This window comes from Tiliqua scincoides, chromosome 4, assembly GCF_035046505.1.
Source record: "Tiliqua scincoides isolate rTilSci1 chromosome 4, rTilSci1.hap2, whole genome shotgun sequence".
NCBI classification, from domain to species: domain Eukaryota; kingdom Metazoa; phylum Chordata; class Lepidosauria; order Squamata; family Scincidae; genus Tiliqua; species Tiliqua scincoides.
In genome coordinates this window covers 46,992,062-47,064,150 of record NC_089824.1, presented here as the reverse complement: position 1 = coordinate 47,064,150, position 72,089 = coordinate 46,992,062, and the positions used below count along the sequence as shown (strand labels likewise).

The 72,089-nt window shown below is 41.4% G+C and overlaps 1 protein-coding gene, 1 long non-coding RNA gene and 1 pseudogene across 3 annotated transcripts; all 3 read right to left on the bottom strand.

Annotated features, from left to right (window-relative positions):
- Nucleotides 1-15,863: 15,863 nt before the first annotated feature.
- Nucleotides 15,864-49,503, bottom strand: PCMTD1 (protein-L-isoaspartate (D-aspartate) O-methyltransferase domain containing 1). 2 transcript variants are annotated; one of them, XM_066623913.1, is made up of 6 exons: nucleotides 49,403-49,503; nucleotides 48,797-49,217; nucleotides 44,080-44,182; nucleotides 28,116-28,287; nucleotides 22,643-22,766; nucleotides 15,864-18,399 (listed from the first exon to the last, which is right to left on the bottom strand). In XM_066623913.1, the coding sequence occupies exons 2-6, from the start codon at nucleotides 49,101-49,103 to the stop codon at nucleotides 18,029-18,031; spliced, it is 1,077 nt and encodes a 358-aa protein (XP_066480010.1). In that variant the 5' UTR covers nucleotides 49,104-49,217; nucleotides 49,403-49,503; the 3' UTR covers nucleotides 15,864-18,028. The 2 variants fall into 2 exon arrangements, with proteins under 2 accessions (XP_066480010.1, XP_066480011.1); XM_066623914.1 differs by lacking the exons at nucleotides 44,080-44,182; nucleotides 48,797-49,217; nucleotides 49,403-49,503 and adding an exon at nucleotides 39,978-40,058.
- On the bottom strand, nucleotides 46,862-46,978 carry LOC136650313 (5S ribosomal RNA; annotated as a pseudogene).
- A 5,032-nt stretch (nucleotides 49,504-54,535) lies between the features above and the next one.
- On the bottom strand, nucleotides 54,536-64,735 carry LOC136647311 (uncharacterized). The gene is made up of 3 exons (XR_010794273.1): nucleotides 64,448-64,735; nucleotides 63,570-63,661; nucleotides 54,536-54,615 (listed from the first exon to the last, which is right to left on the bottom strand). It is a non-coding gene; the product is annotated as an uncharacterized lncRNA (long non-coding RNA).
- Nucleotides 64,736-72,089: the final 7,354 nt, after the last annotated feature.

The window sequence follows — 72,089 nt, the reverse complement described above, 5'->3', positions numbered from 1 at the left end:
TTCACATACCGCTAAATACGGTAGTTCTTCCGCCAATTCTGGAAGGGTCTGCATAAGATTGCTCCTGGTGTTTTGAGAGGAAACAGTAGATGAAGGAAATTAAAGCTGTAATTTTCCTTTGCTTTAGCTGCTTCTCCACTTTGATTTGATTTGTTACAATGTGCTTAGGATGTTGATCAGAAGGTTTTTAGCCAAGCTCTAGCTGTGCCGTAAGAGGGCCCCAGGGTGCCTGTCATCTGCTACAGCCTAGGGCCATCAACTTAGTCTGCATTCTGGAAACAAATTCCAAAGCTGTAGCGATTTCCTTTGCAGTGTTAGCTTGCTGCTAAATAGCATCTATTGATTACTGAATGGAGCAGGAGTGGTTCCCAGTACAGATCGGAACTCTTGGGTGATTTTTGAAACAGAGAGAGAGAGAGAGAGAGAGAGAGAGAGAGAGAGAGAGAGAGAGAGATGCTTTCAGTGGAAGAATTGGATAGGATGTCAGTTGCTCAAGGATATTGAATGAAGAGGAGAAGTGGAGTTTTAAAACCAATACCACAGTCTTAGGCACTTCTGCTCAGAAGTAAAACCCATTGTGCAAAATGGGAATTACTCCCAGGCAAGTGTGTACAGGACTGCAGCCTGTATAAATTAAGGTTTTCATGCAGCATAAAAAGAAGCCGTTGTATTAAACATGAGCTATATACATCAGCAAAAGAATAGAAAATGATATGGCATCATATGGGTTGACTGAGAGGGCCAGGAAAGAGCTGATATCATTCAGCAAAGAGCTGCATGTGAGGCTGAAATTTCCATTGATACTGTCATGGTTTAATAGGATATGCAAACAGTTACATGGTCTATATTTTATTTTTGTTTAAAATATCCTCCCATGACTGATGTCCAATCCAGAAATGATCAAACGGCCATTCAACTAGTTACCATACCCCCAACTGGGTGGGGAGACAAAGGCAGAAACTAGGAAGGATCCTTGACTAGTAATAGAGGACTTCCTGATTGACAGCCCAATCAGGGCTGCCTGATGCATGGGACTACCGCAGCACCAGAAATGGCTGCCGTGGTATCCTGCGTGCACCAGGCAGTCCATGGCAGCTCCTCGGGGCAAGGGGACCCACTTTCCCTTGCCTCCCCCACACCCCCACTCACCTCTCCACTGCCTGGCGGTTCAGTCAAGCTGCCAGGCAGTGTAACGTGGACCCAACACTGGAGCTGGCCCAGCACAGGCTCGTGCTAGGTTAGCGCAGACTCTGGGACCATGGTAGGACTCACAAATGTACCTTGTGGCACCTTTGCGACAATATGCACCGGTGGAAAACCAGTGCGCTGGGCTCAGGCCCTGAGTCACTCCACCTAAGAATCTCATAGAGTTCTAGAAAACAGAAGTCTGGTAAACCTATTGGCTTTAAAACCTTGTGCACTTCATCCACATCCACTTTTTCTTCTCCACTCACTCTTTCCCCATATGATACACCATATTCCCTATGCTGCCATGTGGACATTGCACATACACGCCCAATACTTTTGGAAGAGTAGAAGTCCACACAATAAGGGGAAAAATAAGGAGGAAAGAGAGGCACACATCCAAATATCTTAGTGTGGGTTTATTAGCAAATTTGGGAGTTTTCATCTGTCTTGCTTGAAACTTATAACCCCAATTTTGTCTAACTAAATATTCTCAGAATCTGTAGCCTTACTAGAAGAAAGTACCAATTACAAATCATGCATGGAGTTGAGTTGAATTTTAAATTAGTGCAAGACTCTCACAGCATTCAATAAACACTGTGCTGCAAGATGTATTGATTATACATATCTTCCATTAGTAACAATACCCTGTATTTAGTTCCATTAATGAGAGAGTTATCAGGTTCTATGACCTGAGATTTCTGAGAGTGTAACAAAACCTCTTCCATCCAAGACAAAAATCATTAGATTTGTTCCATTGACTGTAAGATTAGAACTGACGAGAGGAGGAAGGCTAAAAAATGTTGTGTTTCATTCAAAACAATTTATATTGTGACTGGGTTACACATTCTATTCTACACTTAGGTAAACAAAGATTGAATTTGAAAAATCAAATCTTAATCTCTCCGGTGTTTTGATTAATACATATTTTAGAGCTAGTCAGGACCAAAAGAAAATTGCCATTCAGCCTAATGATATTAATCCTACTTGAAACAACAAATGTGGTGAGGAAATCTAAGCAGGCTAGGGATAAGTAATGTTCTTCAGAGTAGCAATGAATTTCATGAATAAAATACCAAAAATTAGCATTAATCGTCTATGGAAAAGGAGACAAAGTAGTTTTTAAGAAGAAAATTGTGCAAAATGCAGATTACTAAGTATATTAGCGTGTTTCACAGAGGTGCAAAAATATCAGCAACAAACGGCTCAATCCTAACCAAGACCTGCACCGGTGGAATGTGCATTCTGTTGGTACAGGCTGTCAAAAAAGCACCATCAAGCACTTTGTAGCAGGAGCCAGTGCACCATGGGGAGGTCGGAGCCATGCCAGCGAAGGGACTGAGGCCCACCAGAGCAATTAAGCCCAGTGCTAGAGGCGGAAAGGGGTGGGGAAGACAGTTAAATGGGGTGGGAGAAAGACAGAATGGGTATGAGATGGGGCAGGGTGGGCAGATCAGGCAATGGGGAGTGGAACAGGGAGAGCCAGGGGAATGTAAAAAGTAGGGAGGGTTGGTACCCAGAGTGGGTGACTTGCACCGGGTGCTACCTCCCCTCCTGGAATAAGCCAAGAAGTCCCCTTTGTCTCCTTGGGCTTGTGGCAGCTAAACAGCTGCCACAGGTCCAAGGAGAACCATTGGCTGTCATGGGGCTTACAAAGGAGTAAGGGAATTTCCCTTTTCATTCCCAAGTCTCCTGATCAGTCACCTCCACCACAGCATGAATTGTAGACTATTTTGCAGTGGCTGCATTATATGGCTGGGGAAAGGATAGGATTGGGTCCTGAAATTCCATATCTAATATTAGCCCAAAGTTAATATGAGCCAATGAGTGGGAAACTTAGGACACAATTTAGCAACCATAGGTTTTTCTCTCTGCAGTTCGAGGGGGATAATTTGGAGGAGGAGAGCATTAGACCCTCCCAACCTTGTGCCCAATTTGGAATCCAAACTGTTCTCCTGTGTTGATTCTTTTTGAAAAGCATCAGTCATTTGAATTGCTGAACTCCCATCTCTTCTCTAGTTTGACAAGGGATGGAAGTGTTGAATTACAGCAGCCATTTTCAACCACTGTGCCGTGGCACACTGGTGTGCCGCAAATGGTCCCCAGGTGTGCCACGGAAATTTGGGAGGGGGTAATTTATTAGTAGGGCCATTGGGGGATGTGACAGCACAGTGTGCCTTGTCAATTGTTCAAAAACAGATGGTGTGCCTTGACCATTTTAGTACCTTACTGGTGTGCCATGGGATGAAAAAGGTTGAAAATCACAGAATTAGAGCCTCTGAGCTCTTATCAGAGCAACATATTAAAGAATATCATAATACAATCTGGCTTTATTCTATTTGTATGGTGTTCACATTTATGTTCAAACCAAATCTTTCCCTTTGTTATCTCTCTCGAACTGTGACTCTAAACATTTTCTGAAAAACAAAACACAATCTTGAATGAAGAAAGACTTTCAAAAGGATTATTGGGCTAGATAGGACTTGATTGGCTCTGTTCAGTTCACCTTCTTGGCTCAGTTCTGTTGGCACACATTGCAAAACAAATCACCCACTCCTACAGTATCACTAATGAGACAACAGTCCAGTTGCCATTTAATTTGGAGTAAACTAAGACAAGTTCTTTTGCTGGTAACAGGCAAAAATTCTCATTGATTTGTAAAACCAACGGCACATTTGTTTAAACATCCATTCTCTGAGTATGCTTTGCTAAATATTTGTCATTTTTTTTTCCTGAGGTCGAGCATTGTCTAACAAACTAAAAAGCTAAAATGCGTTGCCGCGGCTCATGATTCAGTGCAGGCAAGCCACAGAGTGCAACCACATTTAACACGCTTTGATTGAGCTAGCATCAGTTTCCAACAGGGTTGTTTTCTGTTCGACTCACAAACTTGAACTGCGGGAGTTGTCAACAGTGACATAAAAATAATGCTTTTCATTAGATGCCTTCACCCTGTCCTTCTCTTGAAAATGAATCAACTGAGCACTGTCTACATGCAAATGAAAGGCACCTACACATTATAAAAATTGATTAATCTGGGAGTTCGCCTGAGGCATTTGTTCTTTATTAAAGACTGGAGGATCAGTGGAGGAGGTGAAAAAATGAAGCATCTCCTTTTTAATGACTTCCTGTACAAAACTATGCCTGCCTGTATTATTTCTCCAGAAAACACCACTGATGATCCACAATTGAACTGAGTCCAGAATGTTTTGGGGAACTAATTGCTAGAAGACTTGTGTGCCAGGCCATACCAACGGCTAAACATTTCCTGGGAATGCTAGCAGTTTTATTTCTGTTCTCCCCTAGAGCAACAGCATCTGTTCATTCCTTGACTGGGCTTGGTCACGTTCACGCAATGAGAAAGATGTAGCTTCCTTACCTTAATTGACCACTGTTCCATCAAATCACCGATAAGCTAGAACACAGGTTCTTCATCGATGCTGATTTGCAGGTCAAAATTCTGTGGCAGGAACAAAACAGTGATTTTGCTGTTGTTAAAGAGCCCAGTCCTATCCAATTTTCTGGGACCAGTGCAGCCGTAATACAGCCCCAAAGTAAGGGAACAAATGTTCCCGTACTTTAAGGGGTCCTCTGTGACTGCTGCCCCATCACAAGATGCAGTGCATGCTCCATTGGCACAGCTGCACTGGCACTGGAAAACTGGATAGGATTGGGCACAAAGTCAGCCCAGCCCTTAGTAGGACTGGGCCATGAGGCTGTTATCCTAAATGCACTTGCTAGGGAAAAAACCCCATTTAAAACAATGAAATTTTTCTTCTGAGTAAATATGAATAGGATTGTACCGTTACATTATACACCACAACCCATCACTATTGCTTCAGTTACATGTTGTCTAATTTCAAAATTCAGGAATAATTAGTCAAAAACATGGCCAGGTACCCTCAATTATGCGCTTCTCTTTCAGTTGCACAGATTCTCTCCAGTTACCTTATAACCTTATTACAGCCATTTTCAACCACTGTGCTGTGGCAAACTGGTGTGCCGTGAGTGGTCCACAGGTGTGCCACAGGAATTTGGGGGAAGGTCATAAATTAACAGGGCCAATGGGAGATGTGAGCCCCCACTGCCAGCATGGTGTGCCTTGTCAATTGTCAAAAACCTGGTGGTGTGCCTTTACAATTTTAGTGCCTTGTCAGTGTGCCGTGAGTTGAAAAAGGTTGAAAATCACTGCCTTATTAGATCAGAGATGAACAAGATGAGTGAGTCAAATGAACTTGGGAGTTCATAGTATGACAAAGCATACCAGGTGGGAAAGTTGCCTTGTAACTAGAGGTGCAAGAAAACGGTTTTATATTTTCATGGATTTCAGTGTTTTCCAAAAGTAAAAGTGCAGAAAGCAGTTATGTGTTTTTATTCAAAATTTGCATTATAATTATACATAATAATCACTTTAAAAGTGTGCTAAGTAGGTGATACGGGTGGTAGTGTCAGCAGATGCAGCCACAGTCATTACCATGTACCTCCCTCCATTAAATAATAAATAAATACCTTTAACCAAATTAAATGGTTTTATTTTTTCACAGTTTTGGGGTTTCCCCCCCCCCAAAAAAAAAAAATAAGAAGTGCAGAAAGTGGTGTTATGTGTTTTTATTTCATTATCACAGTTTTCTCCCACCTCTACTTACAACCTTGTTAGATTAGAAATAAATAAGGTGAGAGAGTCAAATGAACTAGGAGTTCATCATATGACAATGAGCATATCAAGTGGAAAAATTGCCTCCATTGGGATCTGGTGATATAACCTAAAGAACTAATCAAATATTAGTCTCAAATCAGACTTGTTCAATGGTCCAAGAAGGATACCTGCATGTATGTAGCCCGCGGCAACCCACATGGGGGTTAAGGTGAAATGAAGAATGGTAGACTGGAGGAGGCAGCTGTACGTAGTGTGAGTGGTAGGAGGATGGAGGCCATATTTACCTCCTGCAGTGGCACTCTCAGAGATCATGTTAGTGGAGCTGGTGGACCAGGTAGTCACCACTGTATGCTGTTCTCTATTCCTCTTGCAATTAAGAAAGAGGGCACTGTCTCTGCAGCCTCTTTTCCTCCTTCTTCTTCTAAGTCAAATCAGGTAGGAAGGATTCTGGGAGTGAACTTTTGTTTCATTCAGTTTAGAAGAAACAGTATAGCAGCAGCAGAAGTGAGAAGGTAGTGGTGGCAGTGCTGGGGGGCAAGTTCTGATACACTCCTTCTGGATAGTTGAGCAGGAGAATTTGGCATTATTTTGAGAATTGGACTGGACTTCATGTACTTCAGTCTTATGTATGCTTTCTCAGATGTAAGTCCCCCTGACTTCATGTAAGTCCCCTTAAGTCCCCCTGACTTCAACAGAGCTCACAGTGGGAGGGGCTTTTAGTTTGCTTGGCAAAAGCAGCATTGCATTAGGGGGTTTGCTTTCCTCTCATTCAACTGCGAAAAATGTTTGCTTCCATTCAGGCAATCTGAATGTCAGGTGTTGTGTTCATTATAATGAATTAATGCACTTCTTGGGATTGCATAATTCCAAACTTCTTTCACCTAGGCAGAGTGATCAATGAGGAAAGCTTGAATTAAACAGCTCGGGAATGCATTTGGAACATCAGCTAATGAGGCACCATGCTTCAGAAAGAAACAAAAATGAAAGCCCCTTGTTTGCACCTTATGTGTATCTGAAAAAATTTATTTTTGTTTGTATTTGTTTATGTTTATTTTTTTTAAATTTGCAGGTACGTAGACAGCAAGGAAAAGAGGCATGTTATATCTGTAAAATGTGCCTAATTTCAGGGGTGATGACAAGCAGGCTTCAGACAACAGATGGATGTGCCAGCACATATTCTTTTCAATGTCAACCTGTTTTATTTATTGGAATGGACGTCTGCTGAAATGCATCCCAGCTTAAAATGGCATTGAAATTGTCCTCCTCTTTTTATGTGATGAACAGGCAGTACACAAAAACTCAACCCCTCTTTTCTAGAGAGAGAGAGAGAGAGAGTGCAGCTATGAGGGACCCAATTTACAGTGGGGGGGGTATAGCTCCACTGAACTGCAGCCTAAATCCCTTCCAACCATGCTCCAATCCTGATAAGAATTCCCCTCCCCCTCACAAAGCTGCTGTTTGCTCTGGGACAGAAGTTCTCATTTACACCTCTTCCATCCCTTTTTCCTTTGGAGCCTGTTAGAATGTATGCCATTCTGGGGTGCCCTGGGACAAAAGTCTTCCAGGACCCCCCCGCCCCCCAAATTGATGCTCTTTACACTCTCACATAATACCAGAACCAGGGGACATCCACTAAAATTGAGGTTAGGACAGACAAAAGAAAATATTTCTTTACTCAGCGTGGGGTCGGTCTGTGGAACTCCTTGCCACAGGATGTGGTGATGGCGTCTGGCCTGGATGCCTTTAAAAGGCGATTGGACAAGTTTCTGGAGGAAAAATCCATTATAGGGTACAAGCCATGATGTGTATGCGCAACCTCCTGATTTTAGAAATGGGTTATGTCAGACTGCCAGATGCAAGGGAGGGCACCAGGATGAGGTCTCTTGTTATCTGGTGTGCTCCTTAGGGCATTTGGTGGGCCGCTGTGAGATACAGGAAGCTGGACTAGATGGGCCTATGGCCTGATCCAGTGGGGCTGTTCTTATGTTCTTACATGCTTTAGGAAGAACATGCATACAGCAGCTGCCCTTCCAGGATGCCTGGAAACAGGGATGCAGACTTTTCAAACCACTTTCATGCCCACAGATATCAGTGGCAGCCATGAAGGAAGATTCTCGGAACCTACTATCTGGCTTAGCTTTCCAGCTGGGCAGAAGCCTTGGGAAGCTGATGGGCAACAGTCCTTCACTGTTGCCGCATGTGGGGTTGATGAGGATGACTCACATACGTTGCTTCCACCTGTGCTTTGAAAGCCTCTCCTTTGGGTCCTGGCTGGCTTTCTGATGATGGCAGAGAGCAGTTGTGACAGTGGTCTGGCCTTGTTCTTCTCCAGTACCATCTTTCCATTCCCATATGTCCTGGCCCCCAATGCTGCAAGTGCAGGGAGATACTAAAGATCTGTAAAATTAGGATAAGGAGGAAGGGCAGGTGGAAAGCAGGAGGCGGGGCTAGGATCCAGCAGTTATGCCAGATCCCAAACCCCCCCCCCCATTCCTGGGGAGAATGGAGCAGCTTCAAGCCGCTCTGCTCTCCTTGAACTTGTGCCCCTCAAGAGGTGGCGCAAGTCTGAGGAGACCCATAGGGGCCAGAAGCCCTTACCCAGAGGCAAGGGGAAAATATTTTCCCCTTGCCTCTGGTTGAGCTGCTTATGGCCACTATCCTGTGCTGGATACAGCACAAGCCTCTTGGCTTGCCTGTTCCAGCACAGGATAGGATTGTGCCCAAAAGGACTTTCCATACATCAAATAAACACACATAGCATTGTGCTACAGCAGCTACACAATTCAGTAACTGACTTTACCTGTGTACTAATTCAAATTTCAGATGTAAAGATAAACAACTCTTTCATTTATAGTTAGTATCAGACTGTGTGGATCTTCAAGAGGAACTTATTGATACATAAGGAAGGGGGCATTTTGGGGGAAGGCAAGATGCTCTATTGTGAGAAGGGTCCTGCATCAAAGAGAAAATAGATCCTCTTTTTTCCCTAAATGGCCTGAACAAGTTAGGACCTAGTGGCAACATAGACTTGGAAGCAAATGTTGAAAGATGTAGGTCTCTTTGCAAGTCAGGATGCAGTCCCTCTAAGAATCCCTTGGATTTCAAATACCCAGTTGCCAAAACACTATTCACACATTTCTTTGGAACAAATAGCCCAAGAAAGTAGAATCCAGTGGAGAAAAGTGAAAGAGCCTTGCAACCATTCACAATAGAGTTGATTCAGCTGTCTGCCCCAAATTAACCAAGCAAAGCTATTGTAGTGCCCCCTCTTCCCCGTAATGTTGTCATACATGAACCAATCAGTTTAAGGTTTCATATAGCAAGGAAACTTTCTCCATGTGAAACTTAAGGGTGCTCCTATCTCCTGCCTTATGTAAACTTCAAGGCACAGGTAATAGAACTTATACATGCATACATTAAAAGCAAACACCATCTCATATGTGACATGGGAACTGTGGTGTATAGAGTGACTTTGGAGCACACATGCTTTTGTCTCATTAAAAAAAATACCCCACTAAATGCTTTCCAAGAAATAAAAATAAATATAGCAGTCATTTCCACACATGGTTTCTAGTTTACGTTGAACATTTCAGAAAGGCAGAGAAATTAGTCTCATAAGAAGGAGAAATCTATAAATGAATGGTTGTAATTCTCTTTAACCAGAGGATCCCAATGTGATTAAATGTGAACAAAACCAGGCTGTAAGTGTGCTGTCTGTCTCAGTTATTTATGTATTATAGCAGTGTAGAGGTTTTAGCGACATAGCTGGATCTGTATTTGAACAAATGATTTCTCCATGCAGCATCTGAAATCCGCAGTTAGCTTTATTAATTATGCAAGCATTTCCATGCAGTGGTTCCGTAATGCTACCTTCATTCTCCTGAATGGCAACACTGCCCTCTTGTGGCTTAAAGCATTTTTAAAGACCACTGTCTGAAATACTGGGCAACTGCTGGTGATCAGTATGGACAACATTGAGTTAGAACAGTGGTTCTCACACATTTAGCACCGGGACCCACTTTTTAGAATGAGAATCTGTCAGGACCCACTGGAAGTGATGTCATGACTGGAAGTGACATCATTAAGCAGCAAAATTTTTAACAATTCTAGGCTGCAATCCTACCCACACTTACAGAAGTAAGTCCCATTTACTATCATTGTTAAAAACATATACAGAGTAGCATGTTAAAAGTACAGGTCTGTACCATTTCCCCAAATGCAGTCACATCCAACGGTAGCATCAAGTCTAATATATTAAAAATAAAATATTGAAATGAATGGGGACCCACCTGAAAATGGCTCACGACCCACTTGGTGGGTCCCGACCAACAGTTTGAGAAACACTGACTTAGAAGATGGACCAATATAGATGGTCAGACTCAGTATAAGGTTCCTTCCTATTTACACTATCATTAATTTTGTTAATAGCAGCCCACCTGATGGTGGTTGGTTTTTTCTAAACACCAAGCCCAAGTATCCAGGATATCTGGAGGTATTTCCACAGAATATGTGCATTTCCAAGTAGAGCTGCCTTTTGCAGCTCATGTGGAATAATTTTGTTTTACACCTAAGGTGTACAAGTGCTTTTCCATCAGTCTTACCTTTGCCTTTTTGCTATTATTATTATAGGATCCCAGCTGGAGTATGGGTGCTAAAAGGTCTCTTTTGGTGAAGCTTTTTCTCTTAACAGGCACATATATGTGATCAAGACAATTTTAGTGTGGGTGTGCATGCATGCATCCATGTGCAATTTATATAATTAAAACAATTGAATATGTTTTTCAACTGAATTTCAACTCACATAACACCAGAACCAGGGGACATCCACTAAAACTGAGTGTTGGGAGAGTTAGAACAGACAAAAGAAAATATTTCTTTACTCATCGTGTGGTTAGTCTGTGGAACTCCTTGCTGCAGGATGTGGTGATGGCGTCTGGCCTGGACGCCTTTAAAAGGGGATTGGACAAGTTTCTAGAGGAAAAATCCATTACAGGTTACAAGCCATGATGTGTATGTGCAACCTCCTGATTTTAGAAATGGGTTATGTCAGAATGCCAGATGCAAGGGAGGGCACCAGGATGAGGTCTCTTGTTATCTGGTGTGCTCCCTGGGGCATTTGCTGGGCCGCTGTGAGATACAGGAAGCTGCACTAGATGGGCCTATGGCCTGATCCAGTGGGGCTGTTCTTATGTTCTAATTGTTCAGTAGCAATTATTTTGTTGTCCAGGTATTGGCAACTGTTAACATTATCATTGGACTGAATGCAGAACTTCCTGAGAGGGGCATGTTGGTGATCTAATCATAGCAGTTTCATTTCATTTCCTAGTTCTTGGGAACAAGATCAGACATAACAATCATCTACCTATTTTTAGGGGACAAGATAAGGTGGGTCTTTGTACCCACAAACCTCTCTTGATGACCCATATCTACACACCCATAGCCAGGCCGCACATTCTAATAAGCCAGACACCGCTATCACAATATCCTCCCAAAATTCAACTTCCAGGTGTATTGCATTACACAGGTTAAGGGTGTGTTCCACATGAAGCCTCAGTTAAGCTAGGTTTCCATTATCCTTGGGCTTTGTTGCGAGGTGGCTGTTTGCTAAGCACTCATCCTTCAACATTTAGCAACCAAGATACAACAATCTAAACATGTTCATGTTGTTTCTCAGTAGCATAGCTAGGGAGGTGCAGGGGGTAGCAGGTGTACTGGGCTACAGGGTGGGCGGGAGCAAAAAGGTGGCTGAGGGGGCAACAACTTGCAGGCAACAGCACCTGTGCGCAACAATTGGGCTGCTGCCAGCAGCCCTGCCAGTGCCAGGCACTCCAGAGGGATGAGGGGCAACAGTCACAGAGAGGGGCGAAACTGCATGTTGTCCCTCCTTGCAACCGAGATGGAAGGTAGTCTAGCTCGTCGCTTCCGGCAGAGCTCAAGAACCACAGGTCAGGGCAGGCACGAGGAGCTGGCCCTCTCCCCCTCCCGCAGCTGAGATGCTGGCAGCAGGCACAGACCTCCTCGGAGTTTTCCTTTCATGCACCTGCCTGCCCTCATTCCCTCCGTGATTTCCTCCACCTGTCCTGCTCAACATGCTGCTCCCGAAGCCCTATTTGGCTTAAATGGAAAGAGAGGCGCATGGGGAGCGGAGCAGGGCACGTCAGTGCTTGTTTGTGTTTAGAAAGGGAGGAAGAAGTGTGTTGGTGAGAAGGATGCTGGTCAGGACACTGGGTGGGTGTGTGTGTGTGTGTGTGTGAGAGAGAGAGAGATGGAGCCCCCAATAGGCAGGCATAGCCCCCAGAGAGCCTTGTGGAGCCCAGCCTGGACTGAGGAGGGGGTTCCCCTTGTGCAGTGGGACCAGATGCTCACCACTCCCCCCCGCCCTGCACCACCTACTCTCCTCTGCTAGTCACAGTCCTCTCTCTCTACTTGCCTGCCCCCTTATCCTCCTCTCTCCTCCTGGCAAGGCTGCAGCAGCCCAATTGTCTCTGCAATCTAAGCCAGTAGGGCTTGCTCCTGAGTAGACATGCAGGAGATTGGGCTCTGAGGCTGCAACCCTATCCACAGTTTCCTGGGAGTAAGCCCCATTGACTGGACTGGCTTGCTTCCAAGTAGACAGGCAGAGAATTGGGCTCTGAGGCTGCAATCCTCTCCCCACTTTCCTGAAAGTAAGCCCCATTGACTAGACTGGGCTTGCTTCCAAGTAGACAGGCAGAGAATTGGGCTCCAAGGCAGCAATCCTCTCCCCACTTTCCTGGGAGTAAGCCCCATTGACTATTAAGGGCTTGCTTCCAAGTAGGCAGGCAGAGAATTGGGATCTGAGCTGGCTGAGTGTGATAGGTTACCTGCCCATGTGCAGGAACCTGAAGGCCCAAGCAAGCAAGCAAGACACAGCAACCTGGGAGGCAAGTTGCAGCAAGTGGTTTGTTCTCATCATTTATTCACATAATTCCACTTCCTCAAGGTCAGCTGCTGGCTCTTAGGATTGTCTCCAGTCCCCTCCTGCACATCTCAAACTGTGTAAGGCTGCAATCCTACCTCACTTCACTTACCAGGGAGTAAGCCCCATTGAACACAATGGGACTTACTTTTGAGTAGACATGAATACGTAGATTGCGCTGTAAAAGTGCAATAAGTACTTTCAACAAGTGTTTGCTATTTTAAAACATTAGCTAACATTTCTCACTCACTTTAACAAATAAAAAGACCCAATGTAATTAATTAAATTTGGTGTCATTGCCGGGAGGGGGGCTACAGAATTTATTTTGCACCAGGCAGCAACTTGGTTAGCTACGCCACTGCTGTTTCTTTATTCGTTGTAGAAGGAAAAGTTGGCAGCAGTAACACCCCTCTCCTCTTGGCTCCTCAGCCTTCTCAGGTAATGGCTGGGGTTGGTGCATTTTTTAGCCAGGGTTGTACAGTCAAAGTCTAGGTTCCCCTCCCGCTCCACATGAGTCTGATCTTCATCATTAGTAGATGCCAGCAACTTCCCCCAACTTCACTGGACTCTTTCCCTGTGGTTTTGATGTCTGAATACAGTAATCATATTGCTGAAGAGTTGCCTGCAGACCACCTGATAAATTTTAGCACCACCACCACCACCACCCCCAACTTGGTGAGTGGCAGTTTTATTCTGCCAAACCTGCCAAACTTCAAGTTAGTAAAAGAAAGTAGGTGGCAGAAAACCTTAAGAAAATAAACCATATAATCTAGCACTCTATTTGATAAAATTAATTTTTTATCATTTCTCACATTTCTATACAGCCCTTTTTCCAATTAGATCAGGTCAGTGTACATAGCTCCTTCCCTTATTTATCCTCACAACAACCTTGTGACATTTGAAAGTACAGGTGGAGACTGTTTATCTGCAGGGGGGTTCAATTCCCAGACCCCCCTGAGGACATAGAAAACCTGCAGATAATGAAAACTGTAGTTTTCGGAGCCCACCATACATCCAAACACGACTAGAGACTTGCTCCGGTCATGTCTGGAGCCATTCTGAGTCTCCCAGACATGACCAGAACAGTTCCGGTCACATCTGGGAGGTCTTCAGTGGGACTATCCAGGAAGGGGAGGGGGTTCAGCATCCACAGTGAGGTAAATCCGTGGATCCAGGATCTACAGATAAAGAGGCTCCATCTGTATTCCTAAAGAGGCCCCTAAAGGGGCCTTGGTACCTGAGGAATCTGTTCTTGGACCCCTTGCTGATACAGAAAATCACGGATAATCAAATCCACAATTTTTGGCCCCTTTCTGGGGGGCTGTGCTCTGGTCCCATCCAGAAGGGTCCCATCCTTTCTGAAGCCCTCAGAGGCAGGCTTCCCTGGGCCTCAGAATACCTAACATGGTGAAAAATGTCACTTCCAGTTTCTTTGAGGTACTTTATGTATGACTGACTTCCTACATACACCCTCCCTTGCTGGTAATGATTGTGTGCCTGTTGCAAATACACGGTTGTGTAGGACAAATACATGTGAGTTAGCTGCTGGTAGACATTTCCCACATTCAGTACTCATCTGCAGAGACAAGCACTGAAGAACAATTCATCTTCGTGATTAGGACTCTTCCCTGTCAAAGGGTAGAACTCACTGCATCCAGTAGTCACTAAACATTCAGTGAGCCAGGAGGTTCCCACATTGGAACCACTCAAAGGCTTTTCAAAAACCATGTTTTCTCTCTGTCATCAATTCATGGGGATCAATGCTGCAGTTGCATGTTGGCAATAGATTAGAAAACTCATGCGTGAGCACAGTGCTGACTGCTAGGATGTTGGTAGGGTCAGAATATAAGAGGAAAAGACTTGGTTGCAACCAGGTCAATCACTCAGTGGAGCTGCTGGGCAAAAGAACCTGCATCCTTACATGGCAGGGCATAGCTACCAGGTCCTCTTGTCCTTTTCTGAGTTAAGGAATCTCCTCTGCTGGAGTATAATGTTTCCTGGCTTGAGCAGAGGGCTGCGCTGAGCCAGTTTTTCTTGGTCTGACCCTTTCCCCTTCCATGAAAAATTCTCATGGGTCTATGCTTGTAGTTCTTAATATTGACATGATACTTTGTTATAGACTTCAAGAATTTCAACACAAATTCAAGTAAGTCAGAATGCCAATATTGTTTCTTCTTATAAAAACCTTACTCTTTGTCTAAGGGTTGATAATATGGATGTGGAAACTGACCACGTGTCTTCGTTTATATGATTCACTGCTACAGATGTCAGTATCCTATGAGACAGGCAGCCCAATCCTGAGCTGCCCGTTGCACCAGGACTACTGAGGTGCCGGAACAGCTGCCACAGCATCTTGTGCGCAACAGGGCAGCCGCTAGTGGCTCCTCGGGGGAAGGGGACTTTCGTACCCTTCCCCCAGGTAAGACAAGTAGCTCTGCAATGGGGCTATTCGATTCTGCGGCAACCCTTGGGCTGCCGTAGAATCAAGAACCTCCGTGTCGGGCCCACAGCCTGACACAGAGGCTCTGGATGTGGAGGAGCAGAGGTCCTCTGGTCCTGCCTCCCTTCTGCCCCATTCCCTCCCCCAGCACACCTCCTCCCTGACCTCTCCCCACTTCCCATGCCACCACCTACCTCTTCACCATCCAGGGGTTTAGGCAACTACAGAGCAGCAGAACAACGGTGGTCCACCAGTACCAGCTAGTGCTGGACCGGCATTGAGAACTCAGGATTGGGTTCTGAACCATCTGAGAGGAGCAACTATTCGACTCTGGAAATTGAAGAACAGGCTGCAAAGCAGATCGTTTCACAGTACCTGTAGCTTTTGTTCTGGTGGCAGATGTCCTTGTGTGCACCAGCAATAGACCCTTCTGCTTTTTGTTATGTTACAAAATTATAAGAGCACCACACACTCTGATGAATGTCCCAAATAATATTGGTGTTTTAAAGCACAAGCTTATGTGCAATTTTTATGTGCAAATAGAAAAGTTGTTTAAAAAGATTAAACACAGAAACTAATGGAGTTTTAGTTAGCACAAATCACCAGAAACATTTTATTGTAATTATGCCAAAAGGTTTAATTGATTCATTTTGCATTTTTAGGCTTTTATTTTAAAAGTAAATATAAATTCAAGAATGTGAAATAAATCCACAAACAAAATAAACATTACTTCTGTGACTTCAAAAACATTACATAATGAATATTCAGCTCATCTACTATCTATTTGATCAAGAGTACAACAGAATGGGAAAAATTCATGAAGTCATATCTCAAAAGCCTCTTGTCTAAAGTTGTCTTCTGAAAAAAAAATTGACATTTTGCACTCTGAATAAAGATTGGACAGAAAATGACATCCCAAGGCTAGAAGATGCTACTTGAATTCCAGAATGCCTAAAATTTCATTCCATCTAAAATAAAATAGATGTGCTATAAACTCAATATTTCCCACAAATGAACCTGCAAGAACTATCATGGTAGTTTAATTGTATATGAAATTTTCTGTACTATTTGTCAGTAGTTATAGTTGTGAAACAAGGCTGGCATCTATAATAAGCACATTGTTTATTCATTAGTGGAAATAATTTCCAGAAAGCAATTCTGGTTTTCAGACCAAGAAAACCTGGCTTTTTTTGTTACTAAGTTTTTAGAATCACCCAAACAAAACTTTAAATAGTAAATAAAGCAAGACACCTGGATCCAACCTGCAAGTAAAACTATATAATTCATAGACTATCCAATAAACAATAAGATGTTTACACTATTGTAAAGTGAATAACCATAAAATGTGACCATTAGAGGTGTAGTTTGATTGGTTTCCACCTATGTATCTGGTTCTGAAAACATACAAAATGCTTATCATATATCCAATTTTATTTTGTTCTAAGAATTGTCATCATGTAATGATAACACAATAGTAAATTGTGAAGGAATTTTCTCCATAAGGAATGCTTTTGATTGGGTCCCAACAGATTAGGTTCCTTAACAATGACAATATTTACAGCATATCCATTTTATCTCACCGATATCTTACACACTAAATATTAAAATTATAAAGCTGAAAGGTGAAAAGAACATCATGCAAAAAACAACTCCAAAACCTGCAAACCATTGCATTAAATAAGAACAAAAAATGGCAGATGGAACAATGTAGTCAAGCAGTATCAGTCCCAAAGCTTGCAATACAATTTTCATTTTAAAAAAATTGAAAGCATATGTACGAATCACACTTTTCCTTATCTGAGATAAATAAGGTACAGAATCCACGTAAAGTGCATCTGCTGAACAAAGCCTAAAATAATTATATCATCACTATGCAAATGAATAGTACAAGCTACCCTTTTAACTTATATTCTATACTATAAAGTAGTAGAGAGTAGCTGAAACCTAAATTATAATCTTTTATAGTATGCTTTCTGTACCATGAACCCTAAAAAGAAACTAAATTGTCCAACAGTGTTGGAGAGTTGAGAAAGCAGTTTGTGAATATCATAGGCTGGTGTAACAAGAAACAGGTCTGTAAGCACATTTTTTTAAAAAAACTGTATGATCAACAAAATGTTTTCTTAAGGCTCTGAGGGAGAAGCAGTCACTTTTCTTGAGATCTTTTGGCAAGAAATATAAAAAGAAGTATAGTAGGGTAATCGGACACTTCTGAACTTGAATGTTCATATTTCATTAAAGCCAACTAATTCAGTATCTGCACAGTTATTGCACTCATGTATTCCTTGGAATACATTTACATCAACACATTAACGATGATTGCAACATAGCCTTAGCAAAAGAAAGGGTTTCAATTCAATATGAGATGAGAAATGTCTGCATGTTTAAAAACCTCCCTAAGAGAATTAATAAAGGCAGTTTCTACTGATGTCTGAATGTAGTCGATCAATTATTCACACATATAAAATTTCATTAACTCTCATCAATACAAATTTGTCAGGGAGCAAAAAGATCTATCATGCAAATTCTTAATTGGTGCTGCATACTGCTTTGGAATATATTTCTATCAGAGTTAAAAGAATATCTTTTCTTCAAAAGTTAACAAAACATGGATTTAAAATAGGAGTCTACTGCTGAATGCAAGTCCTCATAGCAAAGTTAAGACAAGTTACATTTCATCTCATCACTGCACTTTATTCTTGTTGAAAGACTATTGGTATTTGTCCATCTTTTTTTTTTTTTTTAGTAAATGCTACATGTCAAAAATAATGGAACTATCAAGTAGGCATTGTCATCACTTCAAAACAGATTATTTTTCTCTGTAGTATGTCAAATAGGCTTTTAGAGATTCAGGGAGCGGTAGACTCATAATTCTTTCTCGCAGGAGATTTCGAGGGGGTTCCTCTGGCTTCAAGGCTTCACTGTGATCTTTATCATCCTCTTCTTTGTTGTCTTCATCCATTTTTTCATCCTCTTCGCTATCTAGTGGCTGAGGAATCAGATGATTGCCTACAAACACATAGGTATTAATCTTGCGTCTACGGCATCTTCTGCGCTTCCGTTTTGGTGGAGGCTTCTGAGCAATACCCTTGGCTTGCATCTCATCATTTATATAGTTTCTGAGCGTACGCCTAATATAGATCCGGGCCAAGTCCTGAAGATTTCGAACAGCACAAGGAGCTAATTAAAAAAAGAAAAATGATGATTCTTCAGTAACTATGATAATATGAGTTGCACTATGAAAAGATATGATAAAGAAAATCCAGAAAACTGGAAATTTTGAACTGAGTTTATTATTGTAAAAAGAAAAACATAAGAACTACATCCTATGAAATGCATAAAAGCTGGAATGCATTTGATGTGCTTAAAAGCTGGAAAATCAAAGTTACTGCACAGGATACAAAGAAAATGAAAACAGTTCTGCATGCCCACTGTGACACAAAGCATTTTGCAAATAAAAGCTGCTCAGATTCTACTGAACTTGGACTCCACATTGACAGAGTCTATAGATATCCCACAGGCAACTGTCTGTCCAGTCATTTGGGATTCTTCAAAGTTTATACAATCTGAAAATGTGAACAGGATTCTCTGGAGTGTGAGACCTGCTGCTTGACCTCTCGATCCTTACTCAGCTGAAACCCTCCTTAGATCCTAGGTAATTTCCATACTGTCCAAACTCCCATTTTGGGGCATGATGATCAAGCAGGTGCTGGCCTCTAAGCTCCAGGGAATTCTGGAAGAAGTGAATTATTTGAACTTTCAATCTGGTTTCAGGCTGGAACATGGGACATAGATGGCCTTGGTCACCTTGTTTAAATACCTGCTCAAGGGATTAGACAGAGGGAATGAGTCCCTGTTGGTCTTGCTGGGCCTCTCAGCAATCTTCAACACCATTAACCATGGCGTTCTTCTGGACTGGCTGACGGAGTTGGGGCTTGGAGGCACTGCTTTGCAGTGGTTCTGCATCTTCCTGGCAGATTGGACCCAGATGGTGTGACGGGGATATCTGTTTAGCACCCAGGTAATTGACTTGCGGGGTGCTGCAGGCACCTATTTTGTACCCCATGTTGTTTAAGACCTACATAAAGCTGCTGGAAATGTCACCCTAAGATTTGGAGTTGGGTGTCACCAATATGTAGACGACACCCAGCTCTCTCTCTCTTCCACTAGTTTCCAAGGAAACTATCAAAAGTTCTGGAGTGCTGTCTGGAAGCTGCTTGGACCTAAACAAGGGCTAATAAACTGAAATTAATTCTAGACAAGACAGAGGTCCTCCTGATCCGGAATGCTCCTATGCTGGTTCAAGATCTACAACTTACTCTGGATGGGATAGCACTCCCTCTTAAAGGTCAGGTTCGCAGCCTGGGAGTCCTCCAGGATCCACAGCTATGCCTGCATGCAGGACTGGATTAACCTAGTAGCAAAATTAGCATATACTATGGGCCCCACATTTTCAAGGGCCCTGCACTAAATGCTTGCAAGCATCTCATGATCTGGTAACCTTGTTTTTTACATGTTAGGGGAGCTACATGCTGAACTGTACGGAATCATTATGGACATCATTAATAACATGAAAAATAATTTGTTCTAATTTAACTTTACTGTGGGCACAATCATATTGTACTCCAGTGCTGGAGTTCATGTATTAATATTTGTTTATTTTTAAAAATTTAGGGCTCCTTTATATGCAACAGGCCCTGCAGCAGCTTAATCCAGCCCTGCCTGGATGCTCTGGCAGTATCTGTGGCCAGGGAGGCCTTTGCCCAGGTTCAGGTGGTGCGCTGGCCGAGACTGTACCTCAGGCTGTCAGATCTGGTGACAGTGGTCCATGCCCTAAAAAATATCTTGCTTAGACTACTCTAATGCACTCTGTGGGCATACCCTCAAAAACAGTTTGAACAACAGAAAAAAGAAAAAAAAAACAGAACTGCAGTTGGTGCAGAATGTGGCAACTTGTTTGATCACCAAGGATCAGTATGCTGAGTCTGTCATGCTGTTGCTCTAACAGCTACTCCAGTTGTCCATTCCTTTCCAAGCCCAATACAAGGTGTTATACAGCCCCCTTATACCTTTAAAGCCTCATACAGCACAGGACTAGGCACTGCATGGACTGCCCTCCCCCTTATAATCCTGCATGTCCACTACAAATCATCAGATCGGACCCTGCTTAGGATACCACCGCCATCTGAAGCCAAGGAGACCTTTTCTGTTGTGGCATCACATCTCTGGAAACTATTTTTTTCCAGTATTTATACTCTGCCTTCCTCCCCAAGGTAGCTAACAAGTTAAAAATACAAGGGGCATAAAATCACAATTTAAAAACAAAGTCATACAATAAGTTAAAATCCATAAAATCCACATAAAACTAAAACAATCTTATTCCCAGAAGACTTGAGGACAGTTCACTTGTTACATGGTTTTCAGCAGGGTTTAAAGATTTGTTTCATTTGGTATTTGAGGAGGTAGAAACCTCCTAGGGAACCCCCTTTTAATTTCTGTTGCTTTTTTTATGTTATAGCTGTTTTATATTTTTATTCTGCTCTTTTATCTTTTTTAACTTTAATTGTTTTTAATGGCTTTATTCCAATATTTTATTCAATTGTTTTTATCTTCAGTATGTTTTACTTTTATGCTATGCACCGCTCTGAGTACCAGAAAAGCAGTATGTAAATCTTCTAAATAAAATAAATACTGCAGCTGGGGAGCTCATACTAAGCAGGCATGGCTTGCCTAAAGCCAGCTAATGAGTCCTTCACAGAGGCAATTTCAACCTGTTAAAGTCCACATTCAAAGGTCTGTCTTTTAACTACTCAGAATACACCAAGTCTCTAAAGATTAGGCGAGAGCAGTGGTTCTCAGATGTTTAGCACCAGGACCCACTTTTTTAGAATGAGAATCTGTCAGGACCAGCTGGAAGTGATGTCATGACCGGAAGTGACATAATCAAGCAGGAAATTTTTTAGCAATTCTAGGATGCGATCCTACCCACACTTACCCAGGAGTAAGTCCCATTTACTATCATTGTTAAAAGCATATACATAGTAGCCTGTTAAAAGTACAGAATTGTAACATTTCTCCAGATGCAGTCACATACCATGGTAGCATCAAGTCTAATATATTAAAATAAAATATTGAAATGAATGGGGACCTAACTGAAATTGGCTTGCGACCCACCTAGTGGGTCCCAATCCACAGTTTGAGAAACACTGGGCTAGAGGTTTTATCATACAGCAGCATCTGCCCCAGATTATTAAGTTACATTTCAAGCCACAATCTTGAAGTTTCCATTGTATTCATGCATAAAACTTTCTCCTGTTAGCAGCCAAATCCCACTAGTTCCCATGGTCTTAAGAACAGGTCAGCCAGTCAATTTTTGAAAATGTGAAACCACATAAATTAATGTCATCAGCCAAATGGTAATGCTAGGCTCACATGATGCATTATATCCCCATTCATGGTGAGTGCCAATCTCACGTTTTTAGTTGAGCTAGAACAACCTCCTGCCTGTAATTCTTCATGTTTTTAAATTTGACCATGATCAGAAGCTGATCTCAAAGTGTGTATTAAATTTCTGACTTTTTCACATCTTGTGCCATTATGCCATTAGTCTAGATTTAACAATAAGAGCAAAACACGACTGAGGGCCCAGTCCTATCCAACATTCCAATGCTGATGCAGATGCAATGCAACCCCAAGGTAAAGGAAAAAATGTTCCCTTACCCTGAGGAGGTCTTCATGACTGTCCTTCTACAGCAGGATGCAGTTCACACCTGTTGGCACAGTTGTAAAAGTACTGGAAATTTGGATCAGATTGAGCCATAAATTAGAATGCTGCGTGTCCAGTGACAAGCTGGGTTGCAAGCTTGGTCAGCCAATTTGATTTGTTATCAGGAAAAAACCTGTATGAATATTTAAACTGAATTGGTTGGGTCCAAAGTACTGCTTTGTGTAAGCAGAACAGTCTCCTGCTAACGCAAAGTGGAGCATCTCCACTTTCCACCAACTCCTCTCTTCCAACTGCAGCCTTCTGTGCCATATCCCCCCAATCGATCTATGAGCAGAGCTCTTCCTAAGGTTCTTTGTGTAGGAGGTGTCCTTCATGTTATCAGACGACCCATCTGAACCTTTTTCTTTTAAAGCAATGCATTGTAGTACAGCTTTGTTTTGGCAGACTGTCATACAGAAAGACTTTCTGCCCTGATGGGAGGCAAAGAAGGAGAAACCCAGGTCATAGAGCTCTGTCACTAGCTCTGAGAAACCATGAGGGTCTTAAGACAACACTGTTTTCTGTGTCTTCTTTAACATTATTGATTAAAACTGCCAAGTGACTTTGCCAAGGCAGAACTATAACTGCAAGAAATAAATAAAATCTACACCATCAGCATTTCTGCCACAGAGGAAAGTGACAAAAAATGGTACTTACGGAGTCCTACAGTATCATTTTTGCTACCGTCACTCTTGCTTGGCTGCACAAGTGGAGCAAACGAAACTGCAAGGATGTTTTTGCTTTCCCAAGTATTCTGTCCAGTTCTCAGGATTTGGGTTAACTGCACAGAATCAGTTAAAATGCATGACACAGAATTATTATCAGTAAATACATATCTTCAGCTACTTATGTTACTTTTTAAATATTGTTTAGTACTCTTGGGGAAAAAAGAGGAAATTTCAGAACTGGACACAAACTTATTTTGCTATGTTCAAAAAGATTGCACCATTCCCACTTTCCTTTTAGAAGCATTTGCTACCCCTTGAAAAATAAGAGTGCATCCTTGCCAACTGAAAAGGGTTTGCCGGTCCACATTAACATGTAGCATTGATGACCTAACAGTTTTCAGAACATTTTAGCATAGTTATATTTCTCAGATGAAATCTGATAAAGGCAAAGTCCATCAATTACCCAGAGACAAGGAATATTTAAATGTGTAATACCCTGAAGTGAAATAAACATTGTTAAAATAGTTGGATATCACAGCTCAAAACAGGATGTTCGTTTTGCTAGCAGGAAGTATATATATTTGTTTGATTGGGCTTCATTTAGTACTTGGCCAAGGATGGAATTATAGGAACAGGTTAAAGCAATCTCAAGGTTGTTTCTTTTTTTTTATTTTTTAGGCTTCCATATTGGACTATATATGATCTGTTGAGACACCATATTCATCCACTTTTCCATGCAAATAAATTACATTGCATAGGTCAGTAGTACAATCATTTATTTCAACAGCCCTTGCTCCAGTGCAGTGTTGCGATTTCCCACCCACCCACCTAGAGTTGTCAAATTACGTCTACAGGGGGAGAAATTTCTGCCAATAAACCAAGCTTCGATAATTGCCTCCCCTTATCTCCAAGGTAAGATAAGGGGGCACAGCTTTTCAAGCAACTACAGAGAAGTTGCTTTTCAAGCAGCATTGCTTTTCAGGTGGCACTGGAGAAGCAATGCAGAGATAATTAGAGGGTCATTAATCTCCAAGGGTCATTAATCTCCTGGAAAGCTCCAGTCTTTGGGCTCCAGCCAAAGTTAACCTTTTCACTGCTCCTGAGACTGCCATTGAATTGAAGCAAGCCTTTTCTCTAAGTTTACAGAGCCTGCTGCAGTTTGTTTTGTTTGCTTGCATTTTGCAGAGCTGTTTTATTAAACACCAGGATGTCATCCTCATTTCCATTTGAAACAAAGTTCCAGGCTACAATTCAGTACACCATGATTTAAGAATAACACTCATGGAAAAAAATGGATCTACTTCTGAGTAAATAGGGTTGCAACGGTGTGCAGCTGCATTTGCTCATCTCTCCGCTGTGAATTGAACTGCTAACTGGGTAAGAGGCACTTTTAAGTGGGTGCTCTTCTTTTATTTAGCAGGGGGAGAGTAACTGGCCGTCCTCACCCCAGCAGTGTCTTTTCTAGTGGCTGTCTGCTGGTGTTTTGCATCTTTTAGATTGTGAGCCCTTTTGGGATAGGGAGTCATTAGTTGTTTGTTTGATTTTCTCTGTAACCTGCTTTGTGAACTTTCCATTGAAAAGCGGTATATAAATACTGTTAATAATAACAACAACTGCACACTCCCAGTTATGTGTTCTAAGTTGTATGTTAGATGTTGAGTCTCTGGCTTAACCAGGCACCTTAAAGAAGGATTTGATTAATGGTTCTCCTGCAGTGGTTCCCAACCTTTTTCACTTGCATGCCCCCTTGGCAGCCTATTTCCATAAATTGTACCCCTCATTAGCTAAATGTTTATAATTAATATTAATAATATAAGCCCTCATGTCCTCCATATGAAAACTCATACTTCACATATTTATCACAGTATTTTCTTGTTTTATCTGTTTGAAGAACTGAAGACTATGCTTTTGCACTGTTTTCCACCAGAAGTATCCTGAGAAATTCTTGGTAATTGATAATTTTCCATATTATGTTTCAGCTTTCTTACTGTGCTGGTTTTCAATCACTGATTCATACATGAATTGATCACCAAAAATTAGCTATTGGTGGGGCTTTCACAGTCAACTAGCTATGTCCCTTTCTTCCTTGCTGGCCATGCAAGGCATTCTGGAGCACTACCTGCCTTTTTCTGCCATTATTCAATTCTTTTCAAGTACCCCTAAAGGTCCTGTCAAGTGCCCCTGGGGGTACATGTACCCCAGGTTGGGAACCACTGTTCTGGTATGTTGTTTACAGTGCACTTACTCTGATTGTGTTTACAAAAAGGTTGTGAACACCACAATTTAAAAAGTTAAAGAATAAAAATGTATCTTATGAACTTTTACTATTTTTTAATAAATTAGAAACTATACAGTTCTTAGAGACTGTACAGTAACAATTACTGGTAGGTTATTTTTCAGGATCTGGCCTCAGGTAAAAATCAGACAAAACTATAGTTAGACACCCCAGTGAGTTTAACGCCCGACTTATCCGAGGGTCATAGAAAATTCCATGACTTTTGGCTCTAATACCTCAACTTATCTGTGAGATTAGCATAAGCAAGTGTCTGTGGTAGTATTGTGCAAAGTTGGCATAAAGTCAACCAGTGGTTCTCAAACTTTTTAGCACCAGGACACACTTTCAAAATTACACCCTACTGGGACCAATCCAACTTTACAAGACATTTAAAAAAGTGATCTGGAAAAGAAATAATATTTTTTTTATTTATTTATGAGTAATATTTTATTTATTCATTTATTTGCAAAAAAACTCAATCCATTTCTCTTAATGAAATAGTCCTAATGAATAGCCTCAAGGCTTGAGGGGCTTAATTATGTGACCCAGCCTTTACCTGCCCCACTATCTGTCACTGACAGACTTGGAAAAAAACACAGCTCAAATATTCATCACCCTATATTTATATAAGCTTGAAAACCACTGTAGTTCAGCTCCTTGCAGGGCAATTAGCAGCTGATATTTGAGCATGAGGCAATTAGTTATCTTATCTTTCCATCACCCATATTTTCATTGGTGGCTCTGTGGGACCCACTAGAAATCAGATCTCCCAACCCACAGTTTGAGAAACACTGGTGTAAACCTCTCAAAACAAAAAATCATACAATCCTAGCATATAAACAATGGAATAAGCTATTTGTATTGAGGAGAAAACTATTATGTATATAATAATTATTTTATGGATGGAAATGCTTACTGTAAGACATTTTGTTTACTTATTGAGCAAGGCAGGCTTATTAGGTATACTCTCATCTTGAGCAAGTCATTTTTCAATAAAAACCTAGACTTCCCCATCTGTAAAATGGAGATGATACTCATCCTAGAATAGCCCTTTGATATCTATGAATGAAAAATAAGTGCTAAGTATTATTGTATCACTAAATATGTTATGATTCTTAAATTATACTTTCCTTGTGAAAATGCACATTTATTGAAAAAAGCAAGAGAAAAATGTCCCAATTTGCCAGTATATTTTAAGCAATTAGACTAGATTTGGTTTGCAATGTAAATATTTATCCCGAGCAGTCAGTTGCTTCAAGCTTGTATGGATCTTTTAGGATCTTCCCAAATTATAGGTAGTTATTTATTTCCCTTTGGTTCAATTTCATGCTGCTTATTAACACAATATAATGAAATAATGTAAGAATTTTCCATGTAATCTATCTGTCCCACAAAATTCTTTAAATGACACTGAAGTAGTGTGGGTCCTAGTCAAGGGAAAGCTACAGTTATACTGTTGGTAACTTATGAACTGGGTTTTAAATAACCAGTTAAGAAATTCTTTGTATAAAGCTGAACATAAAATTACGACATAGCCTGGTTGAGATTTTTAAAACATTGGCTTAAAATACACTTTTAATTGTGGTCTGAGTAGCCTGCTTGACAGTCTCTTACAAGAAGGAGAGCTTTCCAGGGAGATGCTCCCTTTTGAAAAGATAATTAACACTATGGGCCTTGATTTATATATTTTTGGTTTTCTCAATTTGGAGCAAGCTTACCATCTAATTAAACGCAGATTACTTGGTATTGAACAGCAAGATTTGCTGATTTTTTCACCTTTACATCTGCATCTCCCAGTTAGTGGTGGGCACACGGCTAAATACCTTTATTTTTAAAGTAATGCCGTAATGATTGCAGAGCCTTCTCTCTTGCAAGATGCAACGCTATGTCCTCGGAGGTGCTTTATGGTAGGTTCAGAGGAATTCCTCTGGAGGCAAGAATTTGTGTTTGCTCCTTAGGTGTGGTAGAATCTTTACAACACAAGATCCTATACTGTCCCCTTTACAAGAACCTCCATTTAGCCTTTCTTGAGGGTTTTCTTGACAGGAGGGTGGGTTGGGCTGAGACCGAAAAAATGCAGTTTATCCTATCAGGGGTAAATGAAAATCTCTCTGTGAAAGTGGCATCTCTACTGAATTTAATTATTAAGAAAAGGAGGAGACCGTTAAACACAAATGTAAAGGTTAGGATTTTATTTTTTTAGAGTGTGATATCATAGTCTTCCGAGACTGAAGGTTGCCAACTACTACTGGTTTTACACACACACACACACACACACACACACACACAAGTGTGTATGTGTGCATGTATTCTATGTCTATTATGCCAATAAAGGTATGATGATGATAACACAGGCCTATAAAATTGAGAGTCAGAAAAGTTTTTCCCAAACTTTATGGTGGTTTGATATGAATTTGGGGTGCTGATTCCAAAAATGGTATCCGTTTTGCCTTATCACATCTAGTTTTGGAGATATAGTATAGCCTCATTAGTGACTGGTTCAAGTAGCTTCCTCATGAGGAAGCCATGGTGTAGGCTAGACGTGATAGGGTAAAACTAGACGTTATAGAGCAAAATGGATGCCCTTTTTGGAATCGGCACTCCAAATATACCCAGGAATTGGTGTAATGTTTAAGGAAGCAAAATGTGTGTTGGCCTGTGTAATGAAAAACAGATTGGAAACTTGCTTTGGGACAGTGACAGAAGGACAACTGAACGCTGTCCCCAAAAATTTACTTTTGGTGGGCTGCTCTGGCTTCTCCCTTTGTTTGGCACAATATTGCAATACCCAGGTTAGGCCTTGTCAAGAGGAATACAATTGGAAAGCTACACAAAATTCACTGTGGAAGTGCTAGTAACAACTCTCTAATGTTACACAAACATAGTGAGCAATATCGGGAACAGTTTCCAAAGTTACAGGCAAGTCATGCATCGTCTACTCATTGAGCATACATTAACATTTTCTGGTTTAAGGTTTACAAAATAGCTTTGTAGTCAACTGTACAGAAGCAGTAGAAAATCGGAAAATAAGTAAGGCTGAAATCCTATGCACACTATTCTAAAGTAAGTCCCATTGAACACAGTAGGGCTTGCTTCTGAGTAGATCTGCATAGAATTGCACTGCAAGAATATTACTTTTAATTTTTGCAATTAAAATATACAGTAAGGAAAACATATTTCAGATCACCTGATCCTCAATGGGCATAACCAGAATGCCTCCAATTTTCAATAAGATTTTCATGTAGTTCTCATGGTCTTTCTGTACACCAGCTCCGCAGTAAATCCGGTCATATTGGTGGCTATCTGACGCAATTTGCAAACAGTTTCCAACTACAAAGGTAGGTTCACAAAATTCAAATCTGGGAAATAAACATTTCAGATTTTTTTAAAAAGAGACACCTACACACAAAAAGCAAGAACACTTCAGTTTTAAACATTTATTGACAAATCCTAATCATACAATCATTTGGATTGAATCCAAAGAAGTTAGATATTGCTTAATTGATCTCAGAGGTGCTTAATCATGACTAACATTCTTTGGCTATAACCAAATGGAACTTATCTACAATTAAAGTACGCAGCCTAATATGGTACTTCATGTCCTGTATCTTTAAATTAACAAACATGCTTAATAGCAATATGCTAATTATGCTAGTAATATGCTAATGAAAAATAATCAAAGCTAAGAAAACTGCAAGACAAATATTTATCTAAAATTTTTAAAAGGTCCTAGTTGCAAGGGGCAATCCAATCAGTGGTTTGGTGGTGATTAAGGTAAAATTGACATGAATAGTAGAACCCAATCCTGAGCTGCTTGGAGCTCCCAGACCAGATCCTTTGCCTCCCGTGCTACTGTGGGAGGCTCCTCAAGAGAAGGGGACATTCGTCCCCTTCCCCCAAGTAAGGGAAGCAGCCCCACAATGGGGCTACTAACTTTAGCACCGACCAAAAAGTTTGCGCTAAACTAAAGGTGCTAGTGTAGGGCGAGCAGCCCTGTCCGAGTGCTTTGGATCCTGCAGAGCTTGGCTCCACCTCTCCCCTGCCCCCAACACGCCTCCCCCACGCCCCAGCCACACCCCTGCCTCCTGTTCCGCAGCCCGGGGGACAACTGAGCCACAGAACCTGGGCTCCTGCCGCGAGCCAGCCCAGCTCCAGCTGGCGCTGGACTAGCTCCGGCAGGAGCCCGGTGCTGCGCCACGGACCTCAGGATCGGGCTCTTAAACATTTGCTACCATGCCTTCCCTTGCCCCCAATTTTGGGGGGAAAAAAATGGGACGGTACTAGAAACAGCATTTCAAGGTTCCATCTAAAGATATGTAGCACTAGTGACAATCCTAAAATGAAATTATTCCAAATCCTGGCAACACTCAGTCAGACCTAAATGATGCAATACAATTAATGTGAAGGAATTCAGAGAAGGCATTTGCTGATGTTAGCCTTGGAAGTCAAAGATTTTCCTCTAAGAATTATATTAGTACCCAATATCCACAAAAACACAATGCAAGATTTATGACAACCTGAACTGTTTGGAGAATTCAGCCTTAAACAAATCTGGAAGACCTGGAGAGATTACATTTCCATTAATATCTAGAAAATTGGTACAATAACCAGAGCATATATGTGCTTCTCTAACATAATGGCAAACATGCCTCAGTCTACTTTGAAGGGCAGGCTGAGGGGAGTGCAATGCCACCAGTGTCGTCTTGATGCGATGAATGTAGGCCTCAATCAACTCTTGAGAAGTATACCCCCCCCCCCAAGTAGACAAGGAAAATGTATTGAGCCCTATGGAAGGTGAAACTATGCCACAAGTGCATGTTTACTCATGAGTAGGCAAATGCATCTTGGCTCTTATTGAAGGTCATGCAAAGAAAAACACAAGGCGACCAGAAGGTCCTGAGTTGATGAACATGGAGCTCAGCCAACACTCCAGAAGGTCCCCTCCCCAACAGTAAAAGGATTAAAACAGAGGCTGAAGTGTCTGGTAAAGTGAAACTCTTTTGTACTCTCATAAAGTTAGGTGGATCCCAATAGATTGCCTTTTTAAGAAGTGGGTCACAGTACTAAAATGTTTCGGAACAAATGTTTTGAACATTTCGGAATTCGTCTTGACCAGCAGTCTCCAAGCTGCAAACTGTTGCATAGATAAGAAGCCTTCCCCGTCCTGCATGGGGCTTACTGTTCCGTGCTGTTGCCTCCTATCTTTCCAAATGATCTTGTTAGTAAGTCACTCCAGGCAGCTGCTTCTGCCCTGAAATTGGGGTGCAGAACCTGCTGGGACAACAGGCAGTGGAAGCGGCTGCTGGGCATGACGTTCTGAAAGATTAGCTGGAAAGATTAGAGGCAGCAACATGGAACAGTAAACATTGAGCAGGACAGGGAAAGTTTTTCCAGGCACCAGATCCAGCCCATGGGCTGGGGTTTGGCATCTACTGGCCTAGACAATTACTGCATGTATACCATTACAGAGAGTGATTACAGGTGGACCCTTGTTATCCACAAGGGTTCTGTTCCTGAATCTTTCGTGGATACCAAATTCTGCGTGAAACCAAGTCATGCAGATTTCAGGTACCACCAAGTTCCAAACGCAACTGCAGCCTTGCTCTGGTTGCATCCGGGGCCATTTTGAGGCCTGTGGAGGCCACCTGCAGCACCCACAGGTCTCGGAATGGCCTCCAGAGGTCCTAGAAAGGCACTTCCAGTTTTCAAATAAAAATCTAAAGTGCCCTTCCAGGACTTCTGGAGGCCATTCCGAGGCCCGTGGAGACTACGAACAGTCTTTATGGGCCTCAGAAGAGCCTCCAGAGGTGACCAGAGCCAAGTACTGGAGGCTTCAGGTTTGGTCGAATCTGGCTCAATGGGGTCCGGAGGACCCATGCAGAGCCAAATCCAAAGATCCAAAGCCTGTGGATATGTAACCATTTTAGTACATGTATACATTCCAAAGAATACATACAACTGATAAAAGATGATAAAATACAGGGTAAGTCTTATAGATAGCACATTTCAGAAAGAACAGATCTAGCTATCCTATCATCACACCAGGAAGTAAACCACTCTTCAAAGTAAAAATTCAAAAAACAATATACAATAGCAATAATAATCCAAATAAAGCCAGGAACAACAGCATAACACGTTTGGTGAAAGTGGTTGGTTTTCAGTTGCTGGTAGAGTACTGGCAGCTAAGGACGCATTTTTACTCAGGGAATTCTACATACTGGATGCCATAATGGAAAAGGCCTTCTCGCTTTGTGACACCACACAAATGTCCAATGACAGCAGAACACAAGGACTCAACAACCAATCTTAGGGAACAGGCAGTTTCATAGAGGGAGAAGTGATTCTTTGTATACACTGGCCCTAAAATGTTTAGGGTTTTAAACAAGATAATCAGTAACTTGACTTGTGCCTAGAAAGAGATCAGCTGTCACTTTTCACTGACAATGACAATATTTGGCAAAAGCATTTTAAAAGGTTAATTTATCATGTTGCTCAAGTCTTTAAGCCACAAATAAAACACATTATAGAATCTAGTCCCAAAGTTTTACTTTCAATTGTGGAAAGTATCTTCAGGGGCTGTCAGGGAGAAAAACATTTTTGTTCTCAGAAACAGGATTTTAGAGGAAGAAGAGGAAAATATCAATCAGGATTTGATAACTCCCAGAAGAGAAAAGGTAGATGATGTTGTGAGGATAAATTGATGCTGATATTTCTGCTACCAACCACAAAATGGGTAACATCCATTTTGCATACTGTACACAAAAAATGAACATAAGGTGCCACAGTGGTTCTCAAACTCTTTGGTCTCCAGAGCCCTCTACATTCATGAATGGAATCTCGAGGAGCTCTGACAACACATACATTGTGCTGAGCCCCAAAGTGACAGCTGATATGGGAGAGGCACAGTGCTGACCAGATGGTGGGTGGCAGCCGCTTACAGTGTGCTTCTGGAGTCCCAGAGCTCCTAGAAACACACTTTGAGAAACATCAAGGTACCACATCGGTAATTCTTCTTTTTATATACTTTATCAATGAAACTTTGTCTAAAGTTCAGGGATGTGTCTTTGGCAATAGTTCTAGTTGGCAAAGGCAGGCTGTCCTTGGAATACACAAAACAAGTTATTATTACAGAGCCAAGACTTGCCATCTGCTCAGTTTGGCTAGAGAATGAACTTATAGTGGATATCTAAAGTGTAAAATGTGTAGTTTATTTTGCAAATTTCACTTTTCCTACTAATAACCACTTCTGACCAATTCCACACCCAACTGAGTGTAATAGCTGGACACCTCACATTGGATATACTTTAAAAAGTTTGAGTACAATTTTTAAGCTTATTTTCTGATTTCATTAGCTGCACCAAAGTCTACCAATAATACATGTTTAACACTGATTTAGAAGTGATAAGGAGAGAATTCTCTCCAAGATAGCCTACAAAGCATAAGCCTCCTCCACTCCCTCCCCCAACACAGCACCACACATTGCCATAAACTGACAAGTATGTTTAGGGAAGACATAATTTAACCATGCAAAAGGAACATTATAGATATTCTGGTAGACTGTTCTTAGCTGTCTGGAGTACATTCCATTGCACAATGTATCACAGAGTATAAACTTCAAGTAAATCCCTGCATACAGTTTAGAAAGTTTGGAAAAAGACAAGGAGCATACAGAAAGGCAAGTGATGTAGCACCATATTTGTGCCCAACCTTAAAGAGAATAGTAATCCTCCCAAATATGACAGTCTTGGAAAAAGGATCTAGCAGTTTGCTGCACAAGTACTTAAGACCCAGTCTAAACAGGGCCTTACGCTGCCAGAACTAGCATTTGGGCAATATAAGGCCTTTTAAGGTCACTAAGCACAACATGCCATACAACACAACCTGTTGGCTGCCACAAGCATCCGGGTCTCTGCACTAATGGACAGAGAAAGAACCCAGGCATCAGTAAGTCAGCACAAGGAGGCAGGGGTGGGCAGGAAGGGGTGGGGAGGGGAAACAGGGAGACAGGTGGATTGAGGCTAGGAGGGATAGTATCGACACCCTATCTCCCCTTAAAGGTTCACTGAAACTTGTGCCAGCTATACAGACCCAAGTGAGTAGCGAGGACTTTCCCCAGGGCAAAAGAAGAATGTTCCCTTACCTCAAGGAGGCCTTCGCAGCCCAAAAATCCCTCGTGGGATGCAGTGTATACCCCACTGGTGTGGCTGTATCACCACAGAGGTAATTAGGTAGGATTAGGCTGTCCGTTATGTGTCTAATTTTATACTCTAAGACCAATATGAACTGATATGCTTTAAGACAAAATCAAGCATACACAATCAATCATTAAATCTATCAAAATATATCAGTTTAACAATACAAATTTTTCTGTGCTTTAAAGAAACTCTAAATGTCATGGATCATTTTGCCAGGTTCAGGCTCTGGTTTTAGGAGAAAACAAAAACCAAAAAGGGAGGGGCAAGCTTCCTAAGTTTCAATAATTCTACTGGGTTTAAAAGATCTTGAGAAATTATCCTGCCTTTCCCTACCAATCTACCACCTTCTCCTTAGCTGTTTCAATGGCAACAGGTCAGCAGCAGCAATAACGTATCCATGTGAAGAGGCAGGAGTATATGTGTTTTCTCTTCTCCACAACCCTCTACTATCAGCGCCTCGGGGCTCCAACAGGAGAAGAGCAGCTGCTATACAAACCTAATATTTTCTTTGTCACTCTTCCCTCTGTTATCTTAGGTGCAGAACACGGAAGGGCAGGAAGAAAATATCCATTTAAGTTGTGCCTCCACTGGCCATTGCTATTCTAGATTGGCAGGCAGCCCAATCCTAACCAGTGCTGGCAGGAGGAGACTAGCTGGCCTGCCTCATATCCAACGCAGGGTTGGAACCGGTTGCAGTTCAGCTAGGGCAGCCATTTTCAACCACTGTGCCATGGCACACCGGTGTGCTGCGAGTGGTCCACAGGTGTGCCACAGGAATTTGGGGGAAGATCATTTATTAGTAGGGCCAATGAGATTGTGAGCCCCCCACTGGTAGCACGGTGTGCCTTTTCAATTGGCAAAAACCTGATGGTGTGCCTTGACAATTTTAGTGCCTGGTCAGTGTGCCATGAGATGAAAAGCGTTCAAAATCGCTGAGCTAGGGGAATTCCTTCCTGTTATTCCCAGGTAATGCTGCAACAGCCCCAACAAGTGCACCCCTAAAGGGGTGGTGCAGTTCTGAGCAGCCCTGAGCTGCTCTGAGTCGCCTGGGATCAGGATTAGGATGTGGCATGAATGCCAGATCCTGGTCCCAACCCCCATTCACCTGCTGCCTGCCCTCCCCCGCCCTGGAACTCTCCCTCCCAGCCTTCCCACCCCCCTCACCGGCCTTACTTGGTTGGAGAGGGTTTCCCTTTCCACTGGCCCAGCGGGCTTGGGCAGGCATCCGGAGGCCAGTGCACATCCATGTGCTGGCATCCCTGTTCTCCCAGTGGTGCAAAAGTTATTTATGCACTTTTGCGACATTGTTGGGCTGCCGTAAGGGACTTGTGCCAGCCCATCAATTGAGTAAAACTTGCGGCCTTAGTTGATTATTCAAATTCTTTCTGGTTGGGGAAGAAAGAACTCAGACAAATTCCAGGCAGAGTTGGGACAAAATCTCAGGAGCCTGTCTATCTCAAGTAAGGTGTTCTTTCAATATTCTATAGTTCAAATGTTATGTCAAGGCTCCTATTAATGTGTTTGTTGTCTTGACAAGATAGACAGCTTCAAGTCTACCCTAAGCAAGAGTCGAGCACGCACAGGATTTCAGCATAGCTCTGACAACTAAGAACATGATGTGGTGCTCTTTTGATTTTGATAAATCTAAAGCCACATTTTGCAAGGTGTTTTAAAGCCTACACTTATAAATACTGTATCAAAGTGTTAAATATAGTGCTAAGATTACCTTTTGCTAATAATCAGTATGATCAAGGCTTGTTTACATAATTCAGAGGATTCAGATAGTTTCATTATGAACTTTAGGTCTGTGTAAATAATTGAAAGCAGACCTTCCCTTCCATCTAGTGGAGTCACCCCTTTGCAGACGCTGCCAGGGGGGAGATAAGAGAGAAAGGATGATGATTGGTTGGGAAGCCATTAAGCTTTATGTAGGAAAACCCAGAGCAAGTTGGCAGCTGCACTTCACATGGTGCAATCCTATCATTGCACTGTGCTAGTGCAAACCATCATAAAAGCACCATAAAGTGGTGTTATGCCAACTCAAAAGCAAGACGCACCTGCAGGAAGGCCTGTGCTGGCTCGCTGGTGACACATCCAGAAGTCCTGGTCCCCGGCATAAGCAGGTAAAGCGCTAAGCAGCGCAGGGACATGGGGAAGGCGGAGGGAGAGATTTTTCTGGTGGGGGGAGGATGGGGCAGAATTCTAACACCCCCAAGCCTCCTGATGTTACACCAGGCTTCCCAGATCTGCACCAGCTAAATAGCTGACATGTATCCAAGAAGCCCCTTAGGGCAGGCTGGGGCTTTACCCAGCATAATGGGTATCTCCTCACTCAAATCAGACCTCCAGCCTCCAAGTCTGGCAGCCTGGTTATGCCAGCACAGTTTAGGACTGGGCAGCCCTTTACATTGTCAGTCTGCTTTCATTATCTTTTTGCCAAAAGAGTTACAGTAACAATCATTACAATATAGAAAAAGCACAATGAAGCAAGAAATATGAAGATTTTTTTAAATTATAGAACTGTCTACCATACTTTACCTTAAAATTCAAAGTGGGTTGCATAAATCTATAACGTGTGCTTACATATATGTAAGATCAAGACAATGCTTAGGCTTTTACTTCACATTTTACAAGAATTGCTTTCATTCATTTTTACTGCAATCATTTATGCTTCCAAATGATTCCAGAACCTGCCCAAGGTAGCTAACTTCACATTTAACACTGAGTTAATTTGAATCCATTTTGTTTTATTAGATAGAAGCTGCGATACAGAAACTATCTGCTGCTTCAGACAGCAATTTCACAAACATGCTGTACAGCAACACGAAACTTACTTAGAAAGTTACCTAGAAAAGAATGTGAAAGCATCCTTTGTTCAAAATGTAAGCATGTTGCTAAGTATTTGTATTGTATTGGCAACCTTCAGTCTCAAAAGACTATGGTATCACGCTCTGAAAGGTGGTTCTGGCACAGCGTCTAGTGTGGCTGAAAAGGCCAATCCGGGAGTGACAATCCCTTCCACACCGGGAGCAAGTGCAGTCTGTCCCTGGTCTGTCTCCCTGGCTATGGGCCTTCCTTCTTTGCCTCTTAGCCTCAGACTGTTGGCAAAGTGTCTCTTCAAACTGGGAAAGGCCATGCTGCACAGCCTGCCTCCAAGCAGGCCGCTCAGAGGCCAGGGTTTCCCACTTGCAGAGGTCCATCCCTAAGGCCTTCAGATCCCTCTTGCAGATGTCCTTGTATCGCAGCTGTGGTCTACCTGTAGGGCGCTTTCCTTGCACGAGTTCTCCATAGAGGAGATCTTTTGGGATCCGGCCATCATCCATTCTCACGACATGACCGAGCCAACGCAGGCGTCTGTTTCAGCAGTGAATACGTGCTAGGGATTCCAGCACGTTCCAGGACTGTGTTGTTTGGAACTTTGTCCTGCCAGGTGATGCCGAGGATGCGTCGGAGGCAGCGCATGTGGAAAGCGCTCAGTTTCCTCTCCTGTTGTGAGCGAAGAGTCCATGACTCGCTGCAGTACAGAAGTGTACTCAGGACGCAAGCTCTGTAGACCTGGATCTTGGTATGTTCCGTCAGCTTCTTGTTGGACCAGACTCTCTTTGTGAGTCTGGAAAATGTGGTAGCTGCTTTACCGATGCGCTTGTTTAGCTCAGTATTGAGAGAAAGAGTGTCGGAGATAGTTGAGCCAAGGTACACAAAGTCATGGATAACCTCCATTTCATGCGCAGAGATTGTAATGCAGGGAGGTGAGTCCACATCCTGAACCATGACCTGTGTTTTCTTCAGGCTGATTGTCAGTCCAAAATCTTGGCAGGCCTTGCTAAAACGATCCATGAGCTGCTGGAGATCTTTGGCAGAGTGGGTAGTGACAGCTGCATCGTCGGCAAAGAGGAAGTCATGCAGACATTTCAGCTGGACTTTGGATTTTGCTCCCAGTCTGGAGAGGTTGAAGAGCTTTCCATCTGATCTGGTCCGGAGATAGATTCCTTCTGTTGCAGTTCCAAAGGCCTGCTTCAGCAGGACAGCGAAGAAAATCCCAAACAAGGTTGGCGCAAGAACACTTGCTAAGTATTATGGAAGTGTAAAGAGTCATTAACATGCAAAAAGAATGCAGGTGTTTCTTTATTGGTGATGATTTACAGAACAATTAAGGTTATAGAACAGGAAAATGTGCGCTCCATGAAATTCTTAGTCAACGACCTACGCTGAAATCGCCATACAGCCATGGAGTTTACTGGTTAGCATTTGGTAGATCATACAAACTCTATCTCACCTATTTGCCAGTGTTGAACAAATGTTTACTGAGAGCTCCCTGGAGAAGATATTTAAAAAAGTAATTCTCAATTAAGTTGCTCCAAACTATACAATAAAAACCATGGTACTTATGCACCTTTATGACATCTTCCAATATGCTCTTTCATAGTTAAGGGTACTTCCAAAACTAAATGCAAAATCATTTCATTCATTCTAAGGCATTCCCAGAATTGGAACTTCCGTTTGAAGGCTCCCAGTGGACAGCAAGGCATGAACAAGCTGATTCAATCATATAGGTATCTTGTAGTGTATGATGAGATAGTTAGACATACTTGTAAGCATTATCAGCAAAAACAAAGAACTTCAATACTTCCACCACATGCAAATGCCGTTTTTATCACAATAATCTTCATGCTTCTATTTTTATTGATTTCAAGAATAGAACTGTGTATGTCATTCAGTCCGAAACTGTCACGAACAGTTACAACTGAGGATACAGGTAATGCAACCAAGTGAATTTGCCCATCCTGTAAGATCTTTCAGAGAGGGTCTCTTCCAGGTGTCATTGTTGCTACTAGTAGTCCAATGGTTGACAAATTATGAAGTGGTTTCTCTGTTATGGCTCCTCATTATGTAAAACTCACTCTCCTAGGCTGCAAAGTTGGCATTCTCCTTACAAGCATTTTGGCATCAGGTGAAGGTCTTGTTTTATCATCAGGCCTTCATACATTGTTTATAACTCTGTTTCCAGAAATTTGAGTTTTCTTTGTGTGCTTATTTTTTGCATTCTTGTTATTTTTTTACAATTGCATGTACTTGTGGGGCTGAATATTCTATTAAAGTGAAATACCACCACACTGCTATGTTTTCAACTGTTAAAGCAAAGCAACTGTATATCTCATACCATATATTCTATTCAAATATGCATCACCTGTTAAAAAAAAAGTGAAGTCCTACATAAATATGCACAGTATATCATTTCTGGAGCTAATATTTGCACTTGAAAATGTAGGTTTCGTAAAAGCACACTCAACTTAAATCAATGCTTTGAAAAAAGTTTTCAAAACAACTGGGCCTAAAGTGAGCTTAGAGAACAGAGCTGTTTCTCACAATTTCTTCATGCTGCTACTCATGCAATCTTTTAGAGAATCTTATTCATGATGCTTTATTTGAAGATCACCATTTTCAAGTCAATTACTTGCTCCTGAAGAAACCAAAATGTTTGTCACCACTGCAGATTACTGGCACATAGAGGCTTTTATTTGAATAGTTGACCTGCACTGACTCCACCCTAAACAGATGTGTCCTGAATACTGTTTTCTTCAGTGCTTTTGCCACAGCCTCATCTCTGACATCCATTTCTGCCCCCACAAAAATTAAATGTACTGCAGATGAAAATTTACAGAATAGATTTCTACTTAGAAACCTGTAAATAGTTTTCTTTTGACACAAAGTAGCAGCAGCAGCAGCTTCACCACATTCACCCATGCAATCCAAAACAGTAGCACTTCTGTAGACTGAAGAGTCGTCATTTTAAGAAAATTCTTAATGCATCATTCCACTAGGTGTACTTTTGTTAGATATTTTAAAATTTAACAATCTGAAGATGCTGAAGTCACAGTAGAAGGAAAATGTCCCTTGCAATTTCTTCATTAAATCTGCAGTGCGCTGCATATTTGAATGCACATTTCTTCACTGAGAAAAATGGTCTTGATTCAAATGTGAACTTGCAAGTCACCAGGGCAGACAGTTCTCCACTGTGGGATTTTGAAATGAACAACAAAGGAACATCAAAGCTTTCCAAATAGCAGTAATAAAGCTATGTGAATAAATCCCCCAAATGAATAATCTCTTGCTGATACTGCTGTTAATAAACTTGTGACAGTTTGCCTCCCACTTAGGGTAGAAGTTTTCAGAATTTGGAAATGGTAGTTTCCACTTTCTTTCTTGGATAATTTATAGTTTGTTCCTGTTCCTCCAGGCAGGAGGTCTGGTCTAGAGGGTTGAGCCTCCGTTTGCCTGAAGATAACATCCGAAGGTTGCCAGTTCGAGGCCACCGTCACCGTGAATGGCGAGACCTTGAAGCAGCTGACAAGCCCAGCTGAGTTATTCCACCTGCTCTTGGAGAGATGAAGGAGCTGCTTGTCAGCCTGCGCGGGAGGAATCTGGAGGCCAGAAAATGATAACAGACCATAAAAGATCCATCTGAAATGTTGTGGTTCTTGAAAGATAGAACCTTTCTTCAATTGTAAAAATCCCTACGGGGATTTAGAACAGCCTATGTAAACCGCCTTGAATTAAAAGTCTGAGGAGAAATCTGACGACCAAGAAAGGCGGTATATAAATGCCTGTATTATTATTATTATTTTATTAATTTAGCTGCAAAACTGCAATGTTCTTTTGATTTAAATTGGATGACGAACCTCTCTTCATAGAACTCCATGTACAATTCTAGAATTACTGTTCCTAGCATTCACTGTGTAGTCAGTACTAAAATGCACTGCACTTTCATTCGTGTCAAATAAATGCTGCTGGAAGATTGATGCCTTACCCATATGACTTATCTCAGAAGTAGTACTACGATTCTGGTCACTTACCATTGTAGAGATTGCTTTAGAAGAATGATGACTGTTTCATATGGCCCACAGAAGAACTGTTGGTTCTCTTGCATAGTAGAGATCACCTCTGCTTGTACACTTGGGGGTTTGGTAGGTTGCTAGCAGGTGGGCAACCTAGCATTGCCCCGTTGCTCTCCCGCCAAGATGGATATTCTACGTCTAGAAGCTGACTGGGAGCAGAAAAGACAACACATTCCCCTTCAATAAAACAGGAGAAGAGGGGCCTTTACACTGCTATATCTGTGCATTAGACACAGCCTTAAGGATCCTTCCATTTTTTCTTTTAAACTGGCCCATATAAATTAAGGAAAGATATTCTCAATGACAGGACAAGGCAGCTATCAAAGCTTATAAAGCATTTCTCCAAAGTGCAGCTGGGTTGGCTTTGAACATTGCCTTCTGTTTTGCTGCCTGAAGCAACATTTTCTATAGAAATGAAACAAACAGGATGAATATTTGGACTTGATGGTTCTTCAAATGATGTCTCCATTTGAACAAGAAATAAATATTTCATAAAACATATTGGCAAACATGGAGACAGAAATGATTACTAGAACAGCCTTATTGGAATCCCCTCTCAAGGATAAGTAATGATTTGGAGGATAAGCTTCTCTAGGAGGGCACAAATGTATGTAAACTTTATTCTCAGAAAGAGGAAATATTGATCTTAGAATTGGAGAGAAAAATAACAATTTAGAAATGGCATTTGTGGACACACCTTTACTTGGCATAAATATCACCTGATAAATCAAGTAATCCCTATGAAATATAAAATCTAATCACCTTCTTCAAGTTCAGGCTAAAGCACTGCCTTAACACATTTTGTCCTAAATGAGAAATGCATGTTGTTAACACACAAAAATGATAATTATGCAGTTCTAAGTAGAAGTTTGGTTGCACACTGGCTAACCAAAATGTTGCCATGCAGCTGCATGAGAAACAAGGCTGAGTACATATTAAATTGCATCATACTTGTTGGGTAGCAGGTTACCCAATCTTCAAGAGAGCAGTAGTAAAACCAGTGTAGATTGCAATTAAAGACACTTTATCGATTCCCTTTGAAATGTTTTTGTGTTGTGATCCAGATTACTGATGCAGATAAACATAAAAATGGAAATGTTGGCCTTTTGGAGAAACAGTACACAAAAATACACACACACATCTCACAGAGAAATTTTAAGGTATATGTTATAAATACAAGAAGTTCAAGAAGAGCATCTCTGAACAGTATTATGGAACAGCATTATTTAGAATACTACAAATCTATATTCCTTAGAATTCAATCTCAAATTTTCTAAATCATTACAAACAGAAAGATGAGTCACAAAAAGCTACAATTGCAATTAAGATCCACATTTCTAATGAAAGATTTTATACAGCCCCCTATAAACTTGATTGATCCACCAGATTCTTCTGGGCTGATTATACAAGACTAGACACTGCTTCGTACATGTTGAACTCCTATCTCAACAGCCAGTCACAGAAAAGGGTGATATTAGCTATCGGTCCATCTTCATTGGAATTATTTTGCAAAGAGCCACAAATGTCAATATTATCAGTCATGTTGTTTAATACTTATTCAAACCAATGAAGGAAGTTGTCCATAAGTTTGAGATTATCAAGTATGCTGATGATACCCGGCAGTATTTTTTCTTTTCAAATTAAGCAGCGAGGCTGGGGTCTCTTGAGGTTTCCGAAGCTGGAACCAGTCCATAAAAGTTAACAGAAATGGAATTCAGATAGAAAAAGATGCTAATGGGTGAAGTACACATGAAGATGTCTTATACTGAATTCATTTATTGGTCTGTCTAGCTCAGTGTTGCCTACACTGGTTGGTAGCAGCTCTCTAGGGTATCAGACAGGGTTTTTTCCCAGCCCTACACAGAAGTTTAAGAACTGAACCTGGGACCTTCCACATAAGAAGTTTGTGCTTGACTGCTGAGTTACTGCCCTTCACCATAACTGACCATCACATGCTTCTGAAGGATTTGATTTGCAGATTGGAACACTCCTAGGTAACAGGTAGCAACTGTGGCCAGGAGTGCTTTCTACAAGTTTCAGCTGGTTCATCAGCTGCATTCCTGGGGGACTGGGAGTTGGGCTACTATAATATGTAACATGGTGATTTCTTGCTTCTATTATTGCAATCTGGCTACATGAGAAGGTCCACTGTAGTGACACTTCAATAACTGGACCTTCCTATATAAAGGACCCACCTGTTCCTGTCCCTTAACTTCAAGGAAGTCAGGAAAACAGTTCTGCCAAACTTTTAATGGGTGCCTTTTTTTTGGCCAATGTTTTTCCAACTATGTCAGCCCCAAATTCATTTGCAGCTTCTTCTGTTCCTTCTTCTCAGGAAGGAAGAAGCTGGACTAAGTCATCAACTGCCACTGACTGGAAGAAACTGCCTTCTCTATGTTTTGCTATTATACCTATATGTGAATTTTAGTTATAAGCCACTGTGGAAGTTAACTTCCACTAAAAATGAGATATAGTAAGAATAAAGCAATAGCTTTTAAATGTATTTGTTTTTGTGCCTTTGCATCATGGATTTAAGACCATGTATGTGAGTAAGCCAACTTGGGAGTCTCCTAATAGAAAGCTGGGATACATTAAATGTAATTTAAATAGCACATGCTCCCAAATAAGATTCTTGCCTTTTAAGTGGATGTAAATAGGTTCTATGCAATACTGACAAGTCTGGTCATATAATGATATTGAAAGTCAGTAGCAGAAAAAAGGATAAGAATCTCTAGATGTCAGCACCATTCTCAACCTAAGAAGAAATTACAGTATGTCTGCTTCACACACAAGTTTAAAATAACTTGTGCAAAAACAATTTTTCCATAAACTAAGAAAAGCAACTCATATTGAGTAGACGTAACACTGGCATTTTAGAGGCCTAAAAATATGAATAGTACCATTCTACTGATTTATTTTCTATTAAAGATTAGCAAGAATACTGGACTACTCAGGAATAAGTCCTAGTAATGTCAATGGAAGCACCAGAACACTGTAACTCCATCATGATAGCAGGTGGAACGTATGGTTTCACTGATGTCATTGTACGGTATTTCAGCCCTATGAAAAGTATGCTAACAAAATGACCTAAGGCAGAGTTTCATACCAGCAGCACACAGTAGGAATTTTTTAAAAAATAAAGAATACCCTTACTAGTACTTGCATTGATCTGTGCCTTGTACCTCTGGCTTGACCATATGTCATTGTTCAGCTGACGTTCAACCAGATCATGAATTTCTACTTGTGCTAATGTGCCCAAGGTGACATCCAGAGTGAAGAATGGAATTTACTTTCCTTCAGTTACAATAAGTTATGACCAAAAATTATGGCTTTGATAAGCAATAATAACATTGTATGAATATGATAATACAGTACCCAAAGAGATAATAGCAACTACCACATACCCAAAACATGTAATAAATATTGTTCCAAAATAGTTATGGAGCTAATTGCTCCCTGATATACAAATATTGTTAAAACAAAAATACCTAAACTAACTATAGATCAAGAATATAAAAATAGCAGCAAAGATGTAGGTAATATTTAAATTTTTTCCTTATAATAATGGATAATAAAAATAAACTATAGAAAACTAATCTGAAACGCTGCAACAGAGAGCAATAAACCAAGTTCTTTAGATCTTATCTTACAAAACAAAGAGATAAGCCAGTCCATCGTCCTATGTGTGAAAATGCACATGCACACACACAGAAGTGTAAGTGTGTAGAGGTGGGTTGGGGAATATGGGGGGTGGGATCCACAAGACACAACAAGGCTAAAATACACCTATGAATGTAAGTAACAAAACATACTACCTTGAAACTTATGCCAAGAATACCAATAACGCAACTGCAGTAAATCTCCACTGATTTGGAATATAGTATACTCATTTTGAATCCAGACATCTATGTCTATGTTTTCAAACATTTTCACTTTAATACAGTAGTGCAACATTTTTATTATTTCATCAATGCAAGTTCAAATACACAAAAATGGTTACGTTTTACTTCCATTGAAGAACATATGACCACAAAACAAACCAAGCAGATAATATACTTACTTATCAAAACTATCACTATATTTTATGAAGCTCTCCAGTTTTTCCTTGGCATATTCCACCACATCTGGATGAAGTTCTATTCCATGATTTATTCCAAAAGGGCCTGTAAGTTTAAAATCAAAAGCAATTTAAGTTTCACGGACTTGATGGGTACCTTGTATAAAGCTATGGCTGCTAGAAAGGACAACCTGGAGAACCGTGCTAGGGGCAGTAATGGCTGTGGGATTAGAAACAGGAGGGTGGGAATGACCACACTGAGTTCAAGTTGAACAAAAACGTTAATCAAATCTTTTTAGCTTGAAATGGCTTAGGCAGGGCAAGCGGTTTCATGAATGGACCCTTATGGCCCACACTATTTGTGCAGCCTGTAAGGCAATTATGGTAGAGTGCAGTGGTTCCGAAACAGTGAGCTGCGGCTTGCCAGGGAGCCACAGAAACCAGCCCAGGGGGCTGCGCAATCCTCACAAAAAACCTGCCACCCTATACAATGTCTAGAATTGTAGCCCTAATGGGGAGCCATGGCCAGTGGCCCAGTAGGTCAAGGGAGCAAAATACAAAAAGGAATCACTTTGGAATCTTCTGAGTACAGTGCCCATCAGCAGCAGGAAAAGAACTTATCTTGCTTGCAAGATCATTAGTGCCAACTGAAGCCTAAGACTAGTAATACAGAAAGGATCATGAAAGGGAAGGAAACAAAAAGAACTATCAACCCCAAAGCTGCAACACATGTGCAAGATACAACAGATTATTCTACAATTAAATTTTAAAGACCAAATACTTAAATTGCTCCATGAAGTAAGAGCGCGCACGCGTGTTTTATAGACTATCCTGAAATGCCTGCTCCCTTCCCCCTCAAAAAAAAACCTGGTTGGGGAGAACTGATTTTATTTTTCCTTTGCGGATGGTCCAACTATGGATTGGTTCTACATACCTTCTTCATATATTACACTATGACAGTGTGGAGAAATACAAATACAATCCAGAATATAGGAATAATAATAATAAACTTTATTTGTATCCCACCCTTCTCCCTAAAAGGGACCCAGGGCGGCTATTAAGATATTATTAATAGCATTCTCCAAAGGCACAGCAGTATTTTTGCCAACACATAAATCATGGCTATTGCTATGACTATCTTCATATACTGTACTGCATGCTTCATATTTCCATTATGCACATGGGACTGAATGTAGGGACAGGGATCCACCCCTCCAACACTGTGCACCATGAAAGCAAGAGACGATATAGTTGATTCACTGACACTTAAAGGAACTTCCTAAATATGCTTTCACTTTTCAGTTAAAGCAATTTAGAATGGTTTTCAATGCAGGAATTGCTAAGAATATTCCAACTGATGCAAATATTTAGACTACTTAAAGACCATTGCTCTAACTCTTAATAGGTGGGTCCAGAAGTGGATCCAAACCCAACCTCAGATAGCAGCAATCCTCCTACCATCATTTCTGCCACCAAGCAAAAAAGTTTGTTTTGAGTCTCAGGTCTGCATAGTTTGAACAGGTCTAAGGTCCTAGATGAGGTAAATCCCACCAGAGATTTTCCTTTTGGAGGAGGAGCTTTGACTATGCCCCCCTTCCCAATTTCAGAAGGATGCCTTGATCTCCCACCTACCTGCTTTTTCTACCCTGCCATGGCATTCCCTCTGCTTAGGCTCATTTCCACTTTCTTTCCCTCTCCCTTTCAAAACAGAGTGCATGGTGCTGTCATGCTACTTTCTGATCTTCTCTTTCTAATTGCTTTGGAAGAGAAGAAGGGGCAGAATGATGCAGGAGCACGGAATGCTGACTGACACTACCAGATAGGAAAATACGATAAAAAAAGATGAGGAAGAAAAAGCATGCCAGAATAGTCACTCACTCATCCACCCCACTGACATTCTGGCTCTTGAAGGTGGGTCACAGCCCTCAGTGAGCTGAAGACCACTGCTCTAGGAGAATGGTCAAAGTAAGCCTTCTGCAAAGAAACTGCTAAAATAAAGCATTTGCAAGTGCTGGGCACTCTGAAATACTGCTCTCACGACATACCGAAACTTGTGCTGCTCACTGCTAGTGTAAACAAACTAGGAGGGCAAGCAAACACTAGCCACTATAGCTCAAACTATGGTACTTCATGCCAGCAAGTACCAATAATTTGTGAACTTCCTATTTTGGTTATTCAGTTGCTAGATAAGTTGCCACCTGAAAACAAACTAGAAAGATGCATGCAGATCAACTATTTTGTCACAAGCAACCATGGAAACAACGCTTCTGCACTGCTATTAAGAAAGAAGTGACAATTTTAAATTATGGGAGATGCGTTGAAAGCTGTCTAGTCATAAGACCATGTATTTGAACAAAATGATGTGTTTTCCTCTGTAAATTTGAACAGTATGTAGATAAATAACCAATAACACCTTTTATCTAGCACCTACTTCAATCCAATGGAATTTGGCCAACACTACATCAAACAGAAAAATACTTTAATGTCCACAAGAGGGAGCAGTGAATCAGTGATCTTACTTCTGCTTAAACATGAAGAATAATTACCAGTTTGGTTAATACTATCCAAAACCATTATATCACTGAAAAAATTTAAAAACCATGTTATACATTTTTCAACTGCATTCTTACCCATGTTCATCCAAATGTTATCACTTTACAATTCCATTAAAAGTAATGTTCTTATGACTTTTTAAAATAACAGAGTCAAACTATACAGGATATAAGACATTCTCTTCAGACTGACCAATGGTTGGCAACCTTCAGTCTTGAAAGACTATGGCATAAGCCTACAGCACCCGGTATTCCCAGGCCGTCTCCCATCCAAGTACTAACCAGGCCTGACCCTGCTTAGCTTCCGAGATCAGACGAGATCAGGCATGTGCAGGATAACAGTTGCTGCCGAGACTGACCAATATTTTTAGTTAAAAGCAGCTATGGGAGCCCATAACATGAATTGGGCCAATCAGGGTGGGAGAGCAGAGGTAAAAATGTTTGCCCCCAATCTAAATTGCCCCACCTGATGTCCTAATTGCCCTGCTGGGGAAAACTATAAGTGCCCCAGCACAGGATGAAAGATTAACATCTTATATCAAGCACCACGGCCCAGATCCAATAACCCAATTCATCATGCAACTGCTTTTATCAATGTTTGGAGCTACATTTCAGAAGACCTGCATGATGCCTCCTCTAAACTTCCTCCAAATCCTTTCTTAAAATCCACCTTTACTGGGGAACCTTGGAACAACTTACAATAGGGAAAGAGAATGAAACTAAGCTTCAGTATGTGTAGCTGAAATGATTGCATATTTTCTCATGTTTACCCTGCTTCCACTCCCACTATTTTTCTTATGCCTATTTAGACTGTACCCTGAGGCCAGGTCCTGCCCCTTCATTATGTGTAAAGTGCCATGTATTTTGGTGGAACTATATAAAAAACTCCTACTAAAAACAGAAATGTTGGGAGATCTGATCACAGAGCCGACATACCAGGTGTAGCCTGGCTCAAACTAAAAGTACATCAAGTGAAATATTTATCTCTCACTTCTGAAATAATGAGGTAGCCATAACATGACTTTAAGTTGCAGTTTATCACTTTTTAGAACAGCTGGAGTTTGTAGTTTAAAAAAAAATTCTTGAAAAATAACTTCTCGAAGCGTGATCCTACGAGCCCTGAGGCTCAGGAAAAGCCTTTGAGAAGCACATCATAAGCAGCTGCCACCTGTCATATGCCATGCTACTCCATGCATGTGCCAACATTCTGGGCTCTCCAGGACTCTGCGTATGCAATAGCAGGACCCCTGAAACTCTTTTTTTAGGAGCATAAAGACTGAAAAGTTTGAGAACCACTCATACAAATCTAGTAATCTAGACTCTAGAGTAGCCATTTTCAACCACTATGCTGTGGCACACTGGTGTGCTGCGAATGGTCCCCAGGTGTGCCGTGGGAATTTGGGAGAGGGTCACTTATCAATAGGACCATTGGGGGATGTGAGCCCCCACTGACAGCACAGTGTGCCTTGTCAATTGTCAAAAAGCTGATGGTGTACCTTGACCATTTTAGTGCCTTGCAAATGTGCCGCAAGATGAAAAAGGTTGAAAATCACTGCTCTAGAGCAGGGGTGTCCAAAGTTTTTGGCAGGAGGGCCACATCATCTCTCTGCCACCGTGTCGGGGGCCGCGGAAAAAAAAAGAATTAATTTACATTTAAAATTTGAATACATTTACATAAATATACATAAATGAATATATTAAAGATTAACTTATACAAATGAATGAAGGTCTTGCAATAGCTCAAGACCTATAAAAGGCCTTGCACAAAGCAAGGCTGGCCTTTCCTTTGCTGCCGCTACTGCATCACAGACATGAAACAGCAAGCAGTGGAGGGAGCCCTCATCCCACAGCTCACATGAGAGGTCAAACAGTCGCTCTCATGCTGATAGCAGTTGCATTGGGCCAGTGTGGGCTCCAACAAATCTCCGGAGGGCCAGAGGCTCATTGGAGACTGGGGGCTCCCTGAGGGCCACACTGAGAGGCCTCGAGGGCCGCATGTGGCCCCAGGGCCAGGGTTTGGGCACCCCTGCTCTAGAGTATCTCCTGCTAAAACCTAACTGGACTGCATGATAGCTGCACAAGCATATAACTATAAAACTTAGGTTACCGCGAGATTGTGTCTGTCATTAAACATATATGTTGAATAAAGAACAAAAAGAACAAATTACCTAATATTAATCCCACCATTGTGCTTAAATAGCCAGTTCCACTACCAAGATTAAGAAAAGATAATCCTGGTTGAAGTTTCAGTGCTTCCATGACTTCAGAATAAATGCAAGGTGCTGACAAATGTATATTTCCATGCTTCCAAGCCAAGTCTTTATATGCATTGTCCCCATAGCCTTCTAGATAGTAATCACCACGATCAATAGCTCTGAAGGCTTGCTCCACTCTCTCAGTGCGAATGTACTGTGCTTCTTTCAAGTTATCAATTAAATCATCATTGTCTTCTCCTGCGCTCACAGCTCCTCCCATGACGATTTTCTATAACAATTTAATTAACTTCAGAAATGCATTGGCAGGCTTGTTTGATGTTTCCAGGTAGAAGATCCAATCCTGTCTGGTTCAACAGTGCTTTGCAAAAGAGTCCTAAAAGATGTTTAAGAGGACAAGCTTTTATTTTCACAGGATATAAATAGCTAATTTAATGAATAGATCACTGGGCTGGAAAAATTATTAATACTCATTTATGTCTATGTTCTTATCAATAAAGTTGTTGAATTAACCCAAATGTTTGGTGTATTGTTCTCAGAAATTCAAATTGTGAACCTTACTATGTCAAAGTAATCCATATCAGCCTCCCCAAAAGGAATTAGGTCAAAACACAGGCAATCTGGAAATGTGCATCTGATCCTCGGGTAGAAACAGGCCTATTAAAAGAAAAGAGCAAATCCAAATGTCAGTTCTTCATCCAGGAAGAAGACCTAAAAAGACAACAAAAGATGCAATAAAAGGAAGCTTTGCTCCAGTGTCCCAATATCAATGATCAACAAGGAATAGGCACAGTGATTCTTGCATGATTCTGACTGAAACAGGGATGCATGAGTTAGCATTCATCCTCCTATCCAGCTCAATATGCAAGCTCTGAGGAAAGCACAGGAAGAGCCAAACAGCACTAGATCCTGTGGTTGTTTTTAATCCTAATATCAATGTGAAAAGTTTGTGGGAAGGCAGAGACTTGCTAGAGTAAAAGGATTTGTTTATGTCTCAAGAATTGGCTGGACTGAACCAAAGTAGTCTCCCCTCATTTTCAATGGAAGAGTCAAACATGTACTTACATCTCTTCAACTGACAGCAACAGGGCTGAATCATGCCGTTAGTTTGATTTATTCTAAAGATTCACTTGCTGAGCTTAATTTTTAGTTACTATCTACACTTTTTATACTGAAAAGTTCGCATGCTGCACATTTTGATTCTTCTAATTAGCCCAATTTCCACTGAATAATAAATATAAAGCAGGAATGGGGCAGAAATGTCATCTAAAGATCCTGATAAGAATATCTGTTAACCTGTATTCCCTGCTTTACTGCCAGGCTTACAAAGGGAAATACAACTATTTCTTAGTTCACACAATCAAATGAGCTTTACATATTTGGCTGTTTGTCATCACTGGTGATCATTTGTTTATTTTTTAAACTTATTATGTGTTCAACAATTTGGTTATACAAACATACTAAGGCTTTCATGGTTGGATTAGTTAAAAACAATTTAAAAATGTTATTTGAATCTAAGCCATGGATTAAAGCACACTGTAGAATAAATTTTAATCAGACTCAGGTTCTTTCTACAGGGCAACAATTAGTATAAGTAATGCCTAGCTTCCAGCAAATATACTAGAAGAACTTTGAGGAGAAACCTATATAGAAAAACGTGGTAATGATGAACAGGCAAAGAGTGTTAGTATGTCTTTATAAATTATTTTAATTTGCTTGATGATGTCACTTCTGGCCATGACATCACTTCCAATGGGTCCTGGACAGATTGTCATTCTAAAAAGTCGGTCCCAGTGCTAAATTTTTGAGAACTGCTGCAATAAGTTGTTAGTAAGTTGACACAGGTGTGTGTGTGTGTGTGTGTGTGTGTGTGTGTGTGTCTCTACAAGTTTTCAAAACCACTAAAATCAGGAGGAATAATACCATAATGTTCTATATAAATCAATGCGTAATTTCATGCAGAATGCAATAAAACAAACGACATTGAAATATCTGTGTTCTAACAAAAGGTACAGCCAAAAAACCAGTGGGGGTGGGACAATGGTACATCACCACGCCCACCACCTGGGGCGTTGCCCCGCCCACTGCATGGGGTGACATGCAGGCCTCCCGCACTGGGTGACGCGAATCCTAGTGTTGCCACTGTGGCCACCCTCCCATCTGCTCAGTCTACCATTTCCCAGCCATGCTCTGCAGCCAGCAGTAAGACCATGTGTGCACATGTGCCCTCCCCATCATCTGCTACTTGGGCCTGGCCTACTTCCTCCTGCATTCCTTCCTGTTCCTGGCCAGCACTGGAGGCCCATGGATGAGCAGACAGCAGTGGATGAGCAGACAGGCAGTGGGGTAGTCTAAAGAGCCATTTGTGCTTTTGTTCTTTCCCTACATTTAGAGACACTTAAGGGCTGATAGGGCACTGATAGATGCACTGCTGCTGTTAGCACGTTATTATAACATTAATATTGTGCAAACTTGATTTGCTGTTCTTGTTTCGTCTTCCCCTGTCCATGTAATCTATACTGCCACTCTTCAGATGGAAAACTGAAATGTGGAGCTTGACAGATTCTTTTTTATTTATGATCCTTTTATTATTCTTCCAGGGTCCTGAAAGGACCTGAAAGAACACTGTGCCCTCTTAAACAACCTAATTCTACCACTTTTAGTGATTCTACCATGTTCTTTTAGTGATTGTGGTGTTTCTGAAGGGTTGTAATGGCTTTTATTTATTTCACTCTCATACACCTTTGTTAATAATAAAGCAATGCATACGCATAAATAAGCAACAGAAAGCCTCATTTTTTTTCTTAAAAAAGGTCTATTACTACTATTTCATCATTTTCACAACTTGTGAGTTAATAGTTAATTACATATAATTTCTAAATCTATCCTATTTAAAACAATTCAGCGAGTTATTGTTCCCTAAACTTCTTGAACAATGCTGTTATGTACAGTATTTTGTTCTCTTTCTCCATTACAGAAAATACAACAATAAATTATAATCTGCTACTCAAAATTACCTTGGGCTCTTTTGTATGTCCTGAATTCACCACTAATCAGTATTATTGGGTAAAGAGTTCTAACATTGTGAGAATGGATGAAGAACTTCTGTATCTACTTTCACCACACCATTCATGATTTTATAAACTTCTATCATGTCTTTCCTTAGTTGCCTTTTCTAAATTAAAAAAATTCGAACACAATAGTCTTTCCATGTAGGGAAAATGCTTCAATTCTGATCATTTTGATTGCTCTTTTCAGCACCTTTCCCTGTTGTCTTTTGAGACAGATGCATAAACTGTGGCATTCCCACTCAATTCATCTCTGCATGACACCAAATTTATGATTGGATCAGAAACGTATAATTGGTCATTGGAAGGCAGCCTTGAAAACCTGAAGAGACTCTATCCATCCCAATTATTTTTCATAACACAGGTACCCTTGTAGTAAAATGTATAATTCTGATGTTTAATTTATCCACCTGCTATTGTCCCCTACAACAGGGGAGCAAGCAAATATGTTGCATACATAAAATTAGAAAAAGTGTATTCTATAAGCTCAAGGATTACCAGGCTATACAGTGTGAATTGCTATCTCAAAATCCCAAAAGTTGAACATATTTAACAACAACTAGAAAATGGAGGACAGAGAAAAGTGTACTATGTCAGAGAATGAATAAGACAACACTTTCACGTTGCCTAAAACCACAGAGAAGGGAAAAATCATCAGCCTCCCTGAATAAAATATTCACTGGCTGTCACACCACTTACAAGATCCTGTCCCAATCATTGTATATATATAACAAATAGAAGGTGCCCAAAGCAAGACGTGCTCTAAAGATAGTACAGGCCATTTTCATGATGGCGAAGACACTCTGTCACATACACTACATACAAACCAGTTAAACTTTTTAAAGGTAATAATAAGCATCCTGAAAAAAGCTTGAAGGCTACATGGAAACTGGTGTTACTGCATAAAATTGATTTCATGCTCTCTCTGTCCCCAGCTCCTATTAGATGTTGGGCTGTAGAATTTTGCAGCTCTTGTGATTTCTGAACTGACTTCACGCGTAGCTTTATGTAGAGCACGTTATTCAATCTGAAAGGTTATTGTCACAAAGATGGGATTTTTCACTCCTGCTTACTATGACATCACAAGGGGAGATGGGAAATGATGCTTTGAAATGTGAAGATGCTACTTTGTAATTAGTGTGGGTACTTTGAAATGTATGGATCACTTCTATGTAACAGCTCTTTGCTGTTTTGGGGTATCTGGGCACTCTGAAATGTATGAATCTTTCCTATGGCACTTGATCAGACCAAAGTGTGAATTTATCTTAAGTCTGACAGAGGGGATAATAAATCTGCTAAGTAAGGTGTCCAGAGGAGCCTGAGAAAGGAGAATAGAGTGATTTGCAGATGCTACTGATCAAAGGTTATCTGATTAGCTAGACAGGCACAAGGACATTCTCCAGGTGCATTAAACTGAAATTATGCCAATTGCCTGGGTTACATGCCTGGCAGCTAAGTGGCCAGCTCTGACTCAGAGGATTTTTGGAATTATATCACTTGGGAGAGATTCACAAGGGGTTTCAAGGTTTGATCTATATAAGCAAGAAAGGGATTCTACTGAGTTGCACTTCATGTGCTCAGGTGCTGTCAAGCACTCTGTCCAATGGGATCATCACCCAGTGCTCTGGGACTTAGAAATATTTCAACATGCAGTAAGTAGGATTACTTAGCTTTCTTGTTTTTTCTTGTCTATGAAAGTTATGACCTATTCACTGCCATGATAGTCTCTTTGATAGCCCCTGAACAGGGTGGAATGATTCTCTGACTTACATGATTTAGCTTTAATAAATTCCTTTTAAATAAATGATGGGTATGTGTGTGTTTGTTTGTAAAAAATGAAGGGCTCTGTGGGGAAAAAGAATGCCTCAAAGTATCTTGAAGAGACGGAGTCCTTCCTGTCTATAGCTGAGCTGAACAAGTTGCTGAGCTAGAGAGGGAGGGAGGGGTGAAGTGCCTTGTGGCTTGTGAGAGAGAATGCTGTGGAGATCGGGTGCAAGCTGTTTCAGTTTGGGGTTTGCATGATTGATGCCTCCTGTTGCATGGGATGCCCTAGAAGCCTCTGGTCCAAAAGCAACCAACATTACATAGTGTCAGTCCAATGGATTTTCTGGCACTAGCATTACATGGTGGTCAGATGGTGGGGCCTGCATTACTAAGGTAAGGCCTTTATTTGGTCCACAGATGCCCCCTATGCACGAGCAAGATTGGATCCAGAAGAACTCTCAGACTGGAAACCTGATTTTTCTGCAGAGCATTCAGTCAGAACTACCTTAAATACATACTGTATTTTTAAGAACTAAGATCACAGTACAAGAGGCATACAACAATTGAGACGACTGATGGAACAGCAACCCATTCTCCCATCTCAGGCTTACTCCAGGACATACATGGATTAATGAAATGGCAGGCGGAATTGCCTGCACTATTTAAATTGTTATTTTTGCTGTCTTTTTGCGGGGTGGGGGGCTGAGAGCATATGCATTCAAGTAAAATGCACATAAGATGCAGCCAACTGTTAAATCAAATCTTAGAAATTGTCTGTACTTAAATCTTCCAAACAATAATTAAGCAAACTTCCATTTTGTACCAATCTAGCTTGATACCAAAACAAAAAGGGAATCACTTACCTGTAAAAAGAGACAGAGAAGAAACACTCGCCCAACTATACTTTTTTATTCTCCTGCAAATATCTTCCTCACATGATAACTGTAAAACAATATATAGAACTATTCAAAAAATGGTTGTAAATAACAAATAGATATCAGTAACATGGCATACAAAACAGAGTTGAATGAATTAAATTGCAAATTTAAAAGATTAAATTGTTTCCAATGTTCTAATTCAAATATTTTCTGCACATGCATACTAATTGATTACTATAGTCACTAAAATCTATTGGTTTACATATACAAATTTATGGTATACAGGAGCACAGTCTAAAGCAGGGGTGTCAAATTTATTTTGTACAGCCAAATAGCATTCATGGTGCCTGCTGAGGGTCAGAAGTGACATCATTAAGCATGAAGTGATGTCATTAAGCAGATGATGGCCAGAAATAAGCACTTGGTTCTCATGTAGGAACAGTTGTAAATGGCAGAAGAGAAAATATACAAATCTTGATCATATTTTCAAGATGTGAGATAGCCCAGTTATCACGCAGACCAACCGTTCAGTTGCACCACTTCTACCAAGTCATCTCTTTACAGCTTAAGTGCACTGTAAAAGTGACACCTCAGCAGAACCAGCACAGCTAAAAGGGAAGTCTATGTGATAATTAGGTTTTCCCAGAGCCTCAGCAGCATTGCCCTCTCTCAAGCCTCTTAGTCTGTCCCTCCCCTGTAGTATTCTCTGCCTTCTGAGGCCTTCCTCTGTCACTTCCTCCCACAGCTTCAGCAGAATGGGCACTGATGGCATGGTAGCACTTGGACAAGCTAGTTATCACATGGGCTGGATGAAGTGCTTCCAGTGGCCATATCTAGCTGGCAGAGTTTATGTTTGCACCCCTGAAGGGTCTGATCATAAAACTTTTATTTATTTGCTAAAGAGAATTGATAACTGCTTTGGGAAGCAATTGTGAGATTAAGGATTTCAGTTTGGTTTTCATTACACACAGACCAGGCCACTCAGCAAGGTAATTTGCTTGAAGACTAAGAATTGATCAAAAATGAGAGCTGATAGCAAGAAAAACAGTGTATAGGACATAGTGTCTCCTCAGTATCTCCTTAGAACTCCTATTATGTTCAATGGGACTTACTTCCATGTAATTATTCATAAATTTGCATCTTTAATGTAATAATTTGCACAACTAATACAATAAGTCAAAGCCTGACTTTTGTCTCATTTCAAGTGCCTGCTTTTGAATGTTTTAATACCTAATTTCTCTCTTCATACATTTTTGATTTTTGAATCTGTCGTATTTCATATCAGACCAGAGCAGAAAGCTATTGCCTCTCACTCTTACAGATAATTTTTGGCCACTACCACTATAAGGTTCAATGTATAGTTGCAAGGCAGATGGGATTAACCAGGTCTTTTGGCTCCCTGGTCACTTCTTTAGCAAGCAGCTTCTTCTGTGCAGGGGAAATCCCAGTAATTTGGCTCACTGCAGACAAGAGGAAGGGCATGAGACAGTGCACTTTTTTGCTTATTTCCCTCTCTGGTGGAAGCACCTACTTGGCACTTTGATACAGACACAGTCACCCATGAAGGTGTGTGGAAAGGACAGGAACACAGGCTGCCTGGTTTACTCCTTTTCCCATCCCTGCATAGTGGGTTGGGATGACTCCACCAAATCACATTGAATGTATACTGCAATAAGTTACCATGGGTGCCACAGACACACTCTGTACACTTCATACACATGTACTAAATTAACATGTGTTTTTGCCAGGACCTTGTACTTATGGTTACCACACCCCCAACAAAAATTGACACATGCTTAAAAGAGGAAAAGCTTAAATAAATACAAGTTTTTATTAAGGGATTGTATAAAAAAGCTTTTCTGTTAATTTGTAAAACAGGAGGAACAGAAAGATAGAAGGATCCCTATATCAAAACTGGAAGGGAGGGATGGGAAAAAGAACTGGCTATCCCTCCAAAAGAGGCACCCAAAGGGGGAAAAAAACAACTGCAGCAAACACTGTAAGAAGATTAAAATAAAATGTGGGTATTCAAGAGAAAAGAGGATGTGGTTCAATCCAAAGGTGGGGAAAGATATGCATTCTGGAAGGAGTGGATTCAGTAGAATTAACTGTATACAAAGTGAAGTAAAAAATAATAATTCTGAAACATGTTGTGAGGCGAAAAACCTATTGCACTCATATCAGAGGACTCTCAACCCTCCCTCCCCCGGAGGCATGCCTAAATAGAGAATCTTATAGGAAAAAAAGAAAAGTGTATAGCACCCCCTTTGATTCCTCAGAGAATGGGAGGTTGAGTTTTAAAAGCAAAATAGACAGATTGGTTTGTTCACTCACTACCATTTCACATCAGCTCTGGCAAGACTGAGACAGTGAACAAACTTGCACAAGAGCCCCAAAACTGACTAGATTCCTGAAGTGTGGCTCTGCAGGAGTACGCACACATACAGAGAGGAAGCTGTCCCTGGGGAAGGGACTCTACAATCTGAGAAAGCCTTGTCCCAAGTTCTTACCAGACGATAGCTTAACCCAGGGGTGTCAAACTCATTTCATACGGAGGGCCACATAGCATTCATGATGCCTGCTGAGGGCTGGAAGTGATTAGGCAAGAAATGATGTCATTAAACAGGTCATAACAAAAAAATATTTTTTCTCACTTAGGAACTCATTGGCTGCAAATAACAAGAGAAAATATATGAATCTTGATCATATTTCAAGATATGGGAGAGCCCAATTTTCATGTGGGCTGCCCTTTCAGCAGTAACACCTCAGCACTACTCAGCAGCTGAAAGCCTGAGGGCTGTATAAAAAGCTTCCGTGTGCTGCATCCGGACCCCAGGCCTTATGTTCGACACCCCTGGCTTAACCAGCAAAGAACCCAACCTGCTTCTTCTACACTGGGCTGTTACCTACCCATGGTTTGGTTGGCTAGAAAAGTGGTTTCAACCCATCTGTAACTTATGATATTCTGTGGAACCCCAATTCCCTCTCCTTATATTGAAAAAGGTTGCATAATAAGAAACACTGTCCTAGAGTAACTCCCTAAGCTGCTGAAGAAATCACTGCTGAGGCTAAGGAGACCCTTGCAAATTGTTTGGGACTGGGGCTTCCCCACAGAAGACATCTTGTGTGAATGTGGAAAAAAACAAACCACTTCACATATGTTACAGTGTATACAGTGCCCTTCATTATGTACGGAAGAAGATCTTATAATGGCAAAGGGGAATGCTGTTGAAGCGGCCCGATATTGCAAAAATGATATCTAGTTTTAACCTTTTTATGTATATTGTTATTTTGTATGTATAAAATTATACTTTTATAGATGCTTTTTGACACGAAGAAAAAAATTGGACAAATTCTTCACTGAAAAGAGCATGTAATCACAGAATTGCACAGGGAATTAAAATATGTACCAATACTAAATTTCTCACAATATAATCCTATGCATGTCTAGTTGAAAGTAAATCCACTGAGTCTAATGGGACAAACAGCCCAATCCCATGCATGTCTACTCAGAAGTAAGTCCCATTCGTGTCAATGGGGGTTACTTCCAGGAAAGTGTGGACAGTATTGGGCTGTTAGGCTGCAACCCATTCACACTTACATGGGAATAAGTCCAATTGACTTCAAAGGGAATTCTGAGTAGATATGCATAGGATTGGGTTCTTACTCTCACATAAGTATAGGTATAGGACAAGCTTCAGGAACTTGACTTGCAACTACTATTGCATATCAGATACAATGCCCAGTCAGCTATCATATTCTCTGGGAAGTCTTGAAAAGCCATTAAGTGTAAGACTTTCTGCTACTACAAATAATGTTGTTTTACAGAATTCTTTTGTTTTTTGAAGATTTAGTCTCAACAGCCTTAATCTAAATTTTTCTATAACCTGTCATGAATATTGATGTTCCAAGTGCTGCAAAGTTCTCTCAACAGGAAAAAACTTAATCTAAAAGTTTATATAAAAGTATAATTAATCTGTCAACTTCAGCTAGCATTTTGTTGTGTCCTTCCTAAATCTTTGAATACATTCACTTATCTAGCTGCAGCTGAAAACTTATATGTAGGACAGACTTTTTTTTCTCCCCTAGACTACAATACACTGTGAAATGTTTGTTCAGGAACATCTCATTTGAGAAATAAATGAACTTAACCTAGGTCAAATAAAGAATATTCTTCTTAAACCACAAAGACACATTATTGCAGCTTTTTTTTTTTTAAATTATACAAAGTGTTTTAAAACACAGTTATGCTTCCCAATGTCCCTGGATATAAAGCACACAGCAGCATCAGGCCTCTAATCTTCAGCAAAGTCTTCATTTCCAGAAGTACAACTCTTCCATCTGTCCTGCCACTACCTGTATGCAATGTTTTGGTTCTCTCCATAAACATGATATTTCCTCTCTTGCATTCAGAAGTGGAAAAGTCCAATAAGAGCTGCACCAGTTGATTATGTTAACTGTGTAACTCAGTAGAGATACTTCATGGGTGGGAGGGAAGGAGGTGTAAAAGAAAACTTGTAAAAGGAAGGCAGGTTAATGTTTTGGAGCAGTGAGCTCCCACTTACAGCTCTATTCAGCATCGAATACTAGTTTTTATACAGCATTTTGAGTGTTCAAGTGCTGTTCAAATGGGAGTATGTAGTTATTCCAACTGGACGTTGCATGGCACAACTGTGCTTGCAGATTTTACTCTGTACGACACATCATGCAATTCTGTTGAGCAATGTGAATGCAGGTTCTGCCAGGTGTAACTGGAATTTATGAAGAAATTGCAAATTATGCCCAGTGGATATGAAGTCATAGCTGTTATGATACAGTTATGTTAAGTTTGATGAAGTGTACCATCCATATGCTTCAGCCAATTTACAATGTCTGCTTGCAGAAATAAAATGTTCCTCTCTACACTAGAACCCTAGGATGCTAACTAGCATAACATAGCAACTGCAGCACAATGCTACATCTATCTACTTAGAAGTAAATCCCACCGCATTCAATGGAACTACTCTCAAATATGTGTTTACAGGGTTCCAGTCTAAGAATCTGAGCTGCGAATCAGAACGTTCCTAGTTTGTATCTTGCCTCTGCCATGAACTATCTAGTTGGCCTTAGTTGGCAAACCACTCCCTCTCAGTTCCCCAACTGCCATATGAGGATAAAAATACTCACCGTATGTACTCTGGTATAAGTTGAAAAATTTATTCCTAAAAACTGATGCTGAAAACCTGGGTTGACTTATACATGGGTCAATACAATAAATAAAACTTCTAAGAGCAGCTGCCTGGTGAAGTGGGAGTAGGACTGGGCTGAGAAGCAGGACACAAGAGGGAATATAGAAAAAAGGAGTAATTTTACTAACCAGTAATTATGGTATTCAGAGGCAACCATTTTAGCTTCTTCTCCAAATAGGAAGAGAAGTGAAGGCACTTATGGGAAATGTAGACTGTATGAGGGTTGCTGCTATGAAAGTACAAAACTGTACAGGTCCAGCCTATTTATACACGGATTTTTTATACACGGATTTGACTCAACACGAATGGCCCCTGCAAATGAGAAAGAATGTGCTGATCCCTGGAGAATCAGAAAAATGCATCCCTTTAAAATCAGTTTTAAAAACTGAACAGTCCTTTAACAATAGCCTCCTTAATGAGAGAGGGAGGGCAGCAGGCTAACAATCCATCAATCCTTCTCTCTCCTTTGAAGCCCTCCCTTCCCCCAGAACATGAAAGAAATGTGACGTTTTGCATTGGTGAAGGGAGGGGCTGAGTGAAGTGCTGATGGATTGTCTTCTTAATGACTTATCTTAGAGTCAAAAGTTCAGCAAGGCTGTTTTTCAATCACTGGAGCAAAGAAAGTTTGTTTTTTAAAATTAATTTGCTATAGTGTTTTTTTTTTTAAATCTAAGTGAGTGCTTGGAACAGAACCCAAGCGAATAATTAGTCTCAACCTGTACTCTCAGAAAGCCTACAACTCCCATAAGCACCTTCATCTACCTTCCTGCTCAGAGAAGGTAAAATGCCTCCTTTTTATTTTCTTTTTGCTGCTACCTCAGAACAATTCCTGGTAAGCCTTCAAAGAATTTCACACCCCTCTAAATTTAACCCCAACTTATCCAAGGGTCATAGAAAATTCCATGATTGTTGGCTAAAAATCTGTCCTTGACTTATTTGTGAGATCGACTTATAGGTGTCTGTCTGCGGTGACTTGTAAGGCTGATGTAATGATTACACCAAGATAGAACTCAAGAACTTTTATACAGAAATAATATTCATCTCCTGTCTGTTGTATTTTCTTAATATGTATACTTGGAAATAGTATCTAAAATTCTACAGCCTTTTCTAAACTTTAATCATGGAGAACATCAGACAAAAATCAGTTGGGGTGTGTACAGCCCCACTGATGAAGGAAGGCCTACTATATAGGTCTACATATTATTTGCTTATTTCTGACACTGGTATATTCCAATATAACAGGTTCTGACACACTTATATTCCAATATTCTGGTGCTCCAACAACTGGATGCTTGCAAAAGAAATAAGTCATTAAATACACTTGTTACTGTATTTATTAGATCTCTAAGCCATCGTAAAGAAGCAAGTCCAAGAGGAAGAAATATTCTTAAATAAAACTTCAGTAAAACTACTAACCATTCACTACTTCCTCAAAGTTGCAATGAGAACTAGCTCTAAAAATTCAGTAAGTATATACCAATTTTGCACTGTTTAGTTCGATCACAGAATATACCAAGTGTGAACTACCATGTAGCCTTATTTTATTCAAAGATGCTTTTGGACTTTGATATGGTAGAGAACAGAGTGTACAAACTGGTCCTCACACCATTATACAGAATTTACAAATGAACTGAGTATCAAATGTTGCTGACTCTAAAAGATGTGACAGCAGAATGAATTAACTAAAAGCTAAATGTTTCCAAAGCTTTTTGTAGATAGGTCTACAGTACAAAAGGGGAGCTAAAAATAAATTAACACTTTATAAGCATTTTTTGAAAATATGCAAAATATGCTATAGTTTCAGGTTGACAAAGAAAGTCATTTGTATGACTTAACAGAACAGATAATTAAACTCAATTTGCAAGGCCAATATAATGGGTTTGCCTAATTTTTCTTCAAAGTTTTCTCTCACAAGACTGACATACCATGCCATGAACCCAGTAATACTTATGTAAATAGTCTTTTGAAAAGCATATGCATAAATATTTTTATGGATAAATCCTTTTCAACCCAAGTTTATCCCTTGATTGTAGAAAAAAATTGGTGGATGTTTGAAAATACACACAGTCCAGAATAAAGAGGAAACTGAGGGAAGCGAAAGGCAGGAGGAGTCAGGCTGTGTTATACAAAAGCTAAGCCCCATGTTGTAGAGGAAACATGGCTAGTAGATTCCTAGATCGCACTGCTGCACCAAATGTTATGTATCCAACATGTATGCATGTAACAACATTTTGAAACTATTTTTCCAATATCAAGAGTTCTGCTTGTTTAATAATCTATGAAATATTTTGAATGTGATCATTCTTACCCTAACTGGAGTTAAAGAGGTTTGAGCAGCATGAATTAGCTGCATAATATTATTCAAACACTGCTTTAAGTAATGTTTGATACATCATTCCAAAAGACTAAGTATTTCTGAAAAGTTTTCTTTCCAAACTTCCTGTTTCTATTACAGACCTCTGAAATTTTCTCCCCCATGAATTTTCCTGGAAGGGAGGTATTTATTTTCCCACATCTCAACAGAAAATAAGCAAAGCAGGCATTTACTAATGCTACGTAACATATGTTTGTCTAGTCTTACATTATGTACCTACAGTATGCTGATGCTGGCCTGTGAAGTAACAACATAATTAAGGTGAAGCCACAAGATCATCCCACCTCTGCAGTACTGTATGATGAATTGGGCCTAACTAAAATTAGGAGCTGGGTTACTTCGTTCTACATTGGCTACCATAATACCAAGACATCACATCTTGCAACTTTGCTAATGGGAACTCCATTTCAAGAAATTTGGAGCAGGGGGAAAAAGGTATAGCACAATATTTTAAACAAGCCTGATGAAACAGAGAAATGTTTTGAGATGGTCATTGAAATGCTTATTGTCTTGCTGAAAAGGCACATAGTTACTATGTATCTCTCTCATCTGAGTGGTGTGGTCCAGGGTTCCATTCCCCCCCCCCCCATCCTCTTGGATACAGCTCCAATGTGCATATAAATGAACTGTGAACAGCTCTGAGTAAAGATTGGTCCTTAGATTACATTGAGGGTAGAAGACAGAATGCCCTGGAAACACAGTGAAGACCCAGGCTGCATTAGTAGATTCACAAAGTCCTCTCTGCTTGTATGTGCATTTTGTTTTGCTTTCCTCACAAGGTTGACCACCATCTTAACAATGCGTCCTGTCCTTTCAAACATACGGTGAAGAAGAGATGGTAGAGCCCAGGCCTTAATGTTTGCTGCAGTTCCAACAAACATAAAAATCCTCTCCTCCCACCCTGAAAGCAACAGTAGACAGAGGTAGACACTGATAGCCCCAGAGTATCTAACTGCACATACAAAAGAGCCAAAGCCAAATGCTTCCTGATTGAAAGGGAGAAGAAACAGGACAGGGTTAGAGCAGGGGGGATCACACAGAGGTAGGTAGCCTCTTTCCTATCAGCAAAAAGAACAACAAGCCCCTCCTCTGCAGTCAGATCCCCCTCCTCTCTCCCTCTATAGACAGTGCTCAGTACAGAACCTTCAGTGTAAACAGAAAGAAACTGACAAGTTGTGGGGAGGTAAAAAAAAGCTGTTCCAACAACAAAACCGAGCCTTGTGGCAACTAAAGCATGAGAACAAATATAACATTGTGGCATACGCTTCCACCGGGCACTTTCACAGATGCACGAAAAGCAAAAGGTGTTTTTGGTGGGCAGGGGGCTGGGAAAAGGTGGGAGACACACACACACACTGCAGTTATTTCTCTCATGCGTCTCTCCAACACCCCCCCCCCCCCACCACATACTCACACCTTTTGTTTGCCTAACTTTGTGACAGAAAAACTTGGCCACAGCTCTTCGTTCTTCTCTGGTTGTTCATTTGGTCTCCTCCACTTTGGCACCTCTTCAAAAACAAAGCCCAAAAAACAAAACAAAAAAAGCAGATAACAAACGAACAGAGCAGATGTGTTGGGTTTAGCAGCCAACTTGTTTATCCTTTTATAGTCCCCACCACACTACACTTCAAGGTAGTTGCTCTGATTCAGAAGGGCCCCTCTGGGTCACAGCTGGGTGGAAGTGGGGGGGAGAGAGCAGCAGACTCCTTCTCACTCTCTCCTCACAGTTTTTATTGGGGGGGGAGCCAAAATGGCCAGCCTGGGTCACAGCTGGGGGGAAGTGGGAGGGAGCAACCAGCTCCTTCTCTCCCCTCCTCAGTTTTTATGGGGGGGGGGGGTAGAAAGGCCAGTCGGGGTCGCAGCAGGCTCCTCACCCCCTCACTGTTTTTACGGGACACAAGTCCCAGGAAGACGCTGACTAGGAGAGAGCGAAGAAGGCCGCCAGCGAGAGCCCCTTCTGGGGAGGGGGCCGGCAACCCTCTACTGCGCAGAAGGACGCAGCGCCGCTGTGGCTCGCGCCCTCCCTGCGCCTCAAGAAGTGCCCGTGGAGGGACCAGCCAGAAGTAGGAACGAGGGAGGAGGGGGGAGGCGCGCGCTCAACCGCCTCGCGCCGTCGGGCTGCCCAACGGCCTTCGCCGGACGGAACGTTGGGCTCGCGGCCGCCGCGCGCGGCGACGACGACGCCCTGGAAGCCGCGCGCCCCAACCGTCTCCCCCTAACGCCCCCCCCCACACGCGCGCCAGCCAGCCAGCCAGCCAGCCAGCCACTGCTCCTCAACAGACCCCCTCACTCACCCGTCCGCAGCGTCCTCCTTTGTATCCCGTAGGCGCAGGAGAGCCACAGTTCGGAGGGGGGTGCTTGAGGGTGTCAAGAGCCCTCCGGCGGGGGAGGACCGAGTGCAGGCGGCGGCGCCCACCAGGCGTTGCGGGGGGGAGAGAGGACGGCTGGTTTTCTCCGAGCGCTCCCCGCCCCCTGCACGCGCTGTCGCCCGTTCCGCCTGTTTGTGTTGAAGCGACTCTGGAAAGAGGGAGGGAGGGAGTGGGGGAGGGGAAACAGACCCAAACAGCTGAGAGGATGTAAACACTGCGGTCACGTGACCGAGCCGCACGGCCCTGACAGGGAACAAGGCAGCCTCGAGCCCCCCCCCCCCTTCGGCCCAGACACCGGCGTCGTCGCTCTGCTACGCCAGACTGCCGCAAGCTCCGCCCCGCAACCCGCCGACCAATCGGAGGAGCGGCGTCAGGGATCCTGCCAGGGCGGCCAATCGCGGTGTTGGGTGAGGTCTCTCAGGGGCGTCCTGCCTGGAAGTCGCTGCTTGGGACTGCTTTCCTAGGAGTAAGCCCCATTGGCCATAATGGGACTTACTACTGAGTAGACATGCATAGGGCTGGGCTCTGAGGCTGCCATCCTGTCCACACTTTCCTGGAAGGAAGCCCCATTGGCTATAATGGGATTTACTTCAGAGTAGTCAGGCATAGGATTGGGCTCTGAGACTGCAGTCCATACTTTCCTGGGAATAAAACCCATTGATTTACTTGAAATCCCAATTGGTTTATTAAATTAATTAATTTAAATTCAAATTCAAATTGATTTAATTGAAATCCCAATGGGATTTACTTCTGAGTAGGCAGGGCTAGGCTTGGGGTCTAGGATAGCCTTTTGCAGAGTAGCCTGATGGCTCTGCATCTTGCACTCAGTTCCAGATTTTTAGGGGAAATATATTTTAAATTTGATAGATTTATTTATTCATTTAAATGTTTTAGTGCTGAATCCTATATATGCCTACTAAGAGGTAAGTCCCATTGGAGTCAGTTAGGCTTAGTCCCAGGAAAGTGGATAGGATGGGGCTGTGGATCCTATTTACCTTACTTATAAAAGAATTACTTAAATTTCAGGGCTTCCTTTAAATCACCTTGTTTCTTATGTGGTCTTGTCTCTTGTGGTCCTCTGGCCAGGCGTGATTCAGTCCTGTCCAACAGCACTGGTGCAGCTGCAATGCAGCCCCAAGGTAAGGGAACAAATGTTCCCTTACCTTGAGGAAGCCTCCATGACTGCCTCCCCACCACAGGGTGCAGCACAGGCCCCTTTGGGCATGGCTACACCAGCACTGAAAAACTGGATGGAATTGGGCAGCAGTTCTTAAACTCTCTGGGAGATTTTGAGCCGCAGTAAGTCCTTGTGGGGGCAGGGGGAAGGCAGTGACGCAATCCCCAGGATCGCGTCGCTAAGGGGACTGCAGGGACTGACATTTACTTACCAGTCCCTGCTGCAGCCTCCCAGGGGTGTGAGGAGCCCTGCATGACTGTCCACCCGAGGCTTAGAAAGTGAAAGTGGAGCGATCACGCCACGCCTCCCCAAAACCGGACGTGGAGCGCAATCGCTCCGCTTTCACTTTTGGAAGGCTGGGGAGCCCTGCAAAGCGTCGCACAGTGCTCCCTGCACCCCTAGGAGACTGCAGCAGGGACTGGTAAGTAAATGCCAGTCCCTGCATCCCCCTTAGCAATGTAATCCTGAGGACCACATCACTGCCTCCCCCTGCCCCCGCTCCTCAAGGGGGTAGAGGCTAGGGCCCTCAGGCTGGGGTGTCATGATGCCCTAGTTTGAGAAGCCCTGGATTGGGCCCTTAGTTTCCTTAAATTCAGGTCTCATAAGAAGAGCCTTGCTGGATTAGGCCAACAGCCCATCTAGACTCGCTTCCTATATCTCATAGTGGCCTACCAGATGCTGCAGGGAGCAAAAAGACAATAGGAGACTGCATCCTGGTGCCCTCCCCTGTCACCTGAACATAATAAGATCCCCGCTGGATCAGGCCAAAGGCCCATCTAGTCCATCTTCCTGTATCTCACAGCAGCCCACCAGTTGTATCTGGGTGCACATAAGATACTTATCTCATTGCCACTCCCCTGCTTCTGGCATTCTATTTACCCTCACACCATAAGAACATAAGAATAGCCCCACTGGATCAGGCCATAGGCCCATCTAGTCCAGCTTCCTGTATCTCACAGCGGCCCACCAAATGCCCCAGGGAGCACACCAGATAACAAGAGACCTCATCCTGGTGCCCTCCCTTGCATCTGGCATTCTGACATAACCCATTTCTAAAATCAGGAGGTTGCGCATACACATTATGGCTTGTACCCCATAATGGATTTTTCCTCCAGAAACTTGTCCAATCCCCTTTTAAAGGCGTCTAGGCTAGACGCCATCACCACATCCTGTGGCAAGGAGTTCCACAGACCGACCACACGCTGAGTAAAGAAATATTTTCTTTTGTCTGTCCTAACCCGCCCAACACTCAATTTTAGTGGATGTCCCCTGGTTCTGGTATTATGTGAGAGTGTAAAGAGCATCTCCCTATCCACTCTGTCCATCCCCTGCATAATTTTGTATGTCTCAATCATGTCCCCCCTCAGGCGTCTCTTTTCTAGGCTGAAGAGGCCCAAACACCGCAGCCTTTCCTCATAAGGAAGGTGCCCCAGCCCCATAAACATCTTAGTCGCTCTCTTTTGCACCTTTTCCATTTCCGTGCAACAAAGACAACAGACTGCACTTGGGTTTAAATTGGACCCCATTATTAAACACAAGTGACCAATTTTTAATGCAGAAAACCTGTTGAATATCCTTTCCTCCCTTTCCAATCTGGGCTAAGGAAAAAAAAACTGCCATCCACAGCCAATTCAAATGACAGAAAAAAATTCCTACCAGGCCCTCATAATGAGCAACCAGATAAACTCATACCCATCATGTCTTGTAACCTGTTTTCCTCCAGAAATATGTCCAATCCCTTTTTAAAGGCATCTAGGCTAGATGCAATCATCATGTCCTGTGGCAAGGAGTTCCACAGACTGATTACTGTGTAAAATATTTTCTTTTTTCTGTTCTAACTCTCCTAACACTCAATTTTAGTGGATGTCCCCAGTTCTGGCGCTGTGTGAGAGGGAAAAGAGTAACCCTTTATCCACCCCTTACATAATTTTTTATGACTCAATCATGTTCCCTCTCAAGTGTCTCTCTTCTTGACTGAAGAGCATCAAATGCTGTAGCCTTTCTCTTAAGTGAGGTGCCCCAGCCCAGTAATCATTTTGGTTGCTCTCTCCTGCACCTTTTCTAGTTTCACTATGTCCTCATGTAAGAACACAGTCATGATGAAGATTTTTCTGGCCCTGAACTTGTACCTTTAACAGGAACCTGACATGCAGGTAAAGCTTTTCCTATTCTCCATTGCTTAATTTTTGAATACCTGGTTGTAGCATAAGGCAAAGGAGTAGGAAAAATAATTTTTAACCTGACTGGTACTACATACATATACAAGATCATAATCTTTTTCTGCAAACTGATTAATTCAAAATAACTAGCATTTCCTTGTTTCATACCTACAATCACTAAGTAATGTCACATTGTATTTTGGAATATGTACTTAAGATAGAAGGTTTGACGCTGAGGGTTAAACTGAGAACCAAATGGCTGAAAAATAGGATTAAAATGTGGCAAATAAAGAATGATTGGCTAGGTAAGATACAGAATATGACCTGCGCTATAGTGTAATTAATAGTCAGAGCAAAGAACAGACTCCCAATTGTTTTGTGCTCTTGGCTTAAAAACAACATTGTGATATGTTAAAGAGGAGGCGAAAAGATTAAGCAATACAAGAGATAGCAGTAGGTGTGTCCCAGTACAATGTAAAGCACAAATACAAATTCTAGTAAAGTAACTAAAATCCAGACATCATGGGCATGAATAGACATAGCAGAAGCCATGGTTGAAACAACAACCTGGAGATTCACAGCCCACTCCTATGAATGTCTACTCCAAAGTAAGTCAATTGACCCTATTAGAGTCAATGGGACTTACTCCCAGGAAAGTATGGATAGAATTGGGCTGTCAATAGTTTTGTGCCTCAAGCTAGAAATTCCCAGTATTTGTTAATATTAGATTGCACAGTTTCAAATTTGCTAATGAATTTCATTTCAAAGGTTTCACTCTAGAGCAGGGGTGCCCAAACCCCGGCCCTGGGGCCACATGCGGCCCTCAAGGCCTCTCAGTGTGGCCCTCAGGGAGCCCCCAGTCTCCAATGAGCCTCTGGCCCTCCGGAGATTTGTTGGAGCCCACACTGGCCCAATGCAACTGCTATCAGCATGAGAGCGACTGTTTGACCTCTCATGTGAGCTGTGGAATGAGGGCTCCCTCCACTGCTTGCTGTTTCATGTCTGTGATGCAGTAGCGGCAGCAAAGGAAAGGCCAGCCTTGCTTTGTGCAAGGCCTTTTATAGGTCTTGAGCTATTGCAAGACCTTCATTCATTTGTATAAGTTAATCTTTAATATATTCATTTATGTATATTTATGTAAATGTATTCAAATTTTAAATGTAAATTAATTCTTTTTTTTTCCGCGGCCCCCGACACGGTGTCAGAGAGATGATGTGGCCCTCCTGCCAAAAACTTTGGACACCCCTGCTCTAGAGTTACTCTTTCTGGCCTTTTTTTCTGGAGTATAGCGCCTCCAAAGTCTGCTATAGAATGCCATGGAAAATTCCATGATAGGTTATCATTTTTGGTGCCTTGTATTCATTTATTCTCTTGCATAGACTGAGAATGGCCTATATAGCCCATGTAGATAGCCCAATGGCAGGTAATGTTATAGAATTCATTAGAAGATCTTCACATGAATAAGCTGTTGATGGTAAGGCTGATATTGTTAGATCTCTATATGATGTTGTCCCAAAAAGAAATGGGACAGAACTGACACAGGAACTTGTTGCAAGAGTTTGTATATTAGGTGGCCTGGTTTTTGTTTTTGATTTTTTTTTGTGTGTTTCTTTGCATGTAGGATTTTAGACTTAACAATGCAATCCTTTGGATGTCTGCTCAGAACTAAGTCCCAATAAGTTCAGTGGAACCTAGTCCCAGGCAAGTAGAATCTTCCTTCAGGTTCCTGGAAGCAAATCCCATTAAACATAGTAGAACTTCTTACTTCTGAGTAGGCATGCATAGGATGTGCTTTCAGTGTATGGCCTAGCTTACAGACAATGTTCATGAGGTAGCCATGCTACTTTTGAAGTCACATTCCTATCATCAGTCATATGCTATTTTAAACACTTTGTGAGTCACATAGCTATCAAAAACTTTTATTTCCTCTCCCCTTGCCTTCTTAGTCTTTGTTACCTTTTATTGTTACCTTTTTGTTGTTACCAGATTGTTACCAGATTGTTACCTTTTATTTCTATAGTTGCTTCTTAGAGCTATACCTGCTCCTGTCTAAATAATATAACTTTGGCCAGAATAGGGTGCCACACCACCCTATTCCTTTACTTTATTTCCTTGGCCTGTTGTGACTTGCCAGTAGAAGATTCTAATCCAGTCACAGGAGGGCTTTGATCTCCCAAGATTTTATGAGTTTGCTCCATTTTGGTGAGTAGGCTTAGTCACAGCAGAGCCGCTCATTTTGACAGGCGGCAGCAGCAGTTTTAATATGTGAGTGCTGTGATCTCATTGGTAGGTAGCCTCAAGGTGATTGCAACCTTTCTTTGTGCTGAGAAAGACCCAAATAACCTGCCTTTCAAAAAATATTTGTACTGCTTCCTTGCAACAAGTGAAATATAAATTGTTGTTTATTCTCAGTTCTCAATATGGGGAGCAGGTATGGAGGATAGTTTAGCTTCTGCTTGATCCAGAGATAGTTCACACATTTGATCACATTATCAAAATGAGAAACAAGTGTACCGATGCATAATTACTACATCTGGTCCATAGCAAGGGGAAATAGTGCTACCAGCTGTAAGAGTTCAGAAGCCAAGTCTACAAATATTAGTCACCAGCTTTTGCTTGGGTGGAGTCGGGTAACATTTTCCACATAAATAAATATGATGTGATTGGCTTTAAAGAGGCTAGATTTGGTAAAGGAGCTGCTAGTCAATGTACCTTTGGGGAATACACATTTTACCCAGCAGGTAACTCTCAAAAATGGTCTTATTATTTCTTGTAAATTTCTGGTTTACTCTCTGTGTGCACTCTGAAGACATTTTATACACCAGTCTCTCAGGTCAGATTTAGGTGAAAATACAGACAGGAGCACAGGCAGAACATCTCATCCATGCAAATGTCACAGCTTTTGTAGTACTAAGTTGTCTACCTGACACAGAGCATGTAAGCAATGGAAAACTCTAGTCTGAGAAGGAATTTTCTAAAAGCTTATAGTGTAAATTAGATGGAATCAAGATATGAATTAATTAGGAGCAGGAGAAATCTTTTGTGGGCAGAGACCTCAAATGAGTGAAATTCCGCATACAATCAAAATGCTGGTGACTAGATGCTACCTGCAAATTTCCTATGTTTCTAGTTTAGAAGACTACTGTATTTAGGAAGGAGCAGATATTTGACTTTGTGTCCTGTAAAAATTTCATTAAAATTTTACATGCAACCAATACAGGTATGTCCTTGCTCAGTGCAAGCTAATAGTAACATTTAGGAAAAGAAATACATTTTATGGTTGCCCTTGCTACTTTTGACATGTTGACAATATTGTGTTTGTTGAGGTTGTAAACCAGTTGGTTTCTGATGCTACTCTGAAGATGAGAGCAAGCAAATAGCATTCCACCCAGACAACTTGATTTCACATAACTAGTGTGGTTAAGAACTATCATTTTCTAGTTGAAAGGCTCTGGAAATCGCGTCAGCGCATCAAATGTACACCCTCATGTTTAGCTACATTGTAACTAGTGTTCACTAGCTTAACAAAACCATGTCTGTTGACCAATCCCTCAACATGTGTCCTCCATTCCATGTGTTTTGCATCTTAGGAAACAATAAGATTCACTTGCAGGATGAATCATCCAGCAGGCTGTGAAATTGCCTGACCTCAAGGCATTAATTAATTTGTCAAGATAAAAGTGGGGAAGCAGGAACAAAAATTACCCTAGACTGAATAAGGAAGAGAAACATCACATATTGGCACAATGATGTTGCTAAGATCACTAAGCAGGGAAAAATATTTCTTGGCTTCATGTCAGTTATAAGTAACAGCCCCATTCACATACCTTTAACTGATTAAAAAAATGCAATAAACTGAGTATTTTCATGTTTTATGTCTTATTGCATAAATGCATATTGTTTCATATTGTTCATATTATAACTTATATATGGAGAGTTTGTATGTAAAATTGTTTCTACATTTGAATACAGTCTGAGGCCAGTGTTCCTGTTATAATTCCTGCTGTTGCACAGAGCCTTCGTGGCCGCACAGTGGTGGGGCAGGGTCGCCAAAGATTTGGCAAAGACATCACATATCATCTCCAACTTCTGGATAGCAGAGCTCTGAGCTGTGAAGAGTTTGGCTTTGAGCTGCACGGGCATGCAGGGTATGGGGAACAGTGTCTGCAGCTTATCTTTTTTCTTTCTTGTGGTGCCTCTATTCTTTTTTTTCCAAACTGTTCTCAAAATG

Coding starts and splice junctions, on each gene's coding strand:
- PCMTD1 (XM_066623913.1), bottom strand. CDS start 49,103: ATGGGAGGAGCTGTGAGCGCAGGAGAAGACAATGATGATTTAATTGAT. Junction 28,288..44,079: donor TATAGTGATAGTTTTGATAA/GTAAGTATATTA, acceptor TTTATTTCCCAG/ATTTGAATTTTGTGAACCTA. Junction 22,767..28,115: donor TTATGCCCATTGAGGATCAG/GTGATCTGAAAT, acceptor GATTCTGTGCAG/TTAACCCAAATCCTGAGAAC.